The sequence below is a fragment of the Centroberyx affinis genome, unplaced genomic scaffold, assembly GCF_046629955.1.
Source record: "Centroberyx affinis isolate AG114_WGS23_722 - 3 ecotype Tasmania unplaced genomic scaffold, CSIRO-AGI_Caff_v1 ptg001621l_1, whole genome shotgun sequence".
Classification (NCBI taxonomy): Eukaryota; Metazoa; Chordata; class Actinopteri; order Beryciformes; family Berycidae; genus Centroberyx; species Centroberyx affinis.
In genome coordinates this window covers 19,570-91,658 of record NW_027280061.1, presented here as the reverse complement: position 1 = coordinate 91,658, position 72,089 = coordinate 19,570, and the positions used below count along the sequence as shown (strand labels likewise).

At 42.9% G+C, this 72,089-nt stretch overlaps 1 protein-coding gene across 4 annotated transcripts; it reads left to right on the top strand.

Annotated features, from left to right (window-relative positions):
- Positions 1-16,364: 16,364 nt before the first annotated feature.
- fnbp1b (formin binding protein 1b) lies at positions 16,365-51,217 on the top strand. Of its 4 annotated transcripts, XM_071528124.1 has the most exons (17): positions 16,365-16,470; positions 17,592-17,707; positions 21,942-21,998; positions 22,126-22,273; positions 29,335-29,397; positions 31,577-31,681; positions 36,747-36,875; positions 37,532-37,678; positions 38,820-39,011; positions 40,898-41,086; positions 45,754-45,768; positions 47,666-47,775; positions 47,872-48,004; positions 48,416-48,540; positions 48,764-48,827; positions 48,870-48,942; positions 51,039-51,217. In XM_071528124.1, exons 1-17 carry the CDS (start codon positions 16,429-16,431, stop codon positions 51,215-51,217), a joined length of 1,887 nt encoding a protein of 628 aa, XP_071384225.1. In that variant the 5' UTR covers positions 16,365-16,428. The 4 variants fall into 4 exon arrangements, with proteins under 4 accessions (XP_071384225.1, XP_071384226.1, XP_071384227.1 ...); XM_071528125.1 differs by lacking the exons at positions 40,898-41,086; positions 45,754-45,768 and adding an exon at positions 46,068-46,103 and having other exon boundaries at positions 48,764-48,942; XM_071528126.1 differs by lacking the exons at positions 40,898-41,086; positions 45,754-45,768 and having other exon boundaries at positions 48,764-48,942.
- Positions 51,218-72,089: the final 20,872 nt, after the last annotated feature.

The window sequence follows — 72,089 nt, the reverse complement described above, 5'->3', positions numbered from 1 at the left end:
CTACTCCAGTATTAGTTTAGTGCAGCCAATGCAGGTGGTCATCAGTCATCTGAGGAGACAGATTACCGAATTTGTTAAGGGAGTAATCGGGTGTCTCCGCGGGCATTTCCACTCAATCAACATATTAAAGTAAACTAAATGAACACACTGTTTTATGATTGAGGTCCTGACTTCCCATTCTCTGAATCTTTGCATAGTCATATCTGTTTGATGGTCTTATCATACTAAGCACTAACAAAATATGATTAATTACACTAATTAGGTGTAATGGAAGGAAATATCTGTCAATCAGCATAGCAAGGCATGTAATAAACTGTGGTTTATTACAAGCCACCCTGGCTGTAGTTCCAGTTCGTGTTACTTCTCCAGGCCTGCAGGTGGTAAACACTGTGTCTTTGTAAGCATACAGATTGGACTCCAGTCTGCTGTAAGTTCTCTTTGGCCCTATTTCATCAGCACCAGAAATGCCAATTGTTTCATTTTTGTGCAAGAAGACTGTTAAGTAAGTGGACCAGCAACTTGTGTATGCACAGCGAGGACCCCGAGCCTACCCCCCTCCTACAGAGACTCTGTGTACAAATGCGGCCATTGAAGAAGGAAGTCAAATGTGGCGAAACATGTGACTGTTCCTCAGTGGAACAGGGGTCAGAAAAAAAGACATGAGAAAAGGGTTATTTCATAACTGTAGAGGCATTAGACCCCAAATAATGGAAACATTCCAGACAAAATTAGCCATGCTTGAACAGTTGTAGAAAGTTTGGATCCTGAAAGGCAGACAGCAACATGTTATCTTAGATGAAGGTCCTTGGGGGGCTCGGGTGTCAGAGAGCAGAAGTGTCACTGTTCAGGCTAATGTTCTTTTGTCAAGAAAACACAGGATTTTTCAACAGCCTTGGACTGTACATCGACAATGTACAACATTTACCATATAGCTAAAAACGGAAATAGGACTTAAACCTTCTCTTCTGGTATTACATCAAGCAAAGTGGCTGCTCCACCTTTTCACTATGAAGCACCTGTATGGATGTTTCACTTCTGTCATGTGGTGTATTTCTTTGGGAACTGGATGTAAGCTATTTTTCTCACAGTAGCATGTGAGAGTCCGCTAACTTTCCATAGTCTGTAGATAAAAAGTGTTCCTGTCCCACAACACATTGATGAGGCAACATGGACAAGGCTGATACTTTATTCAAAGAGCAGCAGCTGAAGGTGAGTTGGTACTGCATAGGGGTCACCACCTTTTGCTCTATAATATTAGGGTATTTAGCCCATGAGTGATCTTTGACTTGAACTATGCTCAGCCAGTTATGTTGTTTTGTACTTTGTGAATACTTTTCTGTGTCTGAAAATAGTTATCTCCATTGTGGACAGCAGGAGAGATGAATGCTATAGTTTATCTAGAGTCATTTTAATTGTAGCCACATGCCTGTCTGTTGGCCATCACCCCTCTTATGTAATTGAGAAGGGAAAGTGGTTTCATCAGGATAGGCCTTTTGTCTCCGTTTTCTCTCTCACGCTGTTAAGTGGCACTCCAGACTAAAACCAAAGGGACACAGACTGTTCAATCAAAACCTCATGGGCTTGTTTGTGTGAAGGACATTCATGCAATCACAGTGGAGATATCAGGGCTGATCTCCTGATAGGTTAGCTTGTGCTATAAATGGCCCGGCGTTAGAGTTCCTCACTGGTTTCTGTCGTCATGCCTCGTCTTGGCCCAGAGGCCCCCAGGCCCCCAGGGTCTAGCCTTGTCCCCTGCTGCTCACTTGACATTCAGGGCACTTCCAGGACTGAAACCTGAGCTAGCTTGTTTCCTTCTGTCAGTGTGTCTGAGTCGGGGGCGGGGGGTCAGGGACTGGGACCTTTGGCAGGCTAGGCTGGGGCAGGGATCCCTGCTCCCTTATCTACTGCCGCTCTCATACTCATTGCTGCCCACCTGCCAACTCATTGATACCACCCTAACCCCATTTTCTCGTCACTTCTTTCTTTCACCCCCAAGAGGGTTAAACGGCGCTGAATGGATCCACCTCTAATCTAAAGGCCCCACACTGCACTGCAGGGAGTGCAGGGGAGAAAGACGGGAGAGAGCAATAGGAGTGAGAGGGGGGTAGATAAGAGGTTATTGAAACAGAGTATATGTAAATCACTGGCAAAACAGTAAACCCACAGGAAGAGATGTAGGTTCACACTGACAGTAGGATATGCAGATTTTATGCAGGAGATATGCAGCTATTAATGTACAATAAATATATATTTTGTATGACACCTTGTGAGTCCATCACTGCAAACTGCCCCTGCTTTTCATTTATGCTGAAGTACCTCCTGTTGAACTGCGGTTACTGAAAGCTAATCTTGAAACTAGTGGTAGAATGGTTCACAAATCTCAGTTTGGAATGTACCTTGGTTTCCAGGCCATATTTCAGTTTGCGATACAGTGGGGAAAAACCTGCTAATTGACGTCATTACCACATTTAGTTCAAATTGATGTATTAGGCCTTATACACTCCAAATTTGAAATACTAGGCTAAATCTTTTTGACACAAATAGCCATGAGTTGAAGTGCTTATTTGTTCATAAATATCTCACAGAGTGCTCTTTGAATGCTAGTGAGGAAGGCTAAAGCAAGTTAGCTTAGCTCCTGGCTGCATGTAGACATGAAGTAACTTTAAGCAAGAGCTTGTAGAATTATGGTGTATGCTGAAGTAATAATACTTGACAGTTTCATATCAAAAGATCCATTTTGCTACTCTCAATCGCCAGTTGATGTAGTGAGAGGAACTGAGTAGTTGAACGACAAAAAAAAGTGACGCCAACAGAAACTCAAACTTCATCAACTGAAAATCCAAGGAAAAAGACGTCACAGTACTGGACACTCTGTTTGACATGTGAAAACAGAAGTGCAGTGCAGAAACACCAAAGCAATGACTGCTTATCACTAAAGATGTTGGCAAAATAACAAAAGTTGAATCTTGCGGATTACCACTTTAATGCTCAAAGCCCACTGTACATGACAGTTTAATCAGTTAGCTGTGATAATAATAGCTATTAACCAGTAGTTTTTAAAGTCGCTAGCCATGATTAAGCTAAATCTTATTAGTTCATTTGTGCACCTTAAACCAAACTGGCCGACGCTCATGTTTTTTTGACATATACCATTCCAACCCAACCTGAAGGACCATCAACCCAAACTGTAAAACTGAAACACTGCTGCTCTGTTTTTCAGATCTGGTTTTCAGTAGGTTTCTACTTGATATGGATGGACTGCAGTGATGCTAATACCCAGCGTAGTCCTTTGTCTTCCTTAGAGCTGAGTAGGAGAGGTCTAGGTTATTTTCACGTTCTGTCCATGAGTGAGTGACTCATTACTTCCCCTCACAGGCTGTTCAGCCTCTAATCTTTAGGTACCGTCCCTTCTGTTATTTGTAAGGGGAACCCCTCATCACCGCTGTGACATTGGAAATTATACTGCTGTGGAGCCTCAGTCACATGAGCTCTAACATAAGAGTCACCTGAGCCGTATAGCCTTACCTGTACTCCTAATTACTGCTATAATGTAGTACATAACTGTCATTTGTTTGCCCATCCTGTGACAGCATAGCATTTCTCTCACCATAGTAATGGAGTAACACTATCACACAGATTGCGGTGTTACCGTGCGGTTGGCTGTTTTACCGCTATTAAAGGGGAAGGGGGGTTGGTTATTTCTGTAACATGAAATTACCAACATGCAAATAGGCAGGCAGCCTCTTGTCCTTTGCAACTCGTCATGCATTCAAGCCCAAGTGTACTCTATTGCAGCCAAAACCTAAAGTAGTATAGTCCAAAGAGTGACAGAGGTAAGCAGCCAACTTGTTGATACCACTGAGAGCCTCAGCAGAGTGTGGCAGATAGTAGAAAGATAAACCTTGAAGTGAAACTAATTAACTAATATAATAACTAATATAGTAATGTGATATAGCACATACTTGAGCTTCGATTGTAAAAAAAAAAAAACAGAGAGCGTTGAATTCTGAAGAAATTGTACCGGAGGGCTTGGTGTTCACACATGCTCACATCATTGTTGCTTAGCAACCTCTAAAGGCAATGGGAAATATTTATTTGGTTGGAAATGAACTCATCCCAGCATGTAGAAAACAGCTAACAAACAAAGCAAACAAACCAATTTGCATAAGGAAATGATTTAAAGTCATGTCTAAGATGCTGACAGGTCGACCTATTCACTGTAATGCTATCAGAGTTCAGTCCTTTTTGGTTCATTTGGCTACAAAAAGATAAAGCCCTCACTGTTACGCATTTCCTCTGCTTGTCAGACTGTGATACTAATACGATACTGATGTCAAAAGTCAAAATTGTCTTCCTTGATTACAAAGTAGGTTGTTGTTAAAGAAAGTAGGCTAGTTTTACTTATCCTTTTATTAGCATCTTTTTGCAGCAACCCCAATACAATATCTGAAGCAGTCATGAAATAGTCTCCACCATCAAGCCTGTCAGTCACCACACTCGGCAGTTAATGCACTTTGACATTAGTTTGAATGTTTACTCTCGGAGGAAAAGGGGCCCATGACTGGCCTCTTGAGAGAGATGTAGTTGTTTCTGCATTGTATATAGTTAAGCCAGGAAGGAAATGTAAGTAGAAACAGGAAGTTGTTGCAATGGCTCATCTTTAGAGGAATCTTATAGCACAGCAGAAAATGACTCAAAAAGGTGGGGAACATTTTATTGGCTTTATGAACATATCTGAGTGCACCATCTGCCTTCTTTTGCAATGATGAGATTGGAGGAAGTTTTTGACCGACCTACACAAACAAATTAGTCATGAGCTCCAGAAAAAAGTGGGTATGCTACTTGTGTCACAGTTGAGGTATTTTCTCTCCCTGAAATCTGCTCATTCTTAAGGGATACCAGATGTCTGCAGGACACAGGGTGGGTGCCATGTAAACCTTCTTTCCACAATGACTGTATGGCTATTTGATGTGAGGTGATTCAAGGCAATAATGACCGCTTTAGTCAGTTAAATTGCATACATTTGTCTGCCATTGCTAAATAAAATTATCTAAGGCCTTGAAGATGAATGCAGCCTCCAGTCTTTCATGTCTTTCTTTACATTTTCTAACCTGTTCCATTTTTCTGTTGTTCTCTCTCTCTCCATCACACTGACTCATTAGCTTACTCTCCTCCCTTAACCTTCTCATTGAGCATTCAACTGTCTCTCTCTGGCATTAAAATGGGTGTGATTGTATGAGCCGCTTCAAAATAAAGCTTGTGCGCAATCAAAGTGGTTGTCCATGTTCAGCTTCCATTTCTCCGCTTTCAATGGATGAATTAACCTCACATTTCTGGTGAAACATGTAGGCTAAGGGACTGTTTTTCATATCCCTGCCACTACTGAACTGCAGCCTCATAGATCTGTGAAATGTTGTGAGCTGGAATGGCCTCCCTGGTATGCATCATTGTGTCACTGCTATTGAATTCCCAATGCAAACAAATCTAAAACATATCATATTTAGTCCTTTGTTATAAACAAGAAATACCTAGTTTAATTTGGGGGCACTTTTGAAATATGGCAATATGTGGGGCTTGTGGATATTTATAAATGTGTATGATGGCAGATAGGTAAGTAGATGGATAGATAGATAGATAGATAGATAGATAGATAGATAGAACACAGTAGACAGGGTGGAGGTCAGTGGTTTTGCAACTGTGATTTTCTCCATCACTTCCTTTAATATGTCTAGGCTCAGCTCAATAACAGAATCCCCTCCGCCCCACCACACACACACACACACACACACACACACACACACACACACACACACACAGCATAGAAAAGGATTCTGGCTACAACAGTCTGATAGAACATGCATAGCAGTGTATTGAAAGATCTGAGTCTCTTTAAGAACAACAACCTGCTTGCTGTGCCAGGCACCCACTCGAGAAGTGCCATCTTTACTCACATATCATAAGAAGCATATCAGGCTGGAGGGAACGTGCTGCCAGAGAATTCAGAGAACTTGCCAGAATAACTGTTAGGAGTGCAGACAGACAATACCACACTGCCTGGTGATTTCAGCTTTCAGTTTTTCATGTTAAAATGAAGGTATTTATGTATTTCAGGTCCTCTGAGGCCTTCCTGAAAGGAAGATGGATGTAAACATTTTAGAGCATCTGCATAAAACCTGTGGTGGTTTGTAAGTTTGGCCGCAAAATGATTTCCCCTCTGTATAGCCTAATGTCTATGCATCAATATGTATGCAAGTGCATCCTTATACTGTAAGGTTGTTTCACTTGCATCAAATTATTCTGTGGAGACACACTGAGTGAGTGTATGCTTGATTCACCCAACATACCATTAAGTCTCAAGATCAATCTTAGGAAAACCATGCCATAAACCACAGGAGCCATATGTTTGTCAACAGACCATGCAGGCTAAATACATTGTACTGGCTTCAAGTAGCACACCTGCTCACTAGCCACCCTATAGCCATAGTAGCCTGTGTGGCTTTGTTTAGGCAGTCCTATCATGCCTCTCTGTAGTATATCGGCTAAATGAGTAAATGAGCACACATTGTTCAGGCAGCATGTGCTGTTGTATTAGCAACTTAAGCAACTGGGACCACACACTCTTGTTTACCTGGAGAGGGTGACTGCTTGAAAGACAAGTGGTCTGAGACCCAAAATAGAAATGGAGTACATGGTTGGCACATAGTTGGGTGGGATCCTACTGGGGTATGATTTGATTGCCAAGGGGGTGATTTGACCCTTGTCATCTGAAGCTGAGTTATTAAGCTGTAGCTCCAGTTAGGAAAGAGTCATTGTAAGAAGAGAAGCCTCGCTTGACACTCTCAGAAAAAGGCAGTGGGTCAGGTCTATTTATGAACTGAAGCTCTAAGCAAGAAACACAGTCTTAAACACACAAAAATCAATCTACTACTGTAACATTTTCCAGAAGACTACAAGTCTATACTAGGAATATATCCTATTTATATATATCCTATTTGTTTATGTGTTTGCTTTCCTAATCCACAAGTTCAACAGCAGCTACAATTCAATTTTGAAATGAATACCCATTTGCACAGAGGTATGGTAATCACAAGTATATGGTAATCACAAACGTACTATGTGGACCAACTGCAAGAGAACGTGTAGCCTACTTTATGCCCAAATCAGGCTGTTCTGTGGAGGAAATGCAAAGGCCTACATGAGACAGGTCATTGCAGCACATAGCTGGAATGCCTTGGCCAGAGATTCACCTGAGCCATGTGTAGTATCTATGCTATGTGTGAACAGCTGGCCCTCTGAGCAGGGGTGCCATTTGACATTAAAGTCAGTGTTAACTGAGCACCCTTACCCATTAACATCATTCATGCTCAGTGTGAGCGCTAACTTGTAGGAGAGACAGAACATGGGTTTGCCAGCTAACTGCACCGGCCTCAAATGGAGACAATCAGTGCTTTTATTAAAATGTGGGGCACTTTTTAACTAATTGTGCAAACCCTAATCACCCCAGCCAGTGCCACTGGACCGATATGGATTAATTTCCATGACCACCATTGCCCACTGGCTTTAGCCATCCATATCCATATAATGTTATAAAGCTTATGGGCTCTTACTAGGAGATGGCTTACCAGCAGGTAAAGCTGGATTGCTTCCAGCCCCTTCATTGAATGGATCAGGGATGACATTCAGCCGAAGCCCTTTGCCAAGAGCTATGTTTTAGCAAGTTTCTGAACTGTCTCCATATCATTGCAGTTCTCTCATATTAGGCATATTCTAAAGTTCCCAACTGTTCTCCATAATCCAGAGAATGTGTTATATAAGAATTAAAGAGCTTTGTCCCCCGAAAAGAACAAAAACAGCTCAACAAGAACAATGGCTAATGTGTGTTTGCTGGTCCGGCAGGAGTAATCCACAGAACGGCAGCGTCCTATTGGGTGGCCAGGCTAGTTACAAAGAAGGTATAGTAATCAGATTAATAACAGCCTCATCCTGAGTCATTTAATCGTACAGCCCATGGGCAAGTAAGGTAATAGCTGGTGAACTTCTGTGCTGGTTACAACATTTCTGACATCCCCTCTCTTTGTTCTTTTGGTTCTGTCAGCATTATTTATGCTTTGATTGACCCTCATCAGTTGAATATGCTCCTGGATTAGGCATTACTATACGGCCTGTTTGGAGCCGCTCTTGGATTGCGTCATTGTATGAAGGATCTCTAAACTCTACGAACACTGCTCTGCTTGATCAGGACTTGTTCTTCCATTGCATCTCATTCTTCTGAAAGGGAATAACTTCCTCTGCGGCTCCCTTTTTCTGTTGTGTTGCCGCATGAGGACCGTGACCATGTTGCGCAGAAGAAGTGAGTTTTTCGTTTTCCTGGATAGTGTTCGCTCTGTGAAATCGGACCCTGTTGAGAATGACGAGCCCCAGCTGAGCCCGTTTGAAGAGTACTTGCAGGTGCTGCTGGAGATGAAGATGACCAGTGCTGTAAGTGAGCAGAGAATGATAGTAGCCTAAAAAAAGTATGACAGTGAATGGATACTGAGCTCTATAGCTGAGAGTCCAGGCTAACAACTGCCTACAGTCACAAAATGTCTGCAGCCCATTTGGCTTCACAGTATAGCAAATTTCTGTTCAGCACTACCAATAGGAACTGACTACATACACTACCATGGTACAATATAGCCAGAAAGCAGTTTGTCCTTAGTAAAAACTCGTTACACTGAAACCAGCTCATTGATCTTCCACGAGGGCAGTGCCTAAAAGAATGATGCTGTAAAAGTTTCTTTTTGACTTTCATGAATGAGTCCACCGCCCTTCCAGTTACTGTGACTCACAACTGAGAGGCAGCAATTTCCTGTTGCTCAACCACTGAGAGAGAAGGTTTTTGTTTTTAGAGTGGCAAACTGACAGCTCTGACTTACTACTGACCATCACTGTTTGCTGACGAGGACAGAGGTGGAGCGATTGCAGTCTTCAGTAACCAAATAGATGCACAGGCACACACAGAAGAAATGTAGTTTGAGTGCAGAAGAGCGATACACGTGTGCATACACCAACTCACACTCTAAAATTTCAGACCAGCTGGGGCGTCGTTTCTATAAATATCTGCATGACATGCAAACAAGAGCTCTAACACACATAAGGCCACACACTGCCCTAAACAGCTGTTCATATTTTGCAGAAGGTGTGTGTGTGTGTTTGCGTATGTGCATGTGTGTCTGTGTTGTTCTTTCAGTTGGGTGTTTTGCATAGATAACAGCTTGTAAAACTGGACGTGAAACATTAGACAGTTGATGTCATATCACTGACACTGAATAGTCCCTCTACTCTGTGGGTGTAGTTGGGTTATTAATGTTTGCATCATATTTAGCAAAACAGCAGTCATCCAGGACTTAATTCATGTATTAGAGAACAAAAAATCAAGCTGAAAAGTTATTGTACAACAGCTATTTAGCATTTTGCAATGCTGAATTAAGAGAGATTTATTTCAGACATTGGCTTAGTTTGTTACTTGTGAAAATTGCTTAAGCCTGTCACATGAAGAAAGAGTTGGTCTTATTTCGATGATTGCATTCTTGTGTAAAATCATTGTTTAGGGGGGTGGGGGGTGGGCAGGGGGCTTTTATGGCCTTCTCAACCTTTGATGATACAAAGTGAAATAGCCGAGGGCCGCTATTCACTGGTCCAGCACATGATCATCAGTTTGTGTCTTTGTTTGTGTGTGTGCACGTGCATGTGTGTGTGTGTGTGTTTAGCTACTGTCCCTCTTCCTCTGACTACTCTGACACAGGGGTTACAGAAGGCTATGGAGGCATTGTCGCCCCCCCCCCACCTTCTTGGACAAAGCCTTATGTGTGTGCAAGAGAGGGCTTGGCATCTCCCCCAAATATTTGTTCTTGTGGCCGGACGCCCACTGTCGTGAGACACGGTAAAGAAACGCACTGGCCGACTCATGGACGAAACCAAATTTCAATGGCTTTGCTTTGCCGAGCACAGTGAGTCCTCTCTCCTCTGAGTCCTCTCTCTGGTGTGTCCTCTCTGTCATGCTCAGTGAGGGACAGTAAGGGAGAGGCTTTGGCTAATCACTAAAAGAACAACCGCAGAGCAGTAGACATTTTCAGCCACTTTGCTTTATTGGATCAGGCAGGACTGATTTTTCTAGAACAATTGGACTAGCTGTTTATTATTGAAATTGGCACATTAGGGCTGTGACCCTCACAGCCCTAATGAACAGTTGGGGATGAATGCAGTTTCCCTCCCTCTCTTCTCATTCTCACTGCAGTTTGGAGTTTGTTAACTAATGAGACTCCTGATATAACTCCATTCTTTTGGACAAGAATGGTTTTCATAGAGAAGAGTATAAAGACCACATTGAAACCATCTTCTGTCTTTTTACTCAGCAGATCATACAGGCTTAGGCCTATGTGTGAGATGGTCAGTAGATGGTGTCATTTCTTTTGTCCCGTAATAGTTTCTGATACACAACTCATTTCTCTTGTCATAGTCAATTAATGAGTTAGGTGTGGGCTTGAAGTCACTTTGACATGCTCTCCATGAGACAGGGGGGTACATGGGGGCTCAGTCTAGTGCAACAAACATGTCCAACAGAAAGGCTCAATGCTATCTCAGGGCCTGGATATTTTCAGCACAAGCCCATACCCCCACCTAGCCCGCTATCCTGGCTCTTTGGTCAACACATTCAGCCACTGATAAAAAGAAATGCCTGGCTTGGACAAAAGCATCTATAGTCCTCTAATCCCATTGTCCTCGCTCCAGCAGAACATCTGTCCCCTCTGCCACTGTGGATACTTCACCCTCCTCTGGTGACACATCTGCTCTTCTCTTTCTCTTTTCTTCTCTTTCTCAACAGGTTTCCTGTCAGAGGCTAAACTTTATGAAGACAGACCACTGACACAATCTGAAAGCTAGAAGCTAAGTTTTGAAAAGTTGAAACTTAGTTTTGAAAGCTGGAAACTACTGGGGTTTTTGAAAGTTTGAAGCTCAGTTTTGAATCTTACCAGGAACTCATTTGTACTAATTCTGTGGTCACAAGGAAACACTTAAATGTAAAACAACAGCTCTCTCTTCAGTATAGTAGAGTTTCAGCAGTTAATTTTCAGAGCTACGAATCCTGGGATTTCGGTCAGTGTTCTCTCGGGGATCCATTTGTAACTCCAGGTTTTGCCAGCTTGGTCTGTAATCAATCATACACCCTCAGCTAGGTGACCCAGAAACTGATCAGGCAGCCAACACATCCCAGTAGTCAAATGCTCTTTAACCAGAGCCATCCCAAAGCTATAAACTGCAATTAAATTAATGAGAGGTAAGTATGTAGGCTTGATTGGGAGACACAATTGTCTAGTATCAAGATAGCAAACAACTCTAAGTCCCTTGCTGCTAATTCCTTTCACACAGAAACATTGTTTCACCAAATAAGGTCATAAAATTTAAAATTACATTTGTGTTACAGTTGTATTTCCATTGTGGCGGTCATCTTTGTGCCTTTAACTGATTGATAGGAAGTTGAGCTTAAGACTACTGCTTCATTGTGGAAGCCGGTAGATGATTGGCTAAGAACAAATGGCCCCGCCCCTAGGCCCCACTAGTTCACCGGACATCATGTACGAGATGACAAAACCTGAAGTTGCAAAATGTTTCTGAGAGAACACATATCGAAGCAGAGAGGGATGTGCAAGTGAACAAGTGTGCAAATATCTCTTATGACCACGTCCAAGTACAAATTATTTCCTGCTAGGATTCAAAATTGAGCTTCAAACTAAGTTCAAGCTTTCAAAGCTCGGCTTGAAGCTTTAAGTGATCTGCCACAAGTCCATACAAAACTATGGCTAACGGCTGCTACTTCTGAATACTTTCACTTGCTTTCAGAAAGACCACTATATATGTATCTGATTTTGCTATTTCTTGTTGTAACTGTGTCTGTGTGCACGTATATATGCGAGTGAGTGCGTGCAACTTGGTGCATGACTGAGCATGCGATCATGTGTGTTATTACCCAAAGGAATATAGCCTAAATGGCTCTCACTTTAACAACTACTTAACGAGTTAGTAGGTGATATTTCCTATTCCTATTTCCCGTTCATTCCCCCTCAGTCACCCGGTGAAACAGCTCCCTTGTTCCTCTTTTCTTGCTCTTGTAATGGCATATTGATTTCTTGCTGTGATCCTCAGAGCAGCAAACTGATCTCTGCAGAGGCTATCACAGGCTGTGATAAAACAAGAAGTGTCCAAAGGAGCATTTCTTCCGAGATTTAACGCAAAGCATTCGTGGTTTCACCAGCCTTTCTGAAGTAGGCCTATTCGCTTTGCTGAAACCCACCACTTTAAAGAGGGATATGTTTGAGTCCGGCAGAGGAACTCAATGATTTCATTAACTTGCCTTTATCTTCCCAAAAAGCGAGGTGACCATGTCAATTTTTTTTTTATATGAAGTCTTGTCTGTATTCTTCCAAGGCCCTTCATCATGAATCAACATGTTCTGAGGCTTGCAGGTGCATTATTATGCAGAACCTGTCTCTTCCTACTAAATTTGTGGGTTGGCTGCATGCTGAGCTGAGATGAAAAAGTAACATCAGCAGCAATCCCAGGAGAGATGCTGTGCCAGAGATTTGTTTTGTCATTACTTTGTTTGGGTCATCCTTAATTGTTTGCTCAAAGAATATCATTCTTCTCAGCGATAAATCATTTGCTGAGTGTAGCTCCTACTGTTATTGACCTGTCACCCTCAGTAGCGAATAATGGGAGAACAATTGCTCTCTGCTTCCCCCTGTGGTAGAAAGGAGAAGAACTGGAAGCCAGGTAGTTTGACTGCTCAAAATGCATAAATGTCAAGCATCACAGACATTTTCTGTCAGTGAGAAATACGTACAGACTGTTCAGGATACTAAGATATTTTCCAGTTCATTTTTCATATTTCCCAGTAATATTGGATAATCGTTTTAGATGCATAAGAAAGACATTAGGCTGGAAACTTGCACAGACTTGAAAAACCAGCATAAAAGGGACATGATATTTACATTCGTCAGTACCCTGGCTGACAGACATATATGCCAGAAGATGTGAGATTTACACAATACTTAAACTGAATACTTGAGTATCCCAAATAATAACTGAATATTAATGTGAGTATAAATGGGATCAGTGCCATATCTTCATTCTATATTTTCACTGCACTGAGTCTTTGGAGGTCCCATAAACAGCAGCTTTCTGGTGGCTAATGTGATTTTCAGAATCTGGCTAGTATCCAATCTGTGCTTAATTGGAAAGCAGAAACAATTCTGTCGGTGCAACTCAGAGGTCATACAGAGGAGAACCATTGGCCAGATCATTAAATGTGATTGTTATAGGACAGGCAGGATTAATATCAGCCTGCATCTGCCTGCACTAGGCTGTGCCTAAAGCTTGGCCACAAATCAACAAAATGGCATGCCTACTGTGTTGCTGCCCTGACAGTATTGTGCAGTGAGTTAAAGAGGAACCTTCTGCACTGTAGGGCTGCAGGTCAGTAGGCCCTTAGTAAGACCAACAGATCTGACCTGGAATGGTAGCTAAATAATGTAGCATTAGTTGAGATTAACTGGCACTCCAGTGCATTAAAAATGCGCTGTAATCTCCATCACCAGTTGGGAAGGGTGGGAGGTCAGGAGGCTGATCCTTAAACAAGCATGCATTTGTTTTCGCGCAGCCTACATATAGTTAGTACCTTTGTTCTCCGTTTGAAGCCGTTTCTCATTTCCTGGATCAAAAAAACGTTTAGCTACACTGCTCTATTTATTTTCCTTCATGTACTACTATAATAGTACATGCACCGCAGTGAATAGGATGTGTCCTGAAATAACAAGCTGAGGCAGCACTGGTTCCTCTCCTGAAGGGATCACTGCCCCCCCTCCGCCCCCTTACCCCTCCTGCAGGAATGAGGTCAGGTGTCAAAGTTCACAGCTGACAGCATGGAAGTGAGCCCAGAGCAGGAGCTGGAGTTAGCATTTGGTACAGGGGCCACAGGAGGGAGGTTTACAAAGACCCCATTGATGTTTGAACATTAAGTGTGGTGACTGTTTGGCTAAATGTGAAAGAATAACTCACCCTGTGTCACTTGCATACAATTAATATAATAATTGTGATGCATTAAATATTGGGTAAAAAGTTACAAAAGATGTACAAATGTTAGCTAGAGTCTAGATTCAATTTTCTTAAGTTCAAATTTCATCTAGCAATTAATCATGGAGATTAATGACAACACTATCAAATGACAAAGTATATTTATTTTATTTCAGCTATGATATCCATAGTTTCCCATAGTTTGGAAAAGTCTGTATTGTAAATGTACGTAATGTATGTATGTATGTGTATGTATTATTATTATTGTTAATATTATTTCCAGCCTATCTCACAAAATCCCAGTGTTTATTGTCCTCCTTCCCTTTCATCAATCTCTTCCATTCCACATCCCTGTCTGCTTTGCTTTTCTTGGCTACCGGATTCAGCCATCCTCTTGAATAAGTGCATTTTTCTATGGTCGGTACAAAATGATTTATAAATTTATACATTTATATAGGTCTAAATTAGAGGGTCAGCAGGGTGGTGTAGTGGGTGGGGAACCAGAAGACCTGGAGCCAGCAGTCTGACACAGCTTCTCGTATTCTGTTGTTACTTTGATGTTTTCCTCACTGTAGTTCATCATTTATTCATTTGTACTCTCCCTTCTCTCTCTAGCTGGGGAGTTGCCTTGTTGATGAATTTTCCCTTTTAGTGGAAGAGCCGTCCCTTCTATCCCATCTGCCGTTCACAAAGATTCATGAGTTCAGAATGAGTCATCACATCATGTATCTTAATCTTTGTGCTGTGACTTTACTTTAGAGATATTCTGAGCTTACATTAAGTTTCAGCAAAGGGGGTGGTGGTGGGGTTTATTTGGCCAACAATACAGGCTAATGCTTCACCAAAGTGCCCCCTCAGTTTAATCTCCTCCCCTGTAATCCCGCCTCTTCTCCCATCTCCACTTCTTTCAAGCCCCCCCCCCCTCTGTTTTTCCCCTCTCCCAGTGTCCTGCTCTTACATCCCACGTATTCCACCTTACGCCTGATGGAGCATTTAGCTTGAATGCTGGGAGGCAGCCGTGGCCTCAGCTGCATAGTGTGTGTGAGTGTGTGTGAGTGTGTGTGTCGGTGCTGCATCGCTTCCTCCCCTGCTCTCTGGGATTCTTGCTGCTTCCCGACAATCAGGACCCGCTCTCTGCTACTGTACGGTTTCTCTACATTTGTGTGGGAGTGGGTCAGTGGGCATACTCCCCAACCCAAGTACACTCTCAGTAAGAGTTGCAGGAATCTTCGGCTCTTGCTCCGGTTGGATAACTGGGAAATGATCTTCTGGATACCCTTTCTAACCTAACCACAGTGCGCCTGCTGTCCCACTTTGGAGAGGGAAGGGTTGGATGGACATTGTTTTGGATTTGGATTTTGGAAAAGGGTGCATATTCCACACTGAGACAGCCTGGATAAGATGGTGTCCCTGCAAAAAAGGGTAATCTGACTTGTCTTTGTGGAGGAATGTGTGTTGGAGAGGAGGAGGGCTTTTGTGCATGTCTGTGGACGGTGTCTGGGTGCGGTGACGTGTGCTGATGCTAGTCCGTTCTGGTCCAGCGGCTTATTTAGTATGAGACCTTCAAGAATGGCTGCCGTCCAGTGTTAATGAAGTGAATTCTGTGAATAAATTTGATTACTCAAATCGGCACAGTGGCCTGACAAAGAGCTCGTCCTTGGGGATAAAGAGAAAGGAGAGCGCATTGTATGGAAACGAGAACAAAAGTGGATAAGGGCAGAGTGAGAGTCAGAGAGAAAAAGGAAGACAAAAGTGAAAAGGTTAAGGAGTGAGTGTTGCATCTTTATTTCAATATAATGACTGACTGTTTCGTTTTATCTTGTCATTCTCCTGATGAGTGGACTGCTGATGAATGATTGCTCATTGAAACTGAGTAACAATGTAGACTGGAAAGCCCCTCTCACTGAAAGCACACTGCATTGTTTTCCTTGAGTACTTCAATTAGGAATCATATAATGTGTGAATACAATAGTCTCTATTCAAAAGGTACTTCAGAGCTTTTGTGATACTTAATTATTTATGCAATATGATGTGGCTCAGTGCTGATTTTATGCATGTTGTTGCTACAATGAAAGACTAGCTTACTCTCAGTAAGAAAAAATCACCTCAATGTGCTGAGCGACAATGTATAACTCTAGAACTTTTCATTACCACAACCGCTTCCTGTATCTTTTAAAGTCTATACCAAATGGTGTTCAGTACAAAGATGCAAAGCAGTCATAGTATACAGTGCAACGCAGGCTTAGAGAGTCATTCGCTTCACAGACACACTCTGTTGTAGTAGTAGAGCTGTTGTTTGGATTCAGGGAGACTCCAGAAATGGTAGAGGAGAGGATGGGGGACTGTTGGAGCTACACCAAGGTCATTTTCTGTTTCATATTTGCAATTTTACCAAAGCTGTCATATCAGCATAGTTTGGAAATAGCCTATGCGATCAGCAGTAAAAGTTAGCTGTAGTATGTGTGTGTGTAAAATGTTCCTTGATATCCCTGATGAAATGGTCCATTGTCTGTAGTGCAAGACATCCGTTCTGGCTTTTCTGAATGTTAGTTATAGGGAAACCATGCATCACAAGATATGACCTCAACCAACAAAAGCCTCGTGTTTCCCTCAGTAGTCAGCTGTATTTGGTCTAAATTACTTAGACTGTTAGTGCCCATTTTTAGAGTGAACCACACAAAAGATATCAGATATAGGCTACTGCCGCATAATAATAATATTCACAGGCCAAGCACAAAGCCTTAAAAGGTTTTTAATGCATGAATTATAAGCATTAGTCCATAAAGGATAGGCTTTGGGAAGTAGGCTATACAAGTAACTGGAATCAGGACAGCGCCCTCAAATAGAACTGTAACACTTTTACACATGTGCCTTCACTTTTAATCAAATTACTTCAACATTTCTGTTCTACCCTGTTACTTTGTTAGGTTGCAGGTGAGCCAGATGGACAGTGTTGCCATAGCAAATGAGGAAAATAGCCTAGCTATTGACTTTTTAGAAAGGGAGATTTAGCATGATTAGTAAGTAATTAGAGCAATGCTCAAACATCATAATGAATACTTGCCACTATTTGACCTCTTGGTATTTCATCTGTACTGGTAGTAGACAAACTTTCAATACATGCAAGAGTTGCCATAATGAGGAATAGGCCTACATTGGCCTTTACATAGATGTTTTATTTCTGCATTTTTTCATTGTTCATAGTGCATAAACTTTATTTACCTTGGCATTGTATTTGATTTCAGAAGTAGGCCCTAAAAAAGTTGTTCTCATCCAGTTGAGCTTGCTGTGAAATAGTTTGGCAGAAGATGCCAGAAGGATATATAAGCAGAACTTGTTCTGTTTCACATATCATTTATATTTAATTATGCTTTTATTCAGGATATTCTGATTTTATTTCTTTATTCCTTTTTTCATGATCGATTGATACTGACCCTTGCCTTTGAATAATCTGATCATTATGGCTTCTTTCTTGTTTGCAGGATCAGTTTGACAACTTGGAGAAGCATACACAGTGGGGCATCGAATTTGTTGAGAAGTACACCAAATTTGTCAAGGAGAGATCAGAGATTGAAACCAGCTATGCAAAACAAATTAGGTGAGTACCCAAGTTGACCCATGACCCATACACCCATACCCTGTGATTAGGGAGACTGTCTTTCATCCAGAAGGCCTGGGTTCAAGCCCCTGTTAACAACAAGCATCTGCCCTGCTGAACTGGCCTTGAGCGAGACACTGAGTCCCTGCAGCTCCACGGACGCTGCTCTGTGTCTGACCCTGACCTCTGACCTCACTGTGGAAGAAGCAATCGAAAAGATAGTTTCCCTACAGGGATCAATAAAGTCTTACATTAATAGAGTATCACAAAAAATCCCATTTTCATAGTGGTCCTATTGTTACTCTTGGGGGAAGGGTGATTGCTTTATCCAAGCGTAGAGCTAGATAAACAGGCTGATGTTGCCTGAAGCAGAAGTCTATTCTGCCCTCCATCTTTCTCTATGTTTTGGTCTGTAAAGAGTCTCTCTCTCTTTCTTTCTGTCTCCCTCTCTCTCGTGCATGGCCGTGGGTTTCTGTTGCTCGTTTCTGCTGCAGGCAAGAGGAAGTCAGGTTGTGGGGGATGGGGTGGAGCTTGCGTTTCCATAGAGATTAGGTATCAGCATTATCAACCCTAGTTCTGACCCACATTTTTTCTCCTCCAACCACAGTTGTTGGCCCTGCCCCCCCCCCCCCCCCACTTCCATTCCCTCCACACATTCACTCCTGTTTTGGTGCGATCACTGATTTTGACAGACAGAGATGGGAGCGTGACAGGTCCTTTACTGAGAGGAGGGCCGAGGGGTTAGGGGATCCGTCTCTTAATGCCTCTTGCATCCCAACAACAACCCCTGCCCCCCCCCCAAAAAAACAAAATCCCCAATCCCCGTCTTTAGAGAGGTCTAGCAAGACGGCTAATACTCTAAGTATTGACCCCAACCCCCCGTTTCATACTGACTAACCAATACCCATCCAGTATTGACATAGCAACCCCCTCTACCAGATCCTCTACAGCCCAAACCACTCCTCTTTTTGAAGATAAAGTCAGCTTTACTATTGAGATAATAGGACTAGCTGTGTGTGTTTACATGCATGCAGGATACACAGTCATAAGCACGGCACAGTTACAAAGATACAGACACATATCAGACGAACTTGCAGAGATAGAAATCAGGGCTCTATGACATCTCATTTTTTCCAAATTCTATTTTATCTCTTTTTTTTCCCAAATTCTTTTTTCTTGTTTTAATATTTCCAAATTTTGATTGGCTTTATCATTGTCTTGCTCTGTCTAAACCTTTGCCAAAATGCTCAACTTAAGTAAAAAGCTAATGTTGGATGAACACATTCAGGTGCACACACATACACACATGCACATAGCTGCACATCCCCTATATCATGGTGTTTACAATTGTTTTTGTTCATTTTTTAGGTTACAAATTACCAAAATATTTTTAATTAATTCTCCTGGGTACCTGCCAATTCTGTATTATTCTCTATTTATGTCTGAATTACATTTCTTAAAAGCCAGATTCCCCTTTTGTTTTCCCCTGTTGTCTACAAAGCATTGTGGACCAAAAACATATGCACTCACAGATTTACACTTGAGCACATACAGATACGGCATAATCTAATTAGTTAGCATCTGCCTACAGTATGTTTGACAAAGAAATGGATCGGGATAGCCTCATCCAGCCATGTTAGGATGGCTTTTATTGAACCTTAGGCTCCACAGATGGTGCGGATGTTTTCATTCACTTTGCTTACACAGAAAATCCATGTCAAACTGTAACTCCTATCTAGTAGCCTGAGATACACACACATACACACACACACACACACACACACGTGCATATGGACACTTGTCAGACAAGGCTAACATGAGGAAATTAGGATTTGCAGAGAGGATATCCTGTGTCATAGAGTGGTTATTCAGTTTTCTTGTGTTTCCAACACAATGTGCAGCTTTGTTACACTGCTGCTCGGCTTTACCTCTGGACTAAGTATCCTTCCTAATCAACTTAGCTCATTAGATCAGGTTTAATCTAGCAGGCACGTTCAACCCAAAAGAAACGCAGGGCTGTTCGATCTAATAAACTCTAATGGAATTGGCCCTTTGATCTAGTCTCCTTTTCACTCATCTCTGATGGTGGGAGATTCTTCCTTCTGTTCCTTCCTTTGCCTTTCTTCTGTTGATGCTGTCCTCAGTGTTGTTAGTTCTCTCAAAGACTGGTAGTATCTATCGATCACCTACAGTATAAGTGAGGTGTAGCATTCCTCACACAACAGCAACACAACTAACACACTTAACATTTTTTAGACAACATGGACTAGCCCACAGTCTTTACCAAATATACATCACACATGGCTATTACAATAGTTTGCACCATTCACCATACCAACCAATCACACACTCCACTAATCCATGATTAATCCTCTTCCAGTGCATTGGGGTAAACAATGGCACAATGGTTCAGTCTAACCCAGTACAGTGCAAAAATTAATGCCTCCTCCTCCCCCAAATTCCAGTCTGGCATAATCCTTATACAGTAGAATAAAGTAAAGTCCTGCTAACAAAAGAGACTGAGAGAGGGTGAAAAAATGTCTGGCTTTACTGTAGCTACAGTATTAGCCAATATGCATAGGCATCATCCTCTGGTACCATTCTACAGACACACACACATACACACACACACAGACGGTGGCACTGGTTTAATCCTACTAATTAAGTCGCTACTAGTCGCTACCCCAATTTTGGCGTGTTGGTTAAATATGTTATTGAGGTGGATGGGCAAATACAATCTGACATGACATCTGGCTGTGACTGAATGAATGAGTGGAAACAAGCACTAAAATTAGAGATAGGGTGAGAAGGACAGGAAAAGGGAGAGAGACAGATTTATCTGCCTAGCAACAGTGCAAACACCACCAGGGAGGAGAGACAGGGGGGATGTGGGCAGAGCGAGCTGGATGGAGTGCAGACACGCATTAGTGTTTTTAACACATGCATTATTCATTTCAGTAGCAATTAAGCATGCACTTTTACAACATGAATGATGAGTGAATGATGCTATAGTCTTACAACAAGTGGCGATTCACTCTGTTTTTCTAATATTGGCTCTTTAAAAGCAATTCACATTGAGCATCATACGAAATAAACATTTTTGATATTGATATGAACACTGGACAGGAGTATTGTGCTTTTAATGATTTACCAATCATTTGGGCAAGTTTCCATCAAACGTTTCTTACATTTTGCCCAGAACGTGATGAAGCATCTATTCCTAATGAGAGGTGGAATGACTTGTAATTACATCAAAAGCACCATCACTTCTGACTGGGAAATGACAATATGATTTGCAGCTTGGTGTACGTCTCATTACATTCTGATTTGTTCCCTCTCTGTCAAAGCATAATTGGCTTGTCTGGTCTGTGCCAGTTTCTAGGTGGATTGTAATAGATTTGGGTGTACAGTACTATAGCTGCATGCATGTATGAGCGAGTGTTTCCATCTGCCTGTTAGCGTGTATGTAGACCACTTGGCTGTTCGTTTTGATTGCTAGTTGACAACAGTACATCATGCTCTTTTAATTAGATAAGGATCCTTAAGGCGTGAGTACACAATGTGCACCCAAACACCCAGAGAGCATAGGGCGTGTTATTATGTTATGTCGACAGAATAGCTATAAAAGAGAACACCAATACAATTAGGCGGTGAGCATGTCACACACACTGTCATGCGAAAACAAACATAACATGATATACTGCAGCCTCCTAAACAACAACAAAAAATAGCCGGGGATGAGAGAGGGACAATGACAGACAGTGACTAAACCACAAAGTGGTCAGGAGGCCACAGGGGTTGATAGACTTGTATCTGCAGTCTGTTCCCCAACATTAACCCTTCACCCACAGCTGGCACAGTGGCATTTTCTCTCCCGTCCCTACACCACTCCATCAAACATCTCCTCATGCTTCTGCTCACATCCCCCTCTCAGCATCTCGTGCGGCCAGTGTCAAAACAGGGGCAGCATAAGAAAAGCATGCTTGTTTCTGGTGACTGATTCTGCATGCATACTCCTGGGGCGATGATTTATTACTGGAAGAGAGGGATGGTAATGGAGGAGCAGGAGCAGAAAGCACTCTGCTGGATTGAACGCTGTGGCGGATGATACTTTGGCACCGGCTGGTGTAAGGGCAGCGGCAGGGAACAGTTGCATTTCCTGTCTGCAGGCTGTGGTATTGGTAAAGACATAGTAAATAATGTCTGACAAACACTTTCCTCTCTGTCCTCACAGGAATTTATCAAAGAAGTATCAACCCAAGAAGACCTCACGAGAGGAGGAGGAGAACAAGTACGTTTAAGGACCTAAGACATAACTGAACGCGCTGATATCTTCCTTTTTGGACCACAAAAAAACACATTGATTATAAATGACCGTGTCGTCTTGGCCTCTGACATCACCTCCTGTGTCTGACCAGGTACACCTCCTGTCGAGCCTTCCTGACCACCCTAAACGAGCTGAATGACTACGCGGGTCAACACGAGGTCATTGCAGAGAACCTGACTTCTCAAATCATCGGCGAGCTGTCACGCTACCTGCAGGAGCTCAAGGGCGAGAGAAAAACGGTGAGACATCTCTTCATAGTGACACTGAGTTGTGCTACTTCTACGTCTGATGTATTATTTCTAGCACACGATCTGTCTTTTGGCCCGTATCGTCATGTCTTCCTTCCCCCGCCTATGCTTTAAGTCAAATGTTTACTTTAGTAGACAGTAGGACATGGATCCTGTAAGGGAAAACAGGCACACTGGCCTGCAGGAAAGTGAGCAGTCCATTCCCTATGCGTATCCTATTCTCCACGAGCTGAGGTCACTGCTGAGTAAATATAGATGCACCCAAAGGCTTGCCAGAAGTGCAGCACATGACTGGCTGGGTCCTTTATATGGAACAAAAAAATCATGGCCTCTCTCTCATTACAGGCTTATTTCTCTCTTATTTAAACCAGCTTACAAAGATCGGTCTACCGCAAAGTATTCTTAAATGTTGAAGTCACTTTCTTCCTCGCCATTATAAAGTAATTTGGTCGAACAGTGGACCTGCAGCGCTATGATTCATAGATAGCAGCGTGGTGCCCATCAAATCTGTGAAGTTCCGGAGGAGAGGAGACGCTACTCAGCTGGAAAAAAAACGCTTTCTTAAAAGTCTGTCGTGGACTCTTGTGTCACGGAAGTCCAGCTGAGGGAACTGGAGTGGAAAACCAAAATCAGCAGGCTGCTCAAAGGCAGAATGTCCTTTTTAGTGTAGGCTATAATGTGCATGCACACCACTGGTGACTCTGGTGGTGGTGTCATCAGTTTACCCTTACCTTACCCTGCCTCCTCAGCCTCCACTTCTTGATCTTATAAGAAGTCTTGGGGACAGATTGTCATTGATCAACTGTCTTTTTTCATTTTTGAATCTAGCAGCAGATTTGTGAGCACACACAGACGGAGAGCGAGGGGATTTCCAGCACTTGACTGTCTTTCTGTTTGTTTGAAGAGGAGTCTTCCGCCCCCTCAGGGCCCGCTCTGCTCTTTTGGATTTGGCTTAGCTCGGTTTGGTTTGGCTTGGCGTAGCTGGGGTCTCTTTCTAGTGTCTAGCGTTTGGCCCTTGTCCTAGAGGGTCCTTGGGCAAGCAGGCCCCTGCAGTCAGGCCCATGCCCTCAAGCTGCAGGATGCCACTCTGACCCCCTGTCCTTCCTCCTCTACATTCGTCTCTGCACTTTTCCCAGGCAGACCATCCCTCTTTTCCTCTGTTTTATTCTCTGTCTATACTCTCCCCATCTCCTTTTCTCTCCTTCGCTTCTGTCCTTCTCATTATCTCAACATCTCTTTCACCACCTTTTGCACTCTGTGTTTTCTCAGTTCACAAAGCAGCTACATTGTGTTTGTCATTTTGTGGACAGCTTGTCCTGTGTCAGTCTCTCCCTAAGCTTCAGAAACAGTGTTTCCTCAGTTAGCCAGTTCAGGGGCTTTTTCCTTCATAACGTGACCCCATAACTTATCTTTTGTGTCTAATTGGTTTTATGGACAGTGGATCATTTTATCTTAAAGCATGGAACAAATAGGTTATATTCAGAACAGTTTCCTCTAGGGTAACTGTTGTCTATGGACTTTTCTGTTTCAGCAAACACAGGCTCCAAAGAAATAGGCCTTCTTCAATTTTTTTTTTTTTTTTACAGAAAAGCCTCTATACAGTCAGTGTTTAATAGTGAGTCCTTTAAACTGTAAGAAACAGTGTTAGTGATAAAGCAGCTGAGCTTAGTGACTTTCATGGTTTACTGGCATCCTTTTTGCTGATTTCATTCACATGAATATTTAAGTACCACACAATGCTTTCCGTAGTGTAGCCTTTTGTTTTGACTCTATGTGAGACAGTGCTGTGCAGAGCAGACAGACAGAGACAGAGGGATTAGAGGAGGATCGAGACCTGCCCCTCCTGGCTGTAGTGGGAGCTTACTGGACACTGTGTGGGACAGGTAAAAGCTTCACCACAAACCCAGAGGGAGAATTGAAATAATACCTCATTGGTTCCTCATTTGTGGTTGTTTTGTAACTCTCCCATCTCCCTTCTCTGTCTCCCCGGATGAACCCCATGCTAAGCTCAGCTCTTGGGCACAGGAGGTGAGAGCAGGGTCAGTCTCACACAGGAATGTCTCCATAAAGGTTTTTTCTTAGTCGATTAGAGGGCGAATATAATTGTTTTTACAAAAGTGGACCCACTTTTATAGGTTAGACCCTTAGATGTAATGCAAGATATGATTAATTTAATTTAAGATATAATTTACTGCGTCTATTACACTTAAGGAAATTGATAACAACTAAATCGCAAATGCACAGGAATGAATATAAAAACATATCATGAGCCCAGTAAGGTATCTTCTTATTTATCATGCAGTGCTTCTTTGTGGCCTACAGTAGCAGTATAGCAGGCAGTGACTGGGAGCAGACAGGGTTAATATGGGATGAGGAGCGTAAGTCTCACTGGCCCGTGGTAGTGCTGAGGAATCATATTAAGATGTTTGGTCAGCATAGTGCTGACCCACCCAGGCGGTCTGATCACAGGGCTTAGGTGTCTTCTCTAATGAGGACTGATAAAGACCCTTAAACGCTCAGCAAGGCCTCCGAGACCGACGATTAGCCTTAACACTTGTAACATTTTTAGGTGTCTTGGTACTATATTGAGTTCTTCCTGTGTCGTTCGTTGTCTTTATGTGTAGACACGGGCTACTGAAAAAGGGTCCACTTGAGGGTTAGTGTGGTGCGCACTCATACGCAGCCACACGTACACACAGCACAGCACATAATTATATCTGTTGGTGTTGGGGGAAGTCACCACAGAAATCTATCTGTTGCATCCTGCTGCAGTGTGACAGCTGTTCATTCATCTAGAAAAAAATAAAATAAAAAAAGAGAGAAACATATCTCCGGTCAGCTGGCAAGGCCAAGAAAATAAGCATAGGCATTTACCGAAAAAGTCAGCTGAAAACAGTGATGCGCCATAAAAATGTCCTTTGGTGGGATTGGCAGAGGATACTGTCCTCGTTTATCTGTAGGAGGCAGGGAAGAGAGATACAACTGGCCTACAAGTGGTCTGCGTCTCTCTGGAGTGGCCTCACATTCCTCCTCTCGTTGGGTGGAAAGACAAATAGGAAGCTGAGAGGGAGAACTGATCACTGGCTCTTCGTCCTCCCATGGTCTCTCCATGCACATCCCAGTCCAGAATGACTCCGGTATAAATGACTTCTGTAACTTTACCCTGTTTGAACAGTCGCCTAATGGCCTAAACATGAGGAGAACTGTCTCAGCGGTGGTTTCATAGGGTTTAATCGTCCGTCTGTGTATATGGTCGATGACTTGTGGCCACTTCTAGTTTCCCATCAGTATGTGTGTGTTGACAGACTGCGCAGGACTGCAGGTGCACATTCCTACGTGTCAGCTCATGTAAATGAATGACTAACAGGCTCAGTTTGAGCGTACGCATACAGAGGTGCATACAAATGTACATATGCACCTCGTCGTACGCCCACATGCACAAGTCAACTCAAAAGTGCCCATGCTGTGTGGGAGCAAGGTTTTTGTTCCTCTTACATTTTTCAGAGAGCAGAGGCCGTTTTGATGATTTTCCCTCTTCTCCTCATGTCTGGTTTTGCTCCAAGCGTGTTACGCAGCATGTGAACGTGTGTGCGTGCCAGACAGCCAGCTCCGGACGTGGAGGGGACAGCTTGCGAGTGACATCACACTCACCTTCACCATAGCATGTCTCTCTCACCTCAGATCAGTCCAGCACAAAGATGGCACGGGAAAGTGGCGACACAATAATACACACACCTTCAATAGTGTGTTCTGTTGAATCCCACTGACTTAACATTGCTTCGGATAATGTTTGTGTGTGTGTAGAGAGAGCGATGTGTGAAAAAGAGTCAATCCATTCAATCAAAGTCATCTATTACATTCTAGCTTTGACAAATATTGAAATCCGCATTTCATACTCACATGCCTCGGTTCTGTTTCATTAGGGAGTTTATGGTACCTGGAGGCAGTCTGCTGCTCTGGGTTGTACCAGGAGGTGCATAACAGCGTGGGCCAGCATGAGGAATTCCTTTGTCTGGGAAAACAGTCTAGGGAGAGAGAGAGAGAGAGAGCAGTCCCACTTGGTTTTATAAAGTAAATGTTAAATCTGCTATCCCTAATCTAATATCCCTGGATGATAATCGCATTTTCCAATCACACTTCTTGTATATATTGTAGTTATAGTTTGGAGTCAGTTTAGAATATGTGCCATGTGTTAAGCCCAACTAGTGAGTTTATGCCATATATTTTTCTCTCTTTTTTAATTGCCTGGGTAACTGAGAGTGGCAGCTTCAGGTCACGGACCTGTTGAAATGCCCCCGAGGAGTGTGGCAGTGCCAGCAGTCACATGTTGCTACTGAGAAGGGCGTGGGGGGGAAAAGCGGGGTATATCTCCTCTCCCCTCCCTGACCATAAGGGCAGGATGGACGTGGGCCAAGTGTGTCTCTGCAGTCCATGAATTTAAACCCATGCAGACTGGCCAACAAAGGGGAATACCACAACATCTGCCTACATGGCCACACCGTCTCGTCTCTACCTGCATCCTTCACCCAGATGGCAACGCTCTTACCTCATTGAAAGTGAATGGACTCATGCAGTAGAGCTGGGCGGTTTACTGAAAATTTGCCGTAACCAATATTACGAATCTTTCACCGACCTAATATTCCACATATCGGTATGTTTGGTAAATGCATTCCTCCAGTGCGTGTGTTCCTTAAAGCTGCTACCAGTAAAATGCGAAACTTGGTGATTTTGGCGACCCCTTGAGTCCCTTAGTGGTAGGGGACGACTCGCCAATTGTCGCGGATTGGCTTTCAGGTCATAGCGCCCAGCCCTACCATGTGGCTTGCTTAGGCTTTGTCAAGCAAACATGATGTGATTAGTACATATGAGCTGTTTGGGGAAAATTGTTTATCTTCAGAGTGATGGAGAATGTGTTGATTGAGACGACATGGGATGCTGGATTTTTTTTCCCCGGCGCTTTGTCTTAGTGTTCTTAATGGCTCACATAAACTTTCTTTGGAAATGTTGTTATGGAGACAAATATTTGGTCGAAAGAATGCTCCGCAGTAACAATGATGTCATCCATTTTGGTGCTGTGTGTTGTGAAATGGCTTTATCGTAAAACGTTTTTAGCCTGCTTTTTAAATTGTCAAAGTTCATCACTGAACAAGGCTGTTCTTCATCAAATGGGGAGTTTGCGAAGGTCAAAGCCTTCTTTTCCTTTCTCTTTTGGGCCGTATCATTAGCAGAAAAACCAAGGTACTGGACTGTACCTTGACTCATCAGGAACTCGGCAGGTCCACTGTGTCCTAGTTTCTGTAAGAGCCTAAATACTTCCTCTGAAACAGCAGAGCACTTCCTTATTTTACGTAGCTTCCCTAGAACTTTAGAGAAGTGAGAAGTGAGACCACCTTAGGTAAACCAGGGTTCAGTTACACATTTTCACTTACAACTCTCATGTCCGCTGTTAATCAGGTGAGATTACCCCTTGGGCCTCCTGCACCGGTGTTAGTTTGACATCTCTTGCTTGTGTGCTTTGAATAGTGAGGATTTTCTTGTGCAATCTGAAGCACTGCCATGCCAGTGAAATACAAGCAATGGCTTTTTGTTCCTCATAATGGCCTGGGTCCATTACTGAATGGCAGCAGAGGACATCAATATTCAGCTCAGCTACTGACGCTAGCTCTGGCAGTCTTGGTAACCAGGGGAAACCTCATCGATAGTCTGTCCTCTCTGTCATTTTCATTCTAGATAGATTCTTTCTATCTATTGTTTCCAGGTTTGATTGGCAGGCCTAGATTAGCTTGATAGTTGACATGGAATACAATATTTATATTCTGTATCAGTGATCACAGACTGCCGCAAAGTGATCACAAACCATGTCACGAATTAAAAAAAACAACAGAGGTTTGGAAGTGGTTTGCTTCTTGTTCCAGGGGATCTGGCTGCGCTCCACGCAGAGCTGCAGAGAGATGTGCTCTGCCTCTGGGCCAAGCGCTCCGGTCCCCCGGAGCAAGATAGGCCAACTGAGGCCTTTTAGAAAAACACACAGCGTATTTACTGTGTGTGTCCAGACCAGCAGCTGCCACCTAGCCTTGTGCAATATGCCACACTTGGCGGGGCCAGCAGCCATCTTGGCCTCTCTGTCTCTCCCTAGATCACACTATCTGCCTCCTACTGCGCTTGCGTGCTTTATGGTATGGTATGTGTACTGTAGGCTTCTGGTTTCATGTCCAGCCATCTCCCTTATTTTGTCAGCTAGACTTTCTGTCTGTCTGTCTCTTGGTATACCCTCTTGCTCTCTCTCTCACCCTACCATTGTCACTGTAGCGTTACAAATGTTTCCTATCCCTCTGGACCTATAGAATAGGTCAAATGGAGATGTGTGTGCAATCCAGGGGCGAGCCAATAACCTTGCCACTGGCGCCATGCACGGTCCATGACATGTGACACTGCAGGTTCATAATAATTGGATAGCTTCTGGTCTGCTGTATTGGTCCCATGAGGGTCATTGTCTTGATCTATGTATTATCTTGTTTATTTTTATGGAATCTCTAATAAATAAAGTCTTCATTCAACTGATTTTTAGCACAAATTGTTGCTTTAATGATGTTTCCAGAGCTGCAACACACACAGTGGTGGTGCACCTATGATGCCTAACCCTGACATTTCAGAACTAAACCTAAACCACTAACCCTAACCCACCTGTGAAACTGTATGTTGCTCTTTAATCAAATAGAATTATAGCCAACTGCTTTGGCTTGAGAGTTAAGCCTTTGGGTTATGCAGTCATAATTTTAAATGTAGCTGTAGCCTGCATTTGAGCTTGGCCTACATTCTCTGTGCACATTAATATTTCCTGTCGCAGTGTGAGTAATAACCGTTCCTGGCTTTAATGGTATAGTTAGTCTCATACTATATCTTTTGTCTTTAGGAGAAACTCAATCCCACTCCTTCTAGTTTGTTATCACCGCTGTCAAGGTTAGGGTCACCTGCATTTAAATCCCTTAAGCTCTTGAATAGCATGATAATGTTCCTCTTTTGTGCTTCCCCTTCCCCCTCTCTTCTGACAGCACTTCCATGATGGGCGTAAGGCACAGCAGCACATTGAGAGCTCGTGGAAGCAGCTGGAATCGGTGAGTGACTCCATCGATGTGCAGGACCACTTAAGTCCACTAGTTTAGTCCACCATTGCTGAGAGTGTACAACTCTTCTCAAGATGAAACGAGAGACAAAGAGAGAACAGACATACCTGTAGTAAACAAGAGACTTTGTCCAATAGATTTAATTCGAAAAGTCAACATGCGCACACAAGTAGTACAGTACTATCGCACCGTTTGCTAGTGCAGTCCACTCAAAACCACTTCTGTACAATATACACTGTAGCCGCCATCTTAAATAGCTACAGTACTTAACTGTGGGGATTAAAGGATATCATTTTTTAAAATTTAACCTTTCTTTAACAATGTCACTCCAATGAGATAACAAATCTCTTTGAAGACTTGGCCTAGGAAGTACAATAAATATAGATCTACCAATAAGTACAGAATATGGGGATAAAAACTCAAAGTGTATAGGGACAGCGTGCCAACAGATACAAGGTAAATTGATTGCTACTCAGCTTTACAATCACTAATAAACCTCAGTGCTCTGTGATACACTGTGTCTAATGCACATGCTGTAACAGACATCGGGAGGTGGCATGTGACTATACAACATAATCAAGTACTGGCATAGAGGAGGTGGCAACCAGTCTGTTTTTAGCTGAAAAAAAACATGAATTGATCCTCAAGTAAAACCTAAATTTTAGCTTTGATTTCTTCATGTGCTGAAGAGAGGGCAGTCATGAATTAATATGCTTTAGTACTTACAAGATTCAACAGTCAGTAACAGTAATGACTGAAGTTTTTAGTGAAGTGCCAGATTTTTGAGCTTGTGAGCATAAGTTTAATTTAGTTAGCATAGTATAAGTGACATAACGTAGACTCTATAGTATCAAAAGCATTTTGAAAGGTCTTAAGGCTTTTAACAAGGCATGAACCACAAGTGTAAATGAGGGTATCATAATCATAGAAATGAAAATTTGCATTTGACACATTTTGGTCTATTAATTAGCCTATATAGATAGGAAATAAGAGAGGGCCAAGTACAGAGCCCTGGGGGACTCCTTTACAGACAGATACTGAGGCCATTAAATTATGTTCACTGCCCTGGCAAGTATGAAAGGTTTAATCAAAATCAGCTGGTGGGGTTTAACCAGAGATTGCACTCATACAGCCTCCTTCTTAAGCCATTCTGTCTTCACCAGAAACCTCAGACAATGCGTCCTTTTTGAGTCGACGACCAAGCTTCAAAGTATTGGATGCATATAGAGGACAGCCTCTCACATAGAGATGTAATTGAAATAATATTAGTTGAGGCTTATTGACAGTTGTTGACTAACATTTAATAAAATGGTTAATCCATCATCAATGTTATCCCCTCTGTCTGAGTGACAGGCTGACTGTGAAATCAGATTAAGAGGCCTTTATGAGCTAATTAATAGACAGTATTAAGGTAAATTTAGAAAAGGGATTGTGAGACCATGGCCCCAGAACTGAAACTACTGAAGTATGACTTGAATATCAATAATGTTCTTTTTTAGCAGCCACTAGGCCAGAATAACCACAGATTTTAAGAATACTGTATATTATAATTCAATGCTGGAGTTAAAAAAAAAAAGAACTAGATAAGAGCAGATCCAGGAGTGTCAGTTTATTTGTTTTAGTGGTGGGGCTAAAAGAGAGATTGGACAGAACACCACTTCTTATCTCCGCCTGGCCCCTTTGACAGGGGGCGAGAAAGAGTCTGCGTGAGAGAGATACATAACTGCCTTGTCCTCTTCAACTTCTCTGTGCGTTCAATGATCCCATTGTGTGTGAGGCAGAGAGGCACAGTTCAGAGTGCACACTCGCACAACAAACACTGATTGTTCAGCCAGAGGGGTCGAAAGAGGGTTGGATGAATGCTTGTTTTTCTGTACACAAACGGCCACTATGAACATTTGTTTAATCTCCAGTCTGCAGACTTCGACAGAACCGTTTGCTGTGTCAGAGACATAAACTGACCTCTGCCGCACACAATGCTCAATCTGAAATGTATATGACGAACATACATACATGTTGTGACGTCCATTACTATGCTTATTCAAAGGTCAAGTTCCGCAGAGTTCAGAGGATAACCATGCTTTCTATACTGGTATTGCCTGCCAAGGCATGTTAGTGATGTAATGTCTGTGACCATATTTGGATTTTTCTCTCTTCTGTTGTTTCGCAGTGTAAAAGAAGGTTTGAGAGGGACTGCAAAGAGGCAGACAGAGCGCAGCAGTACTTCGAGAAGATGGACGCCGACATTAACGTGACTAAGGCTGACGTGGAAAAGGTATGTGTCATCGCGCTCCCGTGCAGCGCTCCCACCAATCGCACACAAGCTTGTCCCATACCCTACATGCTTAACACACAGCCGCCTTGTCTCCCGCCTGGCCTTCCTCACCCTCCTACCTAGCACCCTCCCCTTTCTCTGGCCACTTTCTTTTATCCCCCCCCCCCCCCTCCATCGCCCCAATCCCGGCTCGTCTTTCCGCCGAGCCCAAATGACGACATTGAGTCAGTGAGCGTGTGTTTGATGCCAGGGCCGTGTGTAAAGGCTGGCATTGTCTCAGCAGCACAGTGATCTGCTGCTTAACAAGGCTGATAGCTGCACTGAGTCCTCATTATCACTGTTCAGCAGCCACCGGCCGCGCTACTCTACTGTATGGGACTTGGCAGCACAGAGAACTGTGTGTCCATGGCAGCATTTGTATGTGTTGGCTTATACACATGTGCTGGCTTTGCCTTTTCATATTGAGCTGTCCCTCCTTTCAAGGACCTAAGTGTGTGAGTGTTTCTGTTTCTGTGTTTTTGCACATTATTCCCATACATCCTCATCAGTTGCAGTGATCATACATTTTCAAGAGTTGCTAGACCAGAGCCCTCTGGGCCTGTAGCTGATGTCATTTCCTGCTGTCGGGACCAATTAGGATAGCCTTTGACATCACAGCCTTTAACCCACACAGCTCCCACGCCCGCAAGGCATCATGGGTCATCGGCGCGTCGCGCGTGCTGTTGCTGCTTCATCAGCAGTTGGAGCAGAGCTCGGGCTCAGAGTTGACACGGTTCAGACCCGATTGTTATGCAAATACAGGCCTGAATAAGGAGCCTTTCTGCCACCCTGGACATACAGCCAAAGAGCCACAATGGGCTCAGGCTAACACTGAACTCAGCTGGAAGGAGTGGGCATTTCAGCTTTACACACACACACACACATACAAAAAACAAGTCTGTAAACAGGAGTGGTGTTGTCTCTGATCACAGTTATACCATTTATTGAAAACCAGTGATTATTAAAAAAAAAACGTTTTTCATGAAAGACTGATAAGTTACATAGAATTCAGTGTCAGGAAATGAAACATTGCTGTGACTTTTGCTCTCACTGAGCTTTATCACTGCTAGTGGAAAGGCGTGAATAAATTAGTTCCATAATGGCAAATATGGCAAATGCTTCAGAAATCGTATTCAAGTCTTATTCAACCCTAATACATATGCAAACAATCACTTAACATCATTCAGACTCATGCACATCCATCTTCATGTAATGTTCCTCAAGTGGACCATACGATAAGACACAGACACCCTTAGAAATGTATCTGTATATTCATAATGTATTTGCATGCTTTCCAGTATCTGCTAGGCTGCTTTGCCATTGTATGGATCACTGCAACAATATTAGCATTCGCAATCGCTATTCCTATCTATGTGGGTGTGTTGACTGATCTTACACTCTCCCATCACCTACTCCCATTCCATAAAATAGAAATGACAGAATTCCCTCATTCTCAGTACTCTGGTTACTGTGTGTAGGAATTGGATTTTTTTCACCTAATGTTTTGTAATTTTCGCTGTAATTTCTTATTTCCTCTTACATTTGTTTTTCTAATAGGTGCTCCTTAATTGTCTGCTTTCTGTTATTGTATCAGTTGTGAATTCAAAACTCCACACTGGAACATGTGAGTGTGTGTGTGTGCGAGAGAGAGAGAGTGTGTGTGTGTGTGTGCGTGTTTCTTTCTATATCTGTCTATTTGTCAGTTTTATCTGTGGATGTGTTTGGTCAGTTAAGCTCATATGTGATAAGATGCCTCATAGCTTTGCCATGTGCTTGTCATTAAAATTGATGTAGCACACTGGCATATAGAGTAGATAGATACTGTTTACACAAGATTTGCCACAACGTTATCATTACAAATGCCATTACATCATATCAAATCTAAATCAAAAATGAAAGAGCGTTCTATTTATCTCTAATTGACCAGATTATAGATTCAGGCATACAGCTAAGCCACAAAAGCATACATCATGTCTCCATATGTTTTTTTTCTTCAGTGAGGCATATTCCCTCTGTTATTTAAGAGGCCTCTGAGTATTACATCACCGGCAGAGATGACATGTCACTACCTCAACTTACTGTGGACTCGGGTTTTAGTCATGGTTGTAGCCTTGAATTTGAGTGTGTCTGGTATGGACAGGGGCACGGAGGGAGGGAAAGAGAGACTGAGAGAAAGGAAATAATTCAGAGACTGAGAGAGAGAGCTTGAGCGCAAGTGTGTCGGCATATTTGTGTGTGTGCTCGTATCTGTGTGTGTTCGTTTTCTGCGGCTGAAGGTCACCTCTTAGGATTTGATAAATTACTAATGAGCAAAATATATTGTTTAACTTTGTTCCTAACAGTATAAACAAAAGCTGCCAATATCCCACATAGATATTTTCAGAGAAAGCAATGCCGGCGGTTGATTTGTCGATGTTTTATCTCCCAGTCAGTGGCAATGCATAGAAACTACCGTTTGTCGAGCTGAAGTCTTGTGGTCTGCTGTGCAGCTGGTGTAAACCTCCTAACTGTTCCCTCCCCTCCACTGGCAGGCAAATCCCTCAATTTGGGGTTTGGGTTCACAGCCCAGATATCCACAAGGCCCCGTTACAGCTCTTTGAGGAACCCCCGGCCCTCACACACACTCACTGGCTTTCCTGTTGTGGTGGGGATCCTCAGTCGTGATGCATGGAAGAAAGGGAAATACCACTCGGTGTCTCTCCCTCCACTTCCCAGTAGTTTCAGATGGCGGGTTTACAACACCAATGTTTTAGCGGTGATGACTTGGAGAGCGTTTGTTCACCCTGATACCAACTTCCCCATCTGAGCGATATGGTCCAGGAAGCGTATCTATGGCAGCTTCTTGTTTAGCTGGAAACGGCTAACAATCCTTTTGTTTGTGTGTGTGTGTGTGTGTGTGTTTGTATATTTATTTTTTGCCATGCCTTGAAGCGAAGTTCCCACAAGGTAGGTCCAGTGGACAGAGAATCTGTTATATCTGTGGGAACACACTGTCTTAACTTGTGTCTTGACACACACACACACACACACACACACACTCTGCTGTAGCGTCTGAAACACAGCCAGGTCACTCTAACACGCCTGTCCCGTCCGACCGTGTCTCTGCTCCTCGTACAGTGGCTTGCCTCCCCGTCTTCTACTGACCACTTTCTCACCCAGAAGCTTATATGTGTGACATAAAAAACATAAGCTGACAGACAAACGCTGAACATCTTGTGCAAGGCAACAGCTCTCATTCTCACTTTCATTCTCATTCTGTTTCTCATTCTCAATCCCTGTTCCGTGATGACAAATTATGCATCTCACTAGTCTATGACTGTGTGGAAGGCATAATTCATGTCTCTGTCTGTATGAAGTCATTTATTACTATTATCTACAACTCTTATTTTACTGCATGTTATGATTCATTCAGTCTCCCTCTGGTATATTTAGTAAGTAGCTACGAAACCAAACCATCTTCTTTCCATCTTTCTTCTAAAGTGTTACATAAGAGAGAATGAAGTTTCACTCTTAACCACGTCACTGCTTTTAGGTGTCAACTTGTCACAAACAGTTATAAACAGATATATTTTTAGATGAGCTGCTGCTGATTTCTGGGAAATGTCAACAGGATGTGATGCGGCTACGGGGACGGCAGCTTGTTTAGGGGTTTTGTTGGGTTACCATGGCGATGATGTTGTGTACCCTCATCACCGCTCAACACATCCAGTGCACTTTCAGACAACGCTTTGCATGCATCCTCATTCCTCACAAGCGCAGCACATCCTCATAAATGCATGCTCACCAGCTTGCACATATAGACCATGTGTGAAACTGCTGTACTTTCGCATGTGCTTTTTAGCTTGTCTGTTTTTCTTTTTCTGGATATCACATTATTTTTGGAGGCTGTGAATATCTTTTTCCACCGAGGTATTATCTGTCATACCTCCTGTGCTGGAAATAATGCATTTCTGTGTCTGATGAGTCTCCCCGCTGTGGGATGTCCTCCTTTTCTTCTATTATCTCATCTATCACTTCTCCGTATGTGTGTGTGTGTGTGTGCGCGTGTGCGAGAGAGAGAGAGAGAGACTGACAAGAGATATAAAAACCCCCAACTCATGCCTCAGTCTGGTATGTGGGTGAAACCTGGATGAAGTCCTTTAATTGCTCCCCTCAGGACAGTGACGTATAGCAGGCTTATGTTCCATCCGCTGCCCCACACAGTAACACGGTCGCTGTTTATTTCCGTGTGTGTGCGTTCAGTTTTCAGCACCATTAGTGGAAGCTGGAGTAGAAGAGCAGTGGATAAACCTGCTCTTAGCCTGAGATATCTTGAAATCGTAGGCATTAGCTGCAGTTAGACAGTTTCGGTTGCAGATATCATTGACATCGAGTGCGATCAACAGGGTTCATAAGGTGGCGCTCTGTTACAGATGACCAGTATTTCCACCGCACAGGCCTCAGATCTGCCAGAGCCCGTCGAGGGCTGGTGGAGAGAGGAGGCAGACATGAGTAGCTAGATACACGCACGCATACAAACACACACACACACACACACCACCCCACATGCTGTCTGGCTGAGATAATCTCGTCTCCATCTGTTTGCCATGGATCTGTAATAGGCTGCTCCTGCTGCCTTCTCTCCCTGAGACTGAACTCGCTTAAAATAATCAACATTATCGACAGCAGAGATTGGCCAGACTGGGCGGGCAATCACATCCAAATCCCTCCGTTTTTGGTGTTTTGTCCCTATTTATGTGTCTGTTCTGGCCCACATACATTCCAACGCCAATGGCTGCTGCTGCTGCTGCTGCTGCTGCTGCCCCACTTGGATTTGCACCTGCGATTGTGCGTACGTGTGTGTGTGTGTGTGTGTGTACACGCGCATGCATGAGCGTGTGTGCTTGCGTGTGTCCACTCATGTATGTTTTTGCGTCGGGGGGGGCCTGTGTGTGTAGCCCATATGTCTGTGTTTATCAGGGGACACTGAGATTTCGCGGAGGAGAGCGTGTGTGTGACATGCATGTTTGTGTGTTTCTGTCCGCAGGCACGGCAGCAAGCTCAGATGAGGCACCAGATGGCTGCCGACAGTAAGGGCGATTACTCCTCCTACCTGCAAAAGTTCAACCAGGAGCAGAATGAACATTACTATACAGTCATCCCCAACATATTCCAGGTAGATACAACAGCATCAATACTCTGTCTAGCTGATTATTTGTTACAGATGGTTAAACATATTGAAAACCTTATATTTTATTGTAAGAATCCATCATTCTCGAACTGCTGTTACAGTATAGTATCACAAGCTATTAGTACACTATGGTACATAATGACATAGACATAGACATAATAGTAGGGCTGCAACTAACGATTATTTTCATTGTCGATTAATCTGTCGATTATTTTCTCGATTAATCGATTAGTTGTTTGGTCTATAAAATGTCAGAAAATGGTGAAAAATGTGGATCAGTGTTTCCAAAAGCCCAAGATGACGTCCTCAAATGTCTTGTTTTGTCCACAACTCAAAGATATTCAGTTTACTGTCATAGAGGAGTAAAGAAACCAGAAAATATGCACATTTAAGAAGCTGGAATCAGAGAATTTTGACTTATTTTTCTTAAAAAATGACTCAAACCGATTAATCGATTATCAAAATAGTTGGCGATTAATTTAATAGTTGACAACTAATCGATTAATCGATTAATCGTTGCAGCTCTACATAATAGATATATAATTAACACCCAGCTCTGCACACTAAACCCTAAATCAGTCAAGCACATGCCAATGAACCCTGTATTCACCTGTGAATATGTATGCGTTTTGTTTGTATAGAAACTCCAGGAGATGGAGGAGAAGAGAATCGAGAGGATAGGAGTGTGCATGAAGACGTTCGCGGAGGTGGACCGCCAAGTGCTGCCCATCGTAGGGAAGTGTTTAGACGGCATGACGAAAGCCGCCGAGTCCATCGAGCCCAAGACTGTGAGTACACACATGTGGGGCCTACATACCTGTGCACACACACAGCGCACGGGACACATCACTGTTTGATCGGGGGTGGTTCTCACTCAGTCAGGTAGTCAGTCACTCACGCACCAGAAAGTTAGACCAGTACACTACAATTAACTACCTGTTCTGGAAACTGGAGAAAATTAACCAATATATATTCTAAATCTTCTGTAGAGCAGAGATGCTGAGATCCACTGACAGGCTTTGTATTTTCAGGCTATCCACATTTCCAAAGCCAATATGCATTTGTTGGTTTCAGTGTTGTCCCATGCCTTTTGTTGTTTGAATTCTTAGGGCCACATTAGCTTAGTACTTGCAATGGAAAATGAGTGGTGTGATATATTGAGATGTCTCATGTTGGCTGCCTGCCTTATGTGACCAAAACAAAAAACCTATCCCCAGGGACTGTGTATGTGTGTTTGTGTGTGTGTGTCTAGCTGTGTGCATGGACTAGCTCCAAGGAGATGACTTAGGCCCCTGACTAGCTGTTGCAGTAAACAACGGCGGGGGATAACAGATCACATGCTTCTTCTCTCTCTCTCTTTCTTTCTTTCTCTCTCCATCTCTCCGTCTTCTCTCTGGTATACAGTACGCAGCAACAGAGCTTTGACCCCTGATCCCAACCCCTTCAACCAGACCCTCAGCCCTTATCAGTTCACATAGGCAGATGCACACACTGCACTTGATTAATGTGCTTTTTCCTGCATCTGACGAGCCTGGCTGTGTCCCGACCTTAGCGTTTTCATCATAGCTCCTGCCTGACAGATTTAGGTCTTTTCCTTTCTCTTCTCTGGCCCACAAACTGAATAAAGGCAGCCTTTCTCCCTCTCCTCCAGCGCTCTGTGATTCACTGATGAACTGCTAACAGAAAAAGCTAACGTAAACAACTGAGTCACCAAACCGCTATTGTTTCTGCCAAGTTATCTCCAGACCTGCTGATTAGCTGGACAAACTCAACAAACAGGAGATGCAGTGGGCAGGGAGATCCCCCTTTGACTCATTACTTTACATGTTTCTTCTATTTATATTAAAATGAAGATGTAGAAAAAGAAGTATCATGGATATAGCAAACATAAGGCTGGCATTGATTGTTCTGACCTCTGTCCCCCATTAGGACTCGAAGCAGGTGGTGGAGTCCTACAAGTCGGGGTTCGAGCCCCCAGGAGACGTGGAGTTCGAGGACTATGGCCAGGCCATGAAGAGGACGGCGTCCGAGACCAGCCTGTCCAACACCAGGGAGCCCAAGGAGAAGCCTGGTGGCAAGAGCAAGGGCAAACTGTGGCCTTTCATTAAGAACAAGAACAAGGTAACACATGAACGCACACTGAACACACACACGCTCGCATTTACACCCGAACGCACGGCGAGGCCTCACTGGCTTTATAGTGCGGGGGTTCGCCGTTTCATTTTCACTCTGCAAGAGTGTCCTCGTTTGGAGGTCAGCTTGCACTCAGAGGCCTTTTTTGTGGGTTGGGGTGGAGGGCTGCGGGGGGTTTTGCAGGTTCTATTGTGTTCTGTTGGTAGAGTCGGTGTCTTGTAGTACAGTAGCTATAGAAAAAATATGTCTTTAGTGTTTCATTTTTAGCAATTGTTACATTGTTAATACCTGATATGTATTTCATTTTCAATTTTATTTTTGTGTAGAAGTTTTGACTTCTGTTCAGTTATGTTCAATTCAAGAAATTTGTTGCTAGTTCACTGTTATTATTGCCGGTTTTGTTGTTATTATTTGCCACCCGTTTCCTTTTCCCCTCGCTGGTCATTCACTGGCAGTCACCCTCACCGATGTGGAGCCTCCCCTCTGTAACGTTAACACACTAATGCATTTCTACCTTCACTCTGCGAATGGACTCAACTGTCAGATATTAACTCGCTCTCAGACCCCAGAATAACAGTCTCCCTCACCATCTCCCCTCGACTGACTGACTGGTGATCAGCCTGGAATGGCATCCTTCAATCTCCTGCTTCTGAACAGCAAAGCCGATCTCTGGCTGTCATATGGGCGGAGGTGGGAGGGTGGGTTAGGGTGGCACTGTTTGTACTGAACTAGATCAGGGGGTGAGAGAGTGATCGGGTGTGTGTGTGAGAGAAAGGCTGAAAGGAAGAGTGTGCGATGACAGATGAAAAACCCCAGCATACTTGTGCGTGTGATGAACTCATCCTGGACCCTGAAAATAAGGCTTAGCTGTTTCGAACAGTATCTTTTATGATATCAGTGCTTTATGTACTCAGGGTAAATTACCTATAGCAGGTGTTCCGGAGCACAGACAGCCATAAAGAGACATACATCCTGTGTCAGACAACCCACACACACACATACATGCATGCATAATGGAAACACACACACACACACAAATGTCATGCTTTTCTGTATCTTCAAGATTAGTATAAAATGATTCATATTTCAGAATATTGTATAAGTGTTTTTATCAGTTGCTATAGAAACTATTGCCTTTATACAGTGCCTCCCCAAGTCCAGAGTTCCTTAGTGAATTCAGATAGTATTCGTTGGAGCCGCCAGTTGATTTGTCAACCATCTCTCTGCTTTTTTGTTTCAAAAGAAAGTTTTCTGAATCTCTTACCCATGCATGCTCACTGAGCGGTAGAACTCATCACTGCATCATCCTCTAACTCCCAAAACACCGCTTTATGAATTAGGCAGTCGAGTGTTTTAGGACAGCGACAGGCAATTAGGTTTCTCTGATGATGACCTCAAATTCAGCTGCTGACATCCTGGGGGATGTGGTGAATTTCTAGTCCTCGCTCGCATGTGATGAGTTTTGAAAAAAAAGCAAACGATTCTAAAATGGAAGACTGCATGTGCTTCGAGTGAAACTCTCTGCTTTGTCGCAGCCGCTTGCTTTAACGCCCTTTTAAGCTTCCTACTCACTCTGTTTGTTCTCTTCTTTTGACAGTTGTTGTTTTTGTTTATGTTTTCTGTGTTGGACGGTTTTTCCACAACAGCATAACAACTGAAACACTAGGTTCGATGTTCCTTCAGTTGTCTTTTGTGTTCCGTTTGGGTTTTTCTGTTATCTGTTTATTTTTAATATTTGTAGGAGGCTTATTTATTTCGTTTTGTGTTCCCTCCTCTTCTTCTTTGTCTTTTTTTTTTTTGTTTGATTCTTGCCCCCCCTTCTTCCATATTTTTCCTCCTTCTCTCTCCGTCACGGCTCCCTCTCTTACTGGTAGCTTATGTCCCTGTTAACGTCCCCCCACCAGCCCCCCCCCGCCCCCCCAGCCTCGTCCCCGCCCTCACCCTCTGCTGTTCCCAACGACCCCCAGTCTCCCAAGCAGCACAAGGAGCCCCTCTCCCACCGCCTCAACGACTTCATGACCTCCAAACCCAAAATGCACTGCCTCCGGAGCCTGAGGCGAGGGGTAAGTGTGTGTGTCCAGCAGCTCTGTGCATGTGTGTGTGTGTGTGTGTGTGTGTGTGTGTGTGCGTGTGTGTCCTCACCTGTATCTCTGAGCTCTGTACCTGCACCACTGTATGGGTGAGGTAATATAAGCGCACTCTGCTTGGCCTCATAGTTTGAGGGTCATAATGCCTACATGGTATTATCATGAAAATGTGTCATAGCAGTTGATTTCAGTAACATTGTCTCCATTACCAATAACTGAATGCATCTATATGTAGGCAATGTGACCACAGTTACAAAAAAGAGTGTTCACGTTGGGCCTCTGCCCCATTACAGCTTCACATAAGCTTTATATAATAGAATTTGCTGTTCCAAATAGTAATTGACTTTTTCAAAATGAATATTCTTATTACAAAAGGACTAACATGGTATCTTCAACAAATTTAATTCAATCAGTAAACATTATAACAAGCCTCTGGCCTTCACTCATACAGTGCTCAGCCTCTTTCTGCTTCTCTAGCATGCTTTGTCAGTGCCTAACTCTGAATCCATGGTCCCTCTCTGTCTCACCAACACTCTCTCCATCTTGTCCCTTCATTCTTCATATTAACACTGTGCTCACCATGACATCCCCTCTCACCGATCTCCCCCCCCCCCCTCCCTTTGACAGAAATTAGCAAGATGCCTGAGCAGTCTTGGCAATAGCATGGAGGCAGCAATCGCTCCCGGTGCACTTCTCCACAGTCTATGCTGGAGGCAGATTGCTTTTTCTCGCACATGGACAGGAAAAGACTATAAAATCTGGCAATGACCACGATATGCATCAAGTGATGGGTAGCGGATATGGCAGCAGCGTGAAGCAGGCTGATTGAGTCGCTCAGTGTGGAGTGAGACGGCCAATAGAGTAATTTTAGATGGCTTCCCGGAGGGTGGCTTAACACGAGCACTTTATCAGCACCACCCCAGGGTCCTGTTGTCATCGCCAGTTCCTATTCTAAAATTCAATCCATGTTGTTAATGGAATTGCTCGGCCGGGCCGGGTCACCGCATGCCTGCCCATGATGCAGTTCACCCTCCAGCTCTCCCTGACCCCAGGAACTGGGCGGCTGCTCACGTGTTCCTTCCGGACCCCGCAAATACACTTTGTTTGTACTCGTATATTTAAAAGGGCAGCCGTTACTCAAAGTAAAGCATTTCTATAGATCGGTGCTAACGTGACGTCTGAAAGAGCAAAAGAACAATACGGTGCAGCGGTGGAGTGTGTGAGCGTATCGTAGAGGAAATGATTGAAGGTCAGCAGAAGAAGGAAGTGCAATGTTTTTTCTAAAGCGGGAGAGATGTAGCAGGAAGTGCACGTTTCTGAAAGCGGAAGTGCTGAAACAGCTCTCTAGAAGAGAGATAAAAACAGCGTGCAGAGCTAAATCAGACTAAAGCATTGTGTTTTTACTACACACAGATTAAACGATTTCAGTTTGACCTTACTGTAACATTTCACGGCAAGAGAAAAAAGATTAAAGTTTGAATGAAGGTTTTGAATTGATTTTTTTTTTTTATTGTTGTACTAGAAGCTTGTCTCTGAGGGGATATTCATATAATCATATCTTATTTTGACAGCTAAAACCCTTTAGAGAGTTCATTTAAATTATTTTCCACTCCTATTTAAATTATTTTCCACTCCTTTTCATACCCCATGCAATAACCTGTTTATGTTTTTTCCATGTATGTAGATGTTGTTTTGACTTAGATTATAATTTTACGATGTTTTTGCTTTCTTTTAGGAATAAATCTACCGCATACATAGGCCAAGAAAAGAAACAGAAGATGTAGATCCAGTAAAATAACAAGTCCTTCAGGGACGCTAGCCCCCTCACCTCACCAGCACAGACAATATGGGCTAATGCCTCCGAGCAGCTGCTGGTGGAGAGCCAGAGCGATTCCCCAGCCCTTTAACAAACAGGCCTGTACTCCATATGGTCAGCTTCTCTAGCAACACTTCCTCACCTATGCCTTCTATTGGTCACTGTGACACGGAAAAGATCTAATAAAGATTTAATAAAGTCTAGTATTATACATGCCAATGGTGAGAGATAAAAATGTATTTTCCTTGATCTTTTGTAGTTCCAGCTGGAGTTACATGAACAAAACACAACCTTTTTTCCCTCCCCCACCTCCTGCAGTGAGAATATAGTACCATGTTAGGGATTAGGGAAGTCGTGCCAGTGGAGGTGGGGTGCTGTCTGTCTGAGCCTGCCCAGTGGAGGGATGTCTCACCCTGCAGGAGAGCCCTTGTGCAGTGCATATCAGCCCTCTAATCCATCAACAGTCACTGTATGTGTGTGTGTGTGTGTGTGTGTGTGTGTGTGTTGTGTATACGATGAAGTGAGAGGGGAGGAAACGGAGAAAGCGTGTGTATTTTGGGAGTGAACTTGAGAGCGAGAGTGTAAGAGCGTAAGACAGCAGTGCTGTTTTCTCATTAGTTTCCATGCGTACTGATTGACGGAGCTGTGTTCTCTCCTGCGACCACCGCAGCAGCAATCCCCGCGCTCGCTCATTTATCACAAAGAGCTCATGAAGAGGACTCTGGGCCGGCCCACATATGCTTTCGAGGCCAGGCAATATGTTGTAAGTGTGTGTGATGGGAGTCAGCGTGTGTGTGTGTGTGTGTGTGTGTGTGTGTGTCTGTGACGTGTGTTTCTGTGAGCGCGTGCAGGTGCATGGATGTGAGTCCGAGTGAATGCCGAGTGTGTGTGTGTGTTGGTGAAAGCCATGTACAACACAGACAGTAGTCTCATTAACGATAATAATGTAGACATCCACAAAAACAATTTCTAATCTCACACATTCAGTCCCCATGAGGAGTTTCTACCTCAAATTATTCTATTTCCTCACAAAGGAGGCTAGTGTCTGTGCCTGGCTCGGTGTCGATCACATGGCTCTGACACGTGTAGAACCGAGTCAGATGATCAGAGAAGATGATGACTTCATTCCACATCCCGCATATCAGCTTGAAGTTTCCTTGTCGCCCCGCTGTGTCCTCCCAAACCCGCAGTCGTTTCAGGCCCTCTCTCCGCTGAGCATCTCTTAGGGGTCAATTCGCAAAGTGTCACAAGCACCTGAGGATGTGGGGATTGTGGGTGTGCGGATGCCATTCATCCTGCCCGGCAATCGCCCTTCCTCGCTGTTTACATCTCACTGTCAGGTGGGTGCAACATTAGGTGAGGTGTTGGTAACACTTTGGATCGGGGTCCGGCTTACAGTACCCAGAATTCACCCCTCCAGGGCTTTCTCTGTGCTGATGTTGCCATAGCTGTGTTACCTGTCTGTAAGGACCATTTGCCTGTATATCTCTGTCTGTCTGAATGGAAGAAACGCTCTAGCTCTAAGACTTATGCTTGTTTTGTTTTTGTTTTTTTTTACTTTTTCATGCCAAGACATAGAAATATAGTTCTCATCCGAGGACCAGGCTGAAACAGACACAGGGCCCAAGTTGGATCCCAACCCACAATTTAAGAAACGTGTGAGCGAGATAGGACTGTTTGAATTAGTGTGCGCCTGGAAGTAAGGCTTCTCACAGGGGAAAAGGTGAGAGCAGTTTGGGTGGGGGGGGGTCATAAGGCACCTTAGGGAGGCCCGCAGCAGGCCTTTCCAGGTGGGTGACTCGATTAGTGGACTAAAGTGAGTGGAGCTCCTGAGTGCACGGGACTGTGAGCCTCTAACAGGATTACAGGTCATCTGCTCCAGCTCTACCAGCGAATGGCTGTTAACCTCCGCTTCTCTTTGGATTCAAAACAATAATATGCACTCAAAAGATTGCCTAAATAAGCTGTTCAGAACAATTTCTTCAGTTCTTTCCACTCTAATTTCCCATCGTTTATTTTTATTTAATAGTTAATCATTGCTCCTTTACGAGTTCTACCATTCAACCACTTTTACTTTTTTTTTTTTTTTTAAGTACATTATAGGCGCTGACGTGTGTAGACTTTTCTTAGCGACAGTGTTGTTGAGGTGAGTTACGGTGGTTCAGCTGTCAACCCGGGGAACAACTTCTCTCCGACCTGTCTGTGTATCTGCCTCCATTTCAACTCGTGGAACATGATCTGCTTATCGTGATACATGTTTCTGGTGCCCTCTGCTGTCTCTCGCCTGTCACTGTGATGGCAGTAGAGAGGGAGCAAGAGGCGAGGGGGCACAGCACACCCATCCCTGTCACACAGTCACTATCCCTCCACCTCTTTCTTTACATTTCCCCCAGCTGTCTTCCCTTAATTTTACTCTCATTCTTTACTTCATGCTTGTGCAGTAGACTGGCCTTTTTTGCCAACTTGACATTTCTCATTTTTCATTAATCCATCATACCGGAAATGTTAGACTTCACCAAATTAGAAAAGAGCGGGGGGGTTTATATCTGAAATTGGTTCATATTTTAGATGTTGAAAGGGCTTTTTTTTGTGTGTAAATCCAAATACTTCTCCATGCACATACTCTTCCACAGTATGCCCTCTTTTCATTAACTGGTGAAGTTTGGCAAAAGGAAAGCATTTACCATCATCAAAATACATGTAAACAATTTCTGTGTACTGGAAAATGACCAAATGCTCTTTATATCCTTCTGATGTTGACTTTTGTCTGTTCTCTTTCTCTCTCCTGCTCCTCGCCATTTCTCTCTTCTCTTCCCCCCCCGTGAAGCTTTCTCTCAAGCTGGTAAGCATGACCGTATAACCGCACGACCGTAGCGGCATGACCATAGCACGCATGTCACGTCCTCCCAGTAACACAGTGTCGATAACGTTCTTGTACGCCGTTATGTTTTTTTTTGTTTGTTTTCTTTTGTTTTTTTTTTTGGGTCCAAGTTATTAATTGGTTTATTTTGCTGTGACACAACGATGGACTTCAGACTCATGTTGTTGTCTCATTTTGTGTGTTATTTTTGTTTTGTGTTTATGTTGTGGTTGTGTTCTGTCGCGTCTCTCCCAACTGTGTCTGTGGTCTCTGTGGTGCAGATCACACTCAATTCCCACGTCCGGAATCTCATTGAGGTGATCAGATTTACGCTATGTTATATCTGTCTGTCTCTTAGTCTGTCTGGTAGTCCCTGTTCGTTCTTGTGATTGTTAGAATCAAGGATAAATATTATAAATTCTGATCTTCTGTAGTAGTTCTTCACAGACGTCCTTGCACTGCATGCCAATTTCAGTAGATGTATTGAGTTACCCAGATGTCACGGCGACTGCCTCTAAATGCAAGGTTGAACTACTCTAACTGCCTTTATAGAGTGTTTTTCTGTCAAACTAATGGAAGAAAACTGTACAATGGCAAGCCTCCGCAGAGGAATATCAGCTGTTCCTCAACATTTTCCTCAGAACAAACAGAAAATAAAAAAATATATTTTCACAGATCAACTTGACTTTGTGGTGAAATTGACCTATGATTCGTATCAACAGTAATTTCTACTTAATCATTTGGTTTTTATTAAACCTACATCTGATATTACACAGAAAAACACATTTACAATTCTTATTCACTCCTAAATTAATCACAATACAAAGAATAAAGCAATGGTATTAGCCAGTAGTCCTGTTTGATTAAGTCTGATCATGTAGAATTGAATTACATGAGTGTCAATTTTACATTGTACCTATAGATAAGACTGTTTTAATTTGTTCTGAGGTACATAGAGAACGTGATCACTCACACCTGATGTAACTTGTCATTGCTAGGGGAGCATGTGTCAGTGCATGATGACAGCTCTTTGTTATGTTGCATGCCTGGTAAGTGTTGCGTGGTGCTACAGGAAGAAGGGGTAAGATCACCGTGGTAACCAGCTGCTGTGTGTGACCTGGTTTTTGTGCAGTGAACCCTGACCTCAAGCCTGTAGCACCTACAGTATTATCCTTCGGTGCCACTGTGTCCCATCGTAATGAGATCTAATTGCAACCCTGACCTATCCAGTCCAAGCACCATTATAATTTGCCACTCAGAAACTCAACCGCAGAGCAGCTAGCACTATCTGATAGTAATACTGATGCATTATGTCCGCAGAAGTTTGGAGAGACTGCCGAGCAATATGACTCATCAGTTCGGCGTAACGGACTGGAAACTTTCTCATCAGGAAATATGATAGTCGCTGGCCCGTCAAGACCTCGCACTCACACAAGCCTCCATTTAAGAACACACAGTCCTGTTAGAGAACAGCCAGACGGCTTCACGCACAATAGCCAGCACATACTGAAATACAATATGATATTTTATTACATTTTCTAATACATTCGCTGAGAGTGCTAGTTTAGGCTTGGGACTGAATAGGTGTAAGGTCTCACAGACAAACGACCCAAATCTCAATTGGTGTGTGTTAGAGGGTGGCTGCAGTATCTCCCTCATTCTCCATTTATCCAACCTTTTACAATAAAGGGGGATACTGCACCTAACTACCACTAAATAGGAATACATCTGTTTGCTGGTACCTGAGACATACTAGAATATGCCCCTGTTAAAACAGCAACACAAAAAGTAATGAACTATCAGATCCTGGTCTTCTGTGTCTTATTCTTTCTCTCCTTTTTGGCTCTCCTTTTTTCCTCTCCCTCCCTTTCTGTCCCAGGGCTCCGGACCAGAGGACTTCAGCCACCTGCCGCCGGAGCAGAGGAGGAAGAAGCTGCAGGGCAAGATAGATGAACTGAACAAGGACATTCAGAAGGAGATGGACCAGAGGTATCTAGAACACATCGGTTGACACGCCTTTATATATACAACAAAGGCTTGGTGGCTTGTGTCAGCGGTACTGATGTGAGTGTTTTGCTCTTCTAGGGACGCTCTAACTAAGATGAAAGACGTCTACGTGAAGAACCCCCAGATGGGAGACCCCGCCAGCGTAGACCCCCGGCTAACAGAAATAGGACAGAATATCGAGAAGCTCCAGTTCGAATTGCAGAAATTCGAGGTTCGTTCGGTGCCACTCTTAGTTCTCATTTCTGGAAGTGTTAGTGTTGGCAAAGCGATCTTGTTTGGTTTACCTCAGACAGTAAATAATGAGCAGTTCAAACACACAGTCTCCTGCTGGGGGAGATCCAGAGAAGCCGGCTGCTCTTCCTTATTAGGAGAAGACGTGCTGCTGTATGTTCCAGCCCTGTGCAGGGAGAGAGAGGAGTCCCAGAGCAGCGGCCTGGATTAACCCTGTAAATACATGGCAAACACACCGCCGAGCAAGGCAAAGGTGTTCCTTCCGAAAGGGTTATTTGCAAATGTAAAGGCCGTCAGATTCATGGACAAAAACAATTCCGTGCCGCTGGAAACGGATTTAGAGAGCGTGATTGATGAGCTGCAGCATAATGAGTGTGTGTGTGTGTTTCAGGGCTGGTTAGCGGAGGTGGAGGGGAGGATGCCATCCAAGAGTGACACAAGCCGGAGACAAAGTGGACTCTATGAGACCCAGAACAACACATCGGTGGGCAACAGTTGTGCCCAGGACAGAGAGAGGTATGGCACACTCTCACAAGAGTGCCCCCCCCCGCCCACACACACACACACACACACACACACACACACACAGTTATACCAAACATCAATCACACTTCTGCATAACCCTGCTCTATACTTACACCAAGAGTTACCCCACAACATTTTTTTTTTTTTTTTTGGCCAGAAAGTATGTCTGTTTTTACTGTGTACTTATTGTGTGTGTGTGTTGGCCCTTGAGCAGCCCGGATGGCAGTTACACAGAGGAGCAGAATTCAGAGATTCAGGTCAAAGCCAACACCAACCCCGTCCCCGTCCCCGGCCCCGTCCCCACCTCCTCCACACCGGAGTTCGACGACGAGTTTGACGATGAGGAGACCCTGCCCACCATCGGCACCTGCAAAGCCCTGTACCCCTTTGAAGGTAGCTACAACCACAGATTTTGGAAATGAGAAGAGAATCAGACCCACTAGAATGGAAGCTCTTGCACATGCATGCATCTATATAAAACCAAATTACTATAAAGTAACCAAATTAAAGCAAACATATAAACAGTCAGAAATAATGGTAGAATGGTTGAAATAAGTTATTAATTAAATGTAAGTTAAATAAGTTTCAGTTTTGTCTTAAAAGAAGATGCAGAGCATTAATAACTTGATCAATGGAAGGGTTATGATGTCTCTTAGTGATAAGCATTCAAAAATGCTTTTTCTCACACTGTAACTCCAATATTGAATTCATCCATCAATTCCAAAATGAAAACATTTTTTTTTCAACTTTCCTGCACTCTTTTTAATAGCACAGGTATCCTCATTCAGCTATGGAAAACTTTATAGGGAGAAAAATGAAATTTTCCACTACATTCCCTGGTTTACTTTCTGTAACAGTATATGAGTTGCTGAAAAGGTTTTCAGTGACAAAAATAAATTGTATGTTTCTCGACTCTCGCCTCTAAAATAAGGCCAGAAGTCATAACAAGATCAAGTAGGAATTTGAGTTTGTGAATCAGTCCAGTGACAGATTATGTCAAATTTAAACATTTTATTAGATTTATTACTATATAGAACTAGAATAGGTTATTTCTTATTGAAAGAAAACAAACTCAAAAGAATTTCATAGTGTTTCACTTAAAGTTATTCCCATGAAATCAGCAAGAGCCACCACCTCAACCATCAAATTTGGGCTTTTGAAAGTTAGAGAGCTTAGATGGAGAAGTGAAATTCAACCCACATCTCTGTCACCATAGGAAAATAAAGACTATTCGAACCAATGACATCAGAACAAATGAGGATTTTTGCTCACTGATCTAACACGAAGACTAAACCTGACATCAACAGATAAACTTTGAAATGATCAGGATTACAAATGAGCACTTTGGCATTTTGTTGAAGTTCTGTTGAAGCATGACTGATACTGCTGGCTCCATTCTGGCCTGCTCAGCACTTCAGAAGCCACATTAGTCTTAATCCAATTTACAGACATTACTTTATATACTGGGATGCACGCTTGATGGTCTAGTCATCCTCCAGGAAAGAACATTTCTGGATCTTTTGGAGGAGCTAACACAAGTCTTTTACTCCTGTGATGAAGGAAGCACTCTTGCTACAACCTCTGCATAAGAGCAGGAGTCAAAGAGACACAGAGTTTGGTGAAATATTGTTGCTTCCACATCTGGCTTGCAGTGAAGTGAGATGAAGCAGCACAGGGAGGAAATGGGAGTAAGTGGGGTCAGGTAGTGGGAGCTGTTGTCAGTGAACAGATATGCTGGCTGACATAGGGATAGGGATAGGGATAGGAATCATGTAAGGAACCTGGCCTTTTTTGAAGCTCCCAGTGGGAAGGGGAAGGGAACCATGATTGCTCTGAATGTTTGGTGGTGGGACCTGGAACCTCTAGACCTGGGGTAGGGCTGTGTGCACGAGGAAAATGACAGCTCTGGATATGGTTTTGGGAGGGTCATGTCATCCCTGGAAATAGGGTGGAGGAGTTCGGGATCTCTGAATGAGGAGGAGGGGTCTGACTTTTTTGAAGAAAGATGTAGAGAGGAGCCCTGTCATCTCTGGGAGGAGAGTGGAGGGAAATCTATTCATTTCTTAGTGAGAGGTGGAAAATGGCCCTGATCTCTCGGAGGGCTGATAAATGCTGGTGAGATCCCTTGGAATGATGTGTTGAGGCATCCTGGGACTCTCCCGAAGAAAAGGATCAGTTCTTCTCAGAGTTGAGAGGGGACAAGCCTTCTACTCTCTATGAGAAGACAATGACGTCAAAATAATAAATTAACAAAATCACCCAAACATATTTAAGTTTGACATTTGTACATTATAGGTAGAGATTTTCACAATGCAAATGTGCATAATGGGCATAATCTTTTTTCTTACAACCACCATCTTCTAGCTACTAGGCTCATTACCTGTTTTTACCATCTTTTGCCTTAATTTTTTACCTCTGCCTACTGCTTTCTGTGACACTTTTCTGACTCCCTTCTCTACTATTTCTCTTTTGTTTCCCACCTCCTCCAGGTCATAACGAGGGCACCATCTCGGTGGCAGAGGGGGAGCTGTTGTACGTCATAGAGGAAGACAAAGGAGACGGCTGGACGCGAGTGCGCAGGAACGAGGACGAGGAGGGATACGTCCCGTCGTCCTACATCGAGGTCCTTTTGGAAACGAATGCCAAAGGTGCTATGACATACATTTAACTCAGCAAGTGTGTTTTTCTTATTGTGGGTCAGGAAAATTTCCGTTCCCCTGCCGAGGGAGTGGGGCGAGTTCCAGGATAAATATTGGTTGTTCAGATCAGAGAATGCCCCCACTTCCTCTCTCTCCCAGAGGGAAGGACCAATCAGATTTGTCCATTGTGCCTCACGACAGTTGGGACAGTTGGGGTCGATAGGTTGAGGTGTCAATATACACTGTACTTGAGCTGCGATTACGAGAAGATACATGTCTAAGAGAACACACTGGAAGCAAATAATGTAGCTGAGCCAGGCAGATGTTGTGGAGGCAAAGTGTGGGTGTGAAATGAGCTGGAAAGGAGCTTGAGAGCAGAAGTCTGGCCTCATGTTCACTGCAGTGCCACCTAGTGGTCACAGAAGACAAAACACGGCTTCCCCAGTCAAATCTCAACATGATGGGAAGAATCACCTGTTGACAATTATCAGCAGTACATATTAAACACACAGTACTTGACAAAAGTGTTATTTTTTTTCTCTTACTGTAAGACTTGAAAGTACAGATTACCTTTTTTTGCTTTCCACTCCAATCCTCACACGTTATTAATCAACAGCCCTCAGAGATCTAGTTGACAGTGTCTATTATTTAAGAATCTGAACCACAGCCTCAGTCTAATTTTTGAGTCAGTATGATAATAAATCACTAAATTCAACTGCGTGTATGTACATACCATTTGAAATGACAATGAACATCAAGTGAAAGCCGGGAGCGAGACTCTCAAATCATCACCCAGATTATTGTGTTTTGGTCACTTGCTGTACCTAATAGGAAAGCATGCTAGATGTGCAATCATGCAAATGGAAAAATGTAAGTTAAATCTGCTGTAAGATATATATATATATATGAAAAAATATTTTTGTAGGCTATAATAAGAAAAAAAAACATGTAAAAACACTCACTGCGCCCACTCATAGGTGTTGCATGCTGTAGCTTAATTGTAGTGCTGTTACATAATGAGAAAGTTAAGTTGTGGAAATAATTATTCTGTCCCCTGGTAAGGATTAATCTTTTAAAATGATTGATACTCAAATTAGCAAGTAACACCCCCCTTTAAAATGTCTTCTCTTCTTTTGTAAACCATCTTTTGGTAATGATAGTGTTGGGCTGTTCTGGTCCTTTTTTCCAGGCCATTGGTAAAGGCATAAAGGACTGAGAGTTAGCTGCACTAAGCTCTATGGTGAGAACGGCCTGAGATGTGGGGCTGGTCATGATGTTAAAGCTTTGTGGTTTCTTGCATGAGTCTCTGAGCACCGCCTCTGGGTGAGGTGCATTTTAAAGCATGGTCTGAGTACGGCCTCTGTGTTATTAATTAGTTCAGAGCTAGAATAAGAGATTCTACACCATTTGAAATGTCTACTAATACCGGCACTGATCTTCATTTTGAAGCTGACACTGACTCAAAACATCTCTTTTTTTGACAGTTTCTCATTACACAAATCTTTGTTCCTGCTGAACGTCATTTTACAGTTTTTTAATCAGTGTTGATGGCTTGTTACTGGTTGTGCTGGTAGTCATCACCATCAGTGCTCTAAATACACATTTCATATCTCCTGTGATTTTTTACGGAGGTGCATTTGAAATGTGGTGCATGCTACAGCATTTGTGGGATTTTTCTCCATTTTTCATGACGTGATTTCAGCATGTTGTGACAAACTAGAGTGGCTGCTTTTAAACATGAATTCATGCCGGAAGAAAACCAAAGTGGAATAACCTGAAAGGTCCTTAGTTGAAGGTACTAAACAGATACAGCTGTAAGCTAATGAAGCCTTTCACAGGTATGCACAGATTACATACACCAGTATGCTGACACCACAGTATTATTTGCCATGTGAAAATAGGTTAATATATGGAACTACTGCTTTCTTCCTTCTCTCTGTATCTGAATAATTGGGTTTCTGTCTTGTACCTGATTGCTTTGAGAAGTATCTAACTTTTCTTTTTGTCATTTTTTTGTTTGTTTGTATTTCCTTTTTTTTTTTGAATTTCAGATTCCTAAAAGTGTGAGGCTGGCTGAGGAATGGCAGGGCAAGCAGCCTGGGAGAAACCACCATGTTCCTCAAATGCTCATAGAGTCAGAGAGAGAAAGTGAAAGATGACCTGAATCTAAAAGAGGAGGCTGATTAAAATGCATCTCAATTTCCAAAACCGTTACAAAAATCTGTCGGTAGTATTATGCTTCTTCTGCAAAACTCTCTGGCGTGAAGCAACGATAAGAGAAATCCATCCAAATTTTAGCGCCCATAACCCTTCCATTCTAACACCCATACAACAACAATCACAACCACAATAAAAAATTTTGTTTTCGTTGTTTTCAGCAAAGCTTTGCTTCTTGATGTTAACTAACTCCGCTTGCGCCACGTGCGGTCATGACAGCGGCTGTTGGCTTCCTCGCTCTGAACGCCCCTCGGCCCCGCCACTTCTCCCTTTCCTTACCTTTGCCCCCAACGCACACACGCATACACACACACACACACACGCAGCAGGGTGTGGTCAGAGACAGGCCGGAGACCAGCTGGAGGTGACCTGAACACTTCGCCCAGCAGGCCACGGAAACCGCCTCAAACGACCAGGGGAGGAAGCCGTGCCCCCTCGTCAAACACCTCCATCCAACCTTGTGTGTGTGCGTGTGAGTGAGTCGGTCAGATCACACACACACACACACAGACTCCTCACTCACTCATTGACTCAACGGCATCGCTGAGAGAATCATCCGTCTACAAGCGGGGCTAAAAAAAAAACGACCTCACATTCATTCCACACTTTACAGTCAGCTCCATATTTGCAGGTTCCAGACAGAAAGGAGGGACTGAACGAGGTGCTAATCATGTGTTTTAAGTGCTTCAGGTCGATGTTGTGTGTTTGTTCGATCTGTACGTATGTGTGTGTGTGTGTGTGAATATGCGAGGGGTCTTGTGTGTTTCAATCCTTGTCCCACAATCCCCCACGCCATGACACATCAAAGGGTCCACACTGGGGCAGGTATCCCGGACCAAGTGGAGGGAAGGGGGGGGGATCCCACTTCATTCACCAACACTCTCATCCCGACAATTAGTGTCTTGTCCTCTGGTGTCTGTTCCTCTCTCTGACCACACTCCCCCCAGCCCCCCCCCCCAGCCCCTACCTCCACAACCCCTCTCCCTCCTCAGGCGGCATAGCCTGCCCTTTGGCTGCTTTGAGCACTGTGCAACAGCTCGGGGCGGGGCCTCTCAGCGTTGTGGTGTGCTGCATGCTTGCCCTGTCTCCTCCTCGCCCCTCTGCTGGCGGCCCGGGGGGTGGGGGGGTGGGGTTCGGCATACAGCCCCCCCCCCGCCCGCCCACTGGCCTTTCTGTTCAGTTAACCCCCATTGCCTGGTCATATCTTTTTGATTAACCTGTATGCCACCTTTTGGGTTCTGTGCCTGTGGTTCATGTTTTTTTACTGCTCTTTTCTGTTGTTGGTTTGTCACTGACTGATGTTCTTTTGTCTCAGAAAGCATGTCTACCTGTGTTTTTAACAGTGAGTGAGTGATCTCCTCCCAGTGTCCCCCCAGTTTAATCTCATTACTGTCAGCAAAGGATGTTAGGGACCCAACATTGTTGTTTCTGAATGATGTTACGCATAAGTAGGTTATGAATGTGTTGTGCATTTGTTATACTGTTAATATACAGTATGTATGTAATGACGTTAGCGTTGTGCTGTTTTGATCTGAGTGTCTAACGCAAGTGTTAGTTTACAGTAATCACCTTGTGGACACAGGTGTGTCAGAAGTCGCCACATGGTCCAAGCAACAGAGTTTACCCAGAATAAAGTCTATGAAAATATGATTTATGTCCAATGTTTTTAGCATGGTCCGTTTACTGTCTACTGTATATGAAAATATACTGTGATCCATACAATATCCTGTGAGTCTGTGACTGAATTATGAGACAAGGCAGAATTATCTATTTTGGGCCTTCTTTTTTTTATGCTATCACTGTTTGAAACCTGAGAGAATGATGCTGATGGTAGTTGTGGTGTAGTGAAAGGATTAAGATGTGATTTTCCAAACGTTTGGGGGCAACTTGAGAGTTTTTCTGATCATAATACTATCAGACTAGAGAAATGATGTCCACTGATTCCCTCTCTCAAAGGCACATACATGATTTTAACATTTTGATTTTATTTTTTTTGATGATGATGTTGGGTTGAAGAGATTTTGCTTTCTATTTTAATGTTTTTTAAGCTGGAAATCTATGTTGCACCTGCTTTACCAGCCACTTGTTCTGCCTAACTGTGGGACTGAAATCCCTTAACTGCAAATATGAGTAACAATGACAGTGTTTTGTTTTGAATGAAGCCATTGTTGAAATGTCATCTGAGTCAATATAGAATATAAAAACACATTTTAAATGGAGAAGTGATGGACATAGCGTCCAATCGCAAATAAACGATGATCATTTGGACTCAGTGACTTGATGCAAGGAATAAAGCAAATCTCTGCTGTGGCACAGAATCAAATTTAAAAGTATGTTTGCTTTTCACCACTCATCGCTTGATCTGTCAAGATATCAAACAAGCCACTTTTGTTTATTAGCAATAAATGAAATTATAAATCTTATTTTCACACAGACCGACCATCTCAAAGTTGTTGAGGTAAACAACACATTTATGTGAGGCACACATAACCGCTTGGAGGGCAGCAGCAGCTTTATAGTGGCCATCTGCCTGCTGGATCTCCATCTGCGATGCTCTGCATTGAGACCACAAACCCACAAACCTGTAGTCAGTGCCCCAGACTAGGCTGCCTGTACAGAAGAAATGGCGTGTTGGAATTAGAGAGAATATATATGAATATATAAATAAAGTTTAAACTAAGAAAAAAGGAAAACATCTATTTTAACTATGGAAGGTCTTACCATTACTTTTCTGCTTTGCAAAGTAAGACTTCTTTTCCTTTGTAAGGTCTACCAAATGGTGTGTTTTGCACTTTTTTGTTTGTGTTCCATTTGGTAGCCTATGCTTGTGTTTTGGAGCACTGAATACTTTGTATTGTGTTTACTGTGCCAATTAAATATACCTGAAAAGCAAATAATCATGTATTATGTCATTTTTCCTCTTCATATGGGAATTAAGGCTGCCTGTCACGCATAGTAAATATCACAGTCCTACAAAGACCAACAGCTAGTTTATTGTGATTTAATACACATAATCATAACCATAATACATATAATCGTGCAGAATTCTGAGAGGATTATCAGAATGCACTACAAGTTTTTTTTAGGTATAGACAATGTAGATTACTGTTACACAGATAAATGCCTTTGGAAAGTGGGCCAAAGAAAGCTATAGTTCATTTGTACTTTTAGGTTAGAATAAGATTAGATTTAGATGTAATGAATGACTGAAAAGTATAGGCTTTCTATTGGGGCATAACAGAAAGTGAAGCCTGTGATCAAAGAATCTCATTGTATTCAGAAATAGGCTAAGGCCTAATGGTAACCTGTAGGGTTAATAGTAAAAACTACCTAATTTTCTTGGAGGGTTAGGGTCTCTCTCTCTCTCACACACACACACACACACACTCACATATACATTTGGTCTGAACATTTAATTGCAGACTACTCACAGCTTATATAAATAAATGGACAGGGTAAAGCACTGTTCATTATTTTGTTATTTTCCATTTAACATTCAGAGGATTAAGAGGCTGACACCATGATAAATAACCTATTGGGAAAAGCACAAACAACCTTGTTATTCCTTTGATTTAAATGCCAGATTTTAGATTTACTTGAAGGAGGAACACAAATTTACTTGGCCACCATGTCCATGTAGCTAACCTCATTTTGCCACTTGTGAAGTTGTTTAGGCTATTTATAGGCCTAATGTTAGCTTGCATTAGATAGTCAACACCAGTTAGAATTTTAACCGTGGAAAGGGAAAAATCTAATTAATATTAGTCTACACTGAATGTAACATTAGACAGCTACAGCAGAGTCATTATGAGGACAAGCTACTGTGTTTTTTTCTCTCTATATCAATAATTTCAAACTCTTTAGGATACTAGTTAATGCTGCCGTAATTGAACAGTGTTAGTGTTCATATTAGATTGTTTCTTCAACAAAAAACAATCTCAGTTATACTCTTGGCAGGTGTATCAGGTTAATTCAACTAGGACATTTTACTCTGTAACCATCTTTTTTTACTTTTAGCAGCAGACTAGGCTCCAAGGCCGCAGCAGGACACAACTAAAGCTGGACAAACCCATGTGTTACAGGCAGGTCCTCTCATTGGCCAGGAGAGGGTACTCATGTTCCACCAAAAGATGAGTGATTTTATTTATTTATTTTTATTTATTTTTTATGGAACTCCTTCCCTTTCTATGGCAGTGTTTTTTAAGGGATGAAAGGAGTTATGAGCTGTTTCTGGTCTAATTAATCAAATTTTCAATTTGAGTGACTTCTTGGGTGGCAGCACCATGCAGGTGCTTATCTGGGCTTTAACCTATTCGGTATGCTTCAGCACACAAGAATTGCCACCGAGTTGCAACCTCAATTTTACAGTAATCTCTACAGCTCAAGTACCAGTCTGTCCCTCAAAACTTTGTCTTTGTACATTATGTCATGTTGTGCCCTTATAGAGGTTATTGCACAGAAGTAGATGAGAGTCCCACTTCTAGTACCATAGCTATGCCATATTTACTTACATTTACTTATTGCATAATTCCTTACATTTATTAGTCATAAGTGGAGTTAGCATCCTTTCTTTTCAGCCAAAGTGACTAGCCACTCTTCTCAGCTAATTTAGAAGCTGCCTTAATTGGCTCACATATAATCCCTGGAATCCCTATGTCTAAGTGGCAATTATGCTTGTTGAACTGCTTCTTCAGGGGTCCGTTTTTGCATATTTGCAAGAGTACGTGTAACACTAATTACTGCTCTGTTTGGATTCTGTTAGACTTAACTTTAGTCTTTCTTTTGGCATTTGAATTTCTCTGTTTAGTTAAAGGCCTTTCCCAAGGTCTCTTGTAGCCTATTCTCTTTCCAGTGCTACACTGCTAAGACAGGCAGACTCCAAACCACTTCCTAATACACATGTTCATCATTCTTACTAACATCTCTACCTCTGTTCTGACTCTGAGGGTATTTCACACACCCTCAAAGTCCTCTTCAGCCTGTCACAAATTTTGATTTGGCCCACAGACGAATCAGATTATCAGCTGGTTCTGGCTCACCTAGCTGCCATGATCAGTCCCAGTCGCCACACAGAGCACGCAATTGCATGCTGTGAACTAAACACATGTGGCCCTCACCCTCTCCAACACACTTTCTAACACAGCTTGGAACCTAGCAAGCTAGCTCAAAATGACTAAAGAAAAGGAATGCTCATGCTGAGCAACAGCACACCAAGGGCAAGTTTTAATCTTCTGGGGCAAGTGAGTTTACTCCATTCATCCCTGACATGATGCCACAGCTATGATTTAATGTTACCCATGTGCTAACCATGTGCTGAAGTCCCTATCTCTGTGATCTGCTGCTCTCTGTCAAAATCAGCAGATCATCCCACAGGATCTGCCTGGCTGACAAACACCTTCTCTCAATTCTTAAAGAGGCCACAGCTTGCAACTTTACTCCAAGGACTGATGAACTGTCCTCATAGAAATCTTCCATGTGGCCTGTGGGATCAAAAAAGTCAGTTTACACAGGATATGACTAAATACCATGCAACCACTGATGCATCATATTCAAACCTTTGAGGAAGGCCAAGTTAGTGATATTGGACCTGTAGCAACATGATCAAGAAATGAATACTTTTTCTTCTGAATTAATTATCTTGCTTAAGTCAGTTGTATAGCAAACCAGTGATGTTTTGCCTTTAGGCCTGTGTCGCTGGCTGTATATCAAGTGGCTATTTGGTACATAGCCACTTGACATATTTTGTACAAAGTTAACATAACCAAAAGTGACTATTATGCTTTTCTAAATGGCATGCAGGCTTCAAAGCCATTGAGCTATAGCCATATTGTTTTACGCTTTATGGTGAGCTAACTATATATTATGGGACATTTAAAAACATGCTCAAAGATCGTTAGTTGACTTTGTTCAATTAAAAGATTAGATGTAAATAAACATCTTACCCTAACTGTAATTTCTTAATGCGGCCCTCAGTGAGATTGAGTTAGCATATTAATTACGGGTAAATAGGCCTACATCTTATTCTGTAAAGGAAACAGCTGCACCACATAATTTCAACATTTCTATTCAACATTCCCATTTACACAACAGTCAAATTTCAGGTGCGATGTCATTATGTCCAGCTGTCACTGACTCATGACTGTTAACATGACAGGGCAGAGCAGACAGTTCTTGAAGAGGCTCAGGTCTTTCAGTGTAACAGATTCCTCAACATGTTCTACCATTCGGTGTTGGACAGACAGTGCTGAGGAGGCAACATCAAAGTTGACGAACAAGCGGGTGAAAAGGCTGATCCTGAGTCTGGACAGCCTGGTAGCAGAGTGGGCGATGAGGACTAAACTGACTCCATCATGGACAAATTTAGGTGTTCTTTTGTGCCAGCAGCCATCAGACTGAACAATGCTTTGTTTGTGAGCGGCCCAAGTCTCAGAGTCTGCATTCCTAGACTCTGGACTATATGTAGACACTTTTCTGTATGTCTCTGCACATTTTCTGTAGATGAGATGCACATATGACACTTATAGTGATACTGCGACCAGATGATAATGCATATGCATTACGTAATTTCCCCATAGGGACCATTAAAGTTTCATCTTATCAAATCTTATCTAATCTTATCAAGTCTTATCTTATCTTATCTTAACTTATCTTATTTATTTAAAATGACAGTTAATAATGAATAATTGCATTATAATCAACATTATAGACTACATTCACAGATAGCATTTGTCAGTGTTACATCAGAGATTGCATAATCATAAGTCTTTTGGCATTTCTGCTTTTCAAATATTAACTATTAATATATTCACATTGCACCTTTGTTTTGTCTTCGACGGTCACACACCAGTTGCAGTTTCTCTTCCTTACTGAACTGTGCTGGTTTGGAATGCTAGTTCACTGGATGCAAGTGAAAACAAGTTTTTTAATCCTTGTGTCTTTGAGACCGGCCTTTGCCTATTGGGAGTGAATTCAGCAGATGGGATTATTTTCCTATTTGTAATGACAGGCTTGCAATTGTCAAGGGCATGCTGCTTGTGCTCTAGATTAATTGACTCTGGTGTGCTTATGTGCACCTACACACAAACACACACACACACACACACATACACACACACACACACACAAAATGAATGACAAAATAGAAGGAAATCATAAGCACATACCCATTTTCACCAAAAGGTCAACTTCACACCCGCCATATTGGCACTGTTAAAATGTTCTCCAAAATTAACGATTCACCCTATGAATCACATTGTTCTAGACATGCCTTCCTGAAACAAATGTGTTGCTTTTTGGTTAAGATCAATAAAAAGTGGGGAATTAAATGACCTCAGTGTTTTAAGGTTGTAATAGATTCTTGGCTGTTCACCACCAATGTGTGTTACCTGGCTTTTCAGTCTGTTCCATGACTCGTATGTTCCTGTCTGGCCTGGTGTGAGAGCAGCGGGCCTGATGGGGAAAGCACACCTCTGGAGATCAGCCCAGACTGCCCAGTCATTAAGGGCTGGTGGGGGCTGGCGTCTGTCTGTGAAACCCATCAAGGCCATCACCTCACGCCCGGTGTGTCTGTCTGGGTGTGTGTGTGTGTGTGTGTGTGTGTTGTGGGAGAACAGTGGTATGGTCCCCACACACCTTGTTTTTCCTGGACTGGAATAAGATTTAGTTTCATGTAGTCCTAAAGAAAGGTCCAATTTATGGAGGATAGTCAAAGCTGTTGCAGTGTTTGTGGGATTATATTGTATAAGTCACCTACTGAAATTACCTGCTACTGAATATAATCAAACTAAAGAAATTGATGATGATTATGATTATAACTGTATGCTATTAATGTAAGCGGTGTTAGCCAGAAGGCCTTTAGGGCCTAGTGGACCTCCATTAGCGTCCCTCTAATGAAGTTCAAACACAGATAGAGCTGTGATGGTGAGCAAAGTGAGAAAGGTTTTTATTAGCAGTCTTTGTCATGGTATATTTAAACTCAGGCTGGATGGGTAAACAGCCTTCACCACTGAACAAGACTCAGCTGGGAGTCTGCTGTGACTTCATTTTCTTTGCTAGCAGATCTTTAACTTTGGGCCATTTTTGATTCCAAAATATGTTGAATGTTTTCCAAATGTGTGAGAACTACGGGAAAGGAAAACACAAACCATCAGTCAACAAAAAGACACAGTCAGTGGGCCACCTCAAATTGCCCGGACTCATAGCCTGTTCAGTGTCACGTCACGTGCACAAATACATGCCATTAGTAGGCTGGGATAGAATTGTCTAGATTTTTTTCATCAGACACACTATCCATAATGGCATTTCCTAAAATAAAAGAAACCAAATTTTGCCAGTGCAGAAAAAGAAGGTTTTTGAAAAGCAAGAAAAGTGAAAGATGTGAAAAGTAGGTCAGAGACGCTGGTTCCTCCATCTGGAAGAGATATGCTGTCAGCGAGCCGGGCCTGGCTGAAGTGGGCTGAGCTGGGCTGAGATAATGCTTGGACTGTGGCTTCAGTTTTCTATAATATTCTGCACATAAAGGTCCCAACTGACAACTCAACGCCGTCCAATCTCCTCACAACAACACTGTGACCTTGTTAGGCTGCCATCTGGCAAAAAGTCCTCAACATTGTCAACAAAAATCTATTACAAAAGCATAAGGGATTACAAATCTAGTCCAGTGTAGACTCACACTGTAAGGGAAAATAAGCTATATTGGTTTGAACATGCTCTTGAATTTGCACTCATGATTCACTGCGTATTACAGTTTGAACAATTACAATGCCGACCAGTGGACCTTGTAATCTTTTTTAACTTTCTCAAAGCTGTAACAGCAGGTGGTTGTTAAGACACCATTGTATGTTACCAGAGGGCTCTCTGCTATATGTTTTCAGCAGATACTTTTCACTTTCCCCACAGCAGGCTGGGCTGCTGCTAGCCACTCTGTCATTTCTCCTCTTTAATTAGCTGCTGCTAATTACAGATGGAGGCCACGGGTCAGAGACCATAAGATCTCTCACAATCTTTCTTTCTCTCTTTGTGTCTCTCTACCTCTCTCTCTTTCTCTCCCTCTCTTTCTCTCCAGGCACCAGCAATATTATGATGGATCCCATTTATTCTATGGGTCAATAGTGGAAAATATGCTGCCACTAATTAGGGAAAACATGAGCTAGGAAAAGGTGCTTCTACCATAGTGGCAAACTCAGCATCGCTGCATTGCGCTCACATGAAATTCAAAATATTATTAGTTTGGTCTCAATGCACTCCGTTAGCAGAAGCATGATGCAGGTCCTTTATAGAAAGCTTCAAATATGATCTAAGTACAGTCAGAGGAAACCAAAGGAAACCAGGACTCTGACATGGCGATTACCAGTCCAAAAACAGACATAAGCCAGGATTTTTCTGGTTTTGATTGAGATGTGCAGAAATGCTTATAACACAGTAATTTCTGGGATCAGCTAACTGATGATCTCCATATTTCCATTCATTGCTCACTGGATGTTTAGGTCTCTCTTCGTGTGGTTTTGCGAATGTGGGCTTGGGAATCCCTCTGAACCTAAGTATGTGTGTGTGTGTGTGTGTGTGTGTGTAAGACAGAGAAGGGAGAGGGTGAGCAAGCTGCCCCCTCTTAAGAAACTCCCACCCATAAAAAACAAGACTGGCCAACAATGAAATTCCTCTGGTGACCTCTTCACCTTGAGTTGTAATTTGGTCTCAACACTGTGAGCCACACGTCCAGATTGCAGTGTGACATTTTTACCAGAGGGACAGTTGATACGGAGCCCTCCCAGTGTCATCATCTTCTTTTAGAACCTGCAATAAATCACACAAACGCACACACACACACACACACACACACACACACACACACACACACACACATGCACACACCACTATGGAAAATGACATTTGGAAACGAGCGGCAGTGCGTATTCACAGTGAATACCAGAGTGTATGAATGAAAGGAATGTGTTCACCACAGGACAAAGGAACGTCTGTTGCCCCAGCCACTCTTTGTAATCTTTGGACAATTTCATGAGGGCTTTTTTTCTACCCTGTGTGACTGTAGCCGTGGCAAACCTCCAGACCATCTGACCACCTCTGACTCCGAGCAGCCGTACCACAGAGAGCTCATCTCAGACCCAGAGATGGTCAGACCACGTTCATGTGGAGCCAGCAGCGAAGCCATGATAACATAGTGCACAGATCCTCCCCAGCCCTTCAAAACCAAGCACATGGATACACACAGACAGGCGAAACCTTATGTGGAAAAGGATCCATACACACACACACACACACACACACACTTTCCTTCTCTCTTTCTCCCTCTCTGCACTTCAAACAAATAGAGAAGTGCAGAGAGAAGTGCTTCCTGTTCTCTTAAGCTCTCCTTCCTTAGCGCATTTCTCCTCATTCTCCACTGTTTCACTGGAATGAGGGCTTGCACTTTATTCTCTTCAAATTTTTTTTGCCCCTCTTTGATACACTATGTATTACTGTGTGAATAATGCATGTAAGTAATGCCAAAAAAGCGTGGGTGAGAGAAAAGTCCCTCATTCATTTGTTTTTCATCTCCCTCTCTCTCTCTCTCTCTCTCTCTCTCTCTCTCTCTCACTCACTCTCTAGCCTCTCCATCAACTATAAAACTCAAACGGCCCCTGTTGCGCTCTCTTCTATTTTTCATTCTTCTTCCCAACTAATCATGCTGGTTGGTAATGCAGGCTCAATGAAAGTCTGTTCAGGATGTGCGCTCTCACAGTACGCCTCGTCATCCTGCCTGGGAGCGAAGCAATTACAAGCCCTGGAACTGCTGATCTTCTTTGGTCGGCTCCCAAATGAGGGATCTACAATCTACAATGGTTTAGGACATGATATTTCGAATGAGAGCTTTGTCTTTGGCTTACAGACTATATAGTGGATTTAAGACGAGATTACAGGGAATATCGGAAGTTCATTTTGAACACCTAATTGGTGTTTAATTTCAACACATGTGTTTCAGATGTCATTCTTTTAGTGCGCCCGGCTATAACATTATTATATTCGTATCCTGTCCAAAACTCCAGAGAATAGTTCACAAATCTGTCGGACATGTCTGTAGGCCAAAGGGTGGATGCTGGCCTATATTCAGGGATCCAATGGGAAATTAAATTGGTATTACAAAATGCCAAATAGGTCACCAGTCTGACCAAATAAGTGTTTTTGGAGATGACTCAGGGTTGCTGTTGATGTTAGTCATACATGTGCACTAAACCTGGCTGCCTGGTACTCCACCTATGGTTACAGATTCATCATGAACTGGTCCAGCCTCTGGGGCAGACCGTGAGAGATGGCCTCCACCCTAGCTGGCTGGGAGCTGACCTCACAAAACACATACTGTATTTGAGAACCTCTGTCACCAGTGGACCTGTGGGAAAGAAGCTCTCATTTAGCTCCACTCCAGTTAATTCATGAGTTCACTCTTACCTCAGGCTTGTCTCATTTCTGAACTGATTGCCAAGCACAAATTGGATTCCCTGGTACTAATCAAAAGCTGAACCCTAATGAGTGCATGCCTTTAAATGAAGCATCACCTTCTGGGTTTTGCACCACCTTGAGAGTCAAAAAAGGAAGCGGTGGCGATATTAAATAATATATGGTATAAACTTAATGCTTATGCCCAAACCTCACTTTCCTCATTTGACATCGTGGTAATAAAGTCCCTCCTACCCAACAACAGCCAAACTCCCAGATAACTTCCATCTTTCGGTATGCTAATTATTCCTCAGACTGCCCAGCCCACACACCACCTTTTTACAAAAAATTTGCTGACGGGTGACACATTTTGACAGAATACACTTGGTGATACTTGGGGATTTCAAAGCGCAGTAATTATCTCCAGAAGCCATCTGTTTTGCTCACTCACTCAGTACGGTTCAAACAACATTTTTCTGGAGCCACTCGTCAAAATCCCGCCCTAAATTTATTCAAATGTTGAGTTGAAATTAGAAACAACCATCTTCTCTGAATATCTGGCTTCATCTGACCACTTTGTCAGCTCTTTTCCCCCTTGATTTGACACACTGTTACTTCTATGATGAAAACTAGTACTATATCAGTTGGACCTTTGATTACAGCACTACTCAAGAATGCTGCTGCTTAATTAATCCTGTTGATAACAGATCCAGCCAATAATTTAACGGCTGATCTTGACTCAGTAATGCGGACCACCCTCAATGTTGTTGCCCTTCTCAAAACTAATCAAAAAGTTAAGTTCAAAATCCACATAGGGACATGAACAAGCCAGTGAAAAATGAGAGTGCAAGACTAAAATCTCACTAAACCCCTTCCTTAAGCCACTTCTTCTTGGAAAACTTCACTGTAGTTGTGGTGATGTCATGACACTTCTCAATGAAAAAATAGAAACATCATATCTCTCATTTTAAGTGTTGCACTGAATCTCTGCAGATGGTGACATCACAATGCATCTCAGCCTATTTGGACAACATGGTCTCATATATCAGTCCAGTTCCACTGCAGGGATCCTCCAATGTTATTATGGCAAATAAATCCTACAGATTTACTGAAAGAACTACGCACAGCCTTAGGCTCACCTCAACCTGATGTTGTTCTCTTCGCTCTGGCAATGTTCCTGACTCACTTAAAGTAGGCTTCCTGTTATCAGACCTCTACTAAAGCCCAACCTCAACCTGGAAGACCTTAAAACTAACAGACCAATTGCCAGTCTTCCATTCCTCTCAAAAATGCAACATTAAGTTGTAGCTCAGCAATTCACTCACTGTCTCAATTCAAACACCCATTTCCTAGGAATATAACGAAAGTCCAGAAGCAGAAGCAGAATGGACATGTAGTGGGATTTACGCACACAGGTCGCTCAGGCAAAACTGAAGTTGAGGACACTGCATCAAGTTTTAAGTCTGCTGTGTGGCAGCATTTGGGGTTTTCCAATTAAGGAAGAAACTGGCAACAAGACTAAGACTGTTTGCAGGTATTGTGAGAGAGCCTTACCTTACAGGTAACCCTAGCAACATGTTGCACCATCATGTACAACACCACCACAATGAAAACCTCCAGGCACTATAAGGTTCATGTTTGAGTCTTAAATATAGTTTCAGAGGTTCTTCTTTCAAAGCTTGTTTTTGCACTATTCTTCTGGTGAGAAATGTCCATGATTGTGCAGATGTACAGTATATTATTGTTGTTTTTTAATCTTCAGGTTTATTTAGGGATCCAATTTGTCTTAAATTGTATTTGAACTAGCATTAAAAAGGTCTTAAAAGTTTTCAGTTTCATTTACAGAAACCCATAGTCACCCTGTGTATGGTTTGCACTTTTGGCTTTGTTTTCCCTCAGAAATAAAAAGCTGTTCATTTGTAATTAATTAGTTAGTAACTGTCTTCATTCAGAGTTTGCTCAAAATACTGTGATAATATTGAATCGTGAACACAGTATTGTGTATCGAGCCGAACTGTGAGCTGAATGTATTTTTACATCCCTACTATTTTCTCCTCTGATCTGGCTCCACACCACTGCACACAACACTGGGAGTCTTCTAATTAAAGTTACAAATGACCTGCAGTTAGCCACAGCTCAGCTCTTGTTCTCCTTGACCTAGATTCAACCTTCAATATTGTTGATCATGGCATCTTTCGCAACTGAAAAGCTCTGGCCTGTGTAGTGACACTCTTGACTGCTTTCACTCATAATTGACTAATTTCTCATTCTGATGCAAATGTCTGCCTGTTCTAAAGTCGATTTGCCCCCAGGCTTGAGCTCTAGGTTATCTGCAATGATGATGTTCTCTTCCACTCTTATGCTGTTCACACAGCAATAAAACTTGATAAAATAACATGTAAAAAAATCTGAATTGAATCCCGTATTTTAGACATCAAAAGACAGATGACAAAAAAACTTCCTCCCTTTCAATGCAGGCCAAATATCTTGGCGTTATGTTTGATCCAGATTTCTCCCATGACAATCGAGGCAAAATCCAAAACAGCATATTTTTCACCTTGGAACTATCTCCAGGATTAAGCATTTCCTCTTCTTTACTGACCTGGAAAAACTGAACTATGCTTTAGTTTCTTCCAAAATCATCTACTGTAATGCACTAGTGTCTGGCTGTCTTCTGACTCAGAAATGTCGGACTTATTCAAAACTTAGAAGCATGAGTACTCCAGAAACCAGAAAACATGAACACATTACTGAAGTCCAGCCTCAAGACCTTACCAGCCTTTATTGTCCTGTTCAACACTGTCTGTCCTTCACTTATTTCTGATATTGACTGTGGGTGTTTTGTATATGTGCACACAAGCACAATCTCACACACACACACACACGCACGCACGCACGCACGCACGCACACACACACACACAAAGCAATATCCCCATTTTTTGAAGTGTGATGTTCTTGCTGTTTATTAGCACATTGGAATGTGAGTCAATTCAAAATTCAACAACATTGTAACTGAATGAAGTGCAACATGACTAAAACAAATGTTTTTGATTTAAATTGCTTTTTAGAGAAGTACAGAAGAATGTTCCAGCAAGTAGTCTAATCTAACCTTTTGGGAAAAAAAGTACATATATACTATTGATATTGGCCCATGTCTGGAAACTGTCAGACCAAAATGATTGGCTTCTTATTTTATAAATAGTTTTTTCTTCACTTCTTCCCTCTAAAAATACAGTCAAGTGTTATTACATGGGGTAAATGGAGCAAGACTAGCTACTTGAGAGAGTTTGGAAAGATCTCAAATGGCCTCTCAATAATTTCACAGTAATATGGAGCTTGCTGTGATTGTGTTCACTTTATGGAAACATGGTGAAAGTGCCCTGCTGTTTCCCCAGTGCTTGGTTGATGCAATCACTAGTGTAGTAGTGATTTCTCAGCCTGACTGCATTAGGTTTTGACTTCAAAGGAAGGTTTTGGCCAAGTCTTGCATTCATTTATGACTATCACAGGAAACTAAAGCCAGGTGTGAGATCTACTTTCCCTTTTTTTTTTCTTTTAAAGCTTTGGACAATAAAGCAGCCTAGTGTCAGATGGATTCAGAGATTAGGTCTGAAATCAATTGAATTCCAAAAGATTATTTGATTATGAGCTGTAACTGAGTATAACAGAGCACCCAAAGGTGCCCCACAGATCAGGGCAGATTAGCCTCAGCTGGGAGCTCTGTCACACCGTCTTTGTAGCAAAACCAGCCAGCAGACAAAAACAGAGAAGGGATTTAGATTTGGGAATAAAGCCAAGACTTATTATTTATCGCAGTAGATCATCAAAAGCAATTGTCTATGGGATGGATGGATAATTTGCTTTTGGTTTTGTGCCCCCCACAGTTTTTTTTATTAGGAAGGAGAGTCAATTACAGACTGAGACTGTGTTGTGTGTGGGTGGGCTAGGGACCTGGGCTTCATGGCTAAAGTGAAGTAATCTGATTTAGCTCAGCGATAAGCTGCTAAATGGATCCACTCACCTGTTTTACAACACAACTGGCTAATACAGAACAGTCACGTGTCAAGGCTTCAATCCATTGTAGACACTCTGTAAGCCCAAAATCCAACCAAATCAGAATTTTCTCTGAAATTTGAAGATGGGTTTAATTATATTGTTTGGGCAATTATGCGTGGGTGTAACTTGTTTTCCATGTTTTTCATCTATCTGTTTGCAAAGTCTGTAGCATATAACAACGTGTTTGCTCCGATGTTCTGTTTGAATTGTCACAGCAGTTGAAGTCGGTTTCTTTCATTGCAACAGTATGACAGGGTGTTAGGTGAGTTTCTTCCTGCCAGCTGGTGTCTGAGGCCCAAATTCCAGTCCAGCTGGGGTATTTATCAGGTCTGGGGACAGCTCACGTTATCCCTCACCAGTCATCCCCTTTTCACGATCCCCCAGAGACCTCAGACAGGCCACACGCTGTGGCCCGTCGTTAACATGGCCGGCTATTTCTCTCTCCCATTTTATTTACACTGCAGTTGTCTAGCAACCGCCATAACACTCACCCCCTCCTCCCTCGCTTATGTTTCCCTCTCTCTCAGTCTTTCTCTCTGCGTCCGTCTCAGGATCTCTGTCTCCCTCTGTCCTGCACTTCAATAATACATGTAGTTATCACATTTGCACAAATCCAGATCCGTTGCAGATGGAGATACACACTTTTTGGGATGTTCAGGTACCATTGGTAGTCCAGGGGTGTGATCTGCACAGGGATTGTGGGTGTCAATGGCAATACATATACATATACAGAAATATACATACGCACACATGCACAGACACATACTGGCTTGCGCACAGAGGCATGCACACATCCACACATTCATTGTGGTAACTTGTTTTCAGCTTTTCCAGAGGCGGTGGGGTCAGATGGTTGATAACCCCACACAGCTCATGCGGTGGAAGTTCCATGAGCGAGCGGCTGTGACTCAGAAAAACCTATCCACTAATCTGAGTATAGCCCCGCAATAAGCCTTGTTCATTAGCCGGGTTCTCTGGGAACTTATCAACTCTCTGCTCTTCCTCCTCATGCTCCCTTGTCTGCAATGAATGTTTTCTGGAGAAAAAGGGAAGGATCAGAGTCCATTGCCTCCGGTCTGCCATGACATCATCCCTGCACACATCTGGAACCGCTAAGCTAGTGTGTGTGTGTGTGTGTGTGTGTGTGTGTGTGTGTGTATGAGAGGGGGGAGCTGCAGGAGAATAGGGGGGCTGGTGACACATCAGCAGTATGGAGAGACGGGGGGAGAAAGAGAGAGGAGAGGAAAGAGACTGTTTATCTGAGAACACAGACAGAGATGAGATGTATAACCGTTTTGTGTAAACACATTATTTTCTGCCAGAACACTAATGAATCTGAAACTGTGGCCTATGTACAATAACTCAAAGCCAAACACTGGTTCTCGGTTTTGTGGAAAATAGCACATTTAATGTTTTTCTTCGGGGATAGACTTATGGGAGTCAAGGCTTCCCATTTTTTTCCCCCAAGCTGTTTTACTATCCTGATGCGGTATATTTCCTTACAAGCAAGACAACGGCTTTTCCAGTCTGTTTTCTTTCTATCAATGGGTTTATTTTCCTGTTAACTGAAGTTCAAATATTTTGTTTGTTCTATGCTCACGTTTAATTGTTGCTTCTGGAAATACTGTAAGGGATAGGGAGAGAGAGAACGAGAGGGGATCTGGCACTGTTATGATTTGTTTTTCATTCTCACCACTAGGGGGGAACATTTTACTTATTGTGCAGTCCAGTCGGTGATCGGCATGTAAATGGCTACTTGTCAAATCATGAGCAATGCAGCCTGTTATGACTGTACTTACAAAACTGCTAAAGAAGAGAAAGACATCTCAGATTAACATCATCATGCTTCCAGACCTAGGCTGTTCTGATGCTGTATTTGATGAGGGTGTCTTAATTAGATCATAGAAATCCTGGATGAGATAAAGACAAGGGAGAGCCCAGGTACAGGTACAGCTAAAGAGGATCTTTCACAATCGCATTCAAACAAACCGGTAGAGATGGGAAATGGTAGATGATCGAGGGATGAATGGCACACAGAGAAAGGGGGATGGGAGGAGGGGGGGACGAGAGATTGATGGAGGAGGGGACAAAGAGAAAGCTGTTTGCCAGATGTCTGTTAAGATACTGAAGCAGCGTGTTCTGTCAAACTAAATGTGAGAATAACTTCCATTGCCTTCCATTCTATTCCCCCCTTTTCCTAATCACTTCAATTTTCTGGAAATTTTCCAATCATATTATCTCCTGTCAAAACTACACTATCTCTTATTTTTCTCTGCTTCTCACCCTTCTCGTGTTTCATGTTTCAGTTTCACAACTGACATGGAAGGAGAAAGGTGAGAGAGAGAATGAGAGAGGGAAAGAGAGAGAGAGAGAGAGCATTTACAGTTACAGTTAAAGTAAGGACAGAGAGAAAATAAGATTGATGAGAGTGAAGGGGTAAAAGGGACCAGAAAAAGGAAGAAAATATGCAAGTAAAAGTGAAATGGCAGAACACAGAGAAAGAAAAGGAGAAAGGCAAAGGGAAGGAGGTGGGGGGAGTGTGCAGGGTATCGTCTCCGGAGCACACGTGTAAGGTTAGGAGATGAGTGGAGACTCTCTCTCTCTGACATTTACTGTACTGTGCCCCACTAATGGAGCAGCAAGACCCTGCGATGCTGTTGTCTCCAGCAGGGCCTGTGGAGCACAGCGGACCGCAGCAGAGCAGTGCTCTCCAGAACCCTGATCCTGAACTCTACTGAGCTAGGATGCATAACCACCAGAGCCACAGACACTGCCTTGCCACATAACCAATCTGTCTGTCTGTCGTTCTCTCTCTCTCTTGTCCCCTCCTCCTCTTCTTTCTCCTCCTCCTCCTCCCAGTGTTCCTCAGGGTATCATTTCACATGCCCCTGCATCAGATCACTGCCTAACTGACCATCATGACGTGCTTGTGCCATATCCCATGTTTGTCATGAAGAATGTTCTAGCAAGGTGTAGCCTTACCACATAATGCATATGTGGATAGGTGTGCCGCTGTCTTGACACTCAGAGCCCCTTATTTTCCATGACCATGATCTGCACCACTTTGTCACAGATTTATGGATTTCTCCTGGGGAGCGGAGAGGAAAGGGGTTGAGGTGGTTTGGGGGGTAGGAGGGAGGGAGGGAGGGAGGGAGGAGGAGGAGGAGGAGGAGGAGGAGGAGTGTTGTACACTAGCC

Excerpts from the sequence above, each read along its gene's own strand:
- fnbp1b (XM_071528124.1), top strand. The coding sequence starts at position 16,429 with ATGGTAGAGGAGAGGATGGGGGACTGTTGGAGCTACACCAAG. Across the intron at positions 36,876-37,531 it reads TCATCCCCAACATATTCCAG|AAACTCCAGGAGATGGAGGA; the intron begins GTAGATACAACA and ends TTGTTTGTATAG. Across the intron at positions 48,828-48,869 it reads TCAAAGCCAACACCAACCCC|TTCGACGACGAGTTTGACGA; the intron begins GTCCCCGTCCCC and ends TCCACACCGGAG.